Raw genomic sequence first — 72,089 nt, forward strand, 5'->3', positions numbered from 1 at the left:
GACACGGGTTCGAGCCCTGGTCTGGGAAGATCCCACATGCCGCGGAGCGGCTGGGCCCGTGAGCCACAAGTACTGAGCCTGCATGTCTGGAGCCTGTGCTCCGCAACAAGAGAGGCCGCGCTGGTGAGAGGCCCGCGCACCGCGATGAAGAGTGGCCCCTGCTCACCGCAACTAGAGAAAGCCCTTGCACAGAAACAAAGGCCCAACACAGCAAAAATAAATATATAAATTAATAAAACAAAGGACTAGTCTTTGCCAAAGAATGATTGAAGTTTAAAAAAAAAAAGTTACCTGCAATAATACTAGTTCCTAATAAGCATTCAATGAACAACAGCTGTTATTATGTTCTTACATTTTACATATTGGTTTGTCTTTACTAAAAGGACACCTCCTGTAGATGACAGGAGCAAATGAGAGCACTGTTTCTTTAGGGTTCTAAAACACACCATTCCTCCAAGCTGGTTCAGAGTACCTCTACATTCCAAGTCTATGAAACATGACTGATTTTGCTTGGCCTAGAACACCCTGGCTTTTCATTCCCTTGGGACGAGCATGGACCGAGATGACGGCCGGGACCAGCTGGGGGCTGATCCATCCAGTCATCTGAAAACACTCCCATGGTTTTTCAAGAGGACCAGCATTATTTCTCTTCTAATAGAAGATGTGATGCAATGACTAAACCTGTTTTAATGCCCCCTTGGGAATTTGATAAAAGTCATCGTCCTCTCCCTCTCAAAAAAATGCCAATGCACACAAAAGTTTACAGAGCCAGTTCTCGTTCCTTGTGGTGGTTATGTTCTATGAGTGCTAGGAATACTGAACCACTGCCCTAGGGAAGATACAGAGTTAGGGTCCTGCCAGCCTCTGGTCACAACATTTTCATCAACTGATCAATGCATAACTTTGTGTTATGTGTGGTTCTGTTTAAAGACACCTGATTTAATAGAAATTGATTCATTAACATTGAACTCACAGCCAGCACTCCAGCACTGTAACTCATGCCTGAATGAAGCTTCTCTAACACATATTTTCTCTGTAAGGAACATCACAGCCTTCTCGCACTTAGGAACACTAGGCAGCTCTTCAGCACTGTGCCTGGGGCCTTTTTAAACAGTGAAATCACTAACAAAAAGTACAAGAGGCACATAACATGGAATTAAATAGACTGCGAAAAGTCACATGTTTACAGTGTCAGGGCCAAAACAAGGAGACAATGTTGCCTTGTTCAACTTTAGCTCAATTGTGTGTATTGAGTGACTCAAAATGTTTGCTGCACTGCACCAGTGTGTGTCTGCAGATGACTACCAAAGCGCCAAGAGTATTGATCCTGGGATTACAAATGAATCTTAACAAGTAGATGAACTTGCAAATACAGAATCTGCAAATAATAAGGATTGACTTATGTCGTCTCCAGGCATTCAACCCGTGGAAGCCAATTCTGTGATAACTGGGGCAGGGTGAAGTGTTTTACCTTTCGCAACCTGTAGGAATGTGTCTAAGCCAGGAACAAGTAAAATGTCTTTCGGTATAGGTATGGGCATCCTTTACCAGACGTTTCCATTATTTTCTTCCTTGATATTTTATACCTCTGGACTATGTTCAAGGCCAGCAATGAAAAACCTAGACTTTTGGGGGGAAAATGAGCATATTATTATAGAAAGTAAAACTATTTGGTGCTTTCTTTTTTTGGGGGGGGCGTACACGGGCCTCTCACTGTTGTGGCCTCTCCCATTGCAGAGCACAGGCTCCGGACGCGCAGGCTCAGCGGCCATGGCTCACGGGCCCAGCCGCTCCGCGGCATGTGGGATCTTCCCGGACCGGGGCACGAACCCGTGTCCCCTGCATCGGCAGGCGGACTCTCAACCACTGCGCCACCAGGGAAGCCCTATTTGGTGCTTTCTTACGTTTATTATTATTGGCTTTAGCAGTGAAACGTTTATCTTTCTCAAAAATGTCTGATTATAACTATGTGAAAACATACGCATATGCAGAAAGATTGGGAGGAAACGAGAAAAATGAAAGCAGTTGTTAGGGTGGCAGAATATGAAAACATTTCTCCTTCAGAATGTGCTCTTCAGTGTTGATGTTATGTGATCTCAGACATAAACTGGAGAAAAAAACTTCAATTAAAACAATATGACCGGGAGTAGAAAAATGACCAATGAAAATATATTTAAACACAGGGGACTTAATAATCTTTCATCATTTGTCCTTTGGAAGTTAGCTCACATTGGCAAAAAAAGATTGTTCATTCCATGTTACCCACCATTTCTGTTCTGCAGCATTCTCTAAGGTCCGTGCTATTCCTCTGCAGGGTGGATTTTAATATTCTAAGCCCTTTGGATGCTTTCATTCCTGCAGACACATGACGTTAGACAGAAAGTAGAAGACCAGAAGTCAAGATGTAAATGGCGCAGGTAACCAGCACATTATCAGGTATCTCTGGGAAACAGGAAACTCAGCAACAAGTGATTTTGTGAGAACTACCAAGGAGAAAGTCCAGAGAGAAATTGCCGGCAGGCGGGCCAAGTGGCCTGTATAAGGCAGATTGGCCACAGGTGCGACCTACAGCCTTTGAGCACAGAATCTGATGCAGTTCATGGGAGCACATGCCTTAGTAAAATTCCCCCTGAAGGCCATAGCCATCAGCCAATCCAGGATTTACTGAGCACATTTAATATGGCAGGCTGGACAACATGTGGCGGGCACCAAGAAAAATCAGACCCAGTCCTTGGCCTCCAGTCACAATCTGCTTGCGAAGACAGGATTCGGTCACGGAAGGAGCCCTGGGCCCGATGAGTGCCCAGCGCTGAGCTCCCACTGGTGCCAGACCAGGTCTAGGCTTTTGGGACACACAGTGAATAAGAGAAAGTCCCTGCCTTCAGTTGCTCAGATTTTTGTGGGGGAGACAGACAATAAACATGAAAACAAATCAAGAGGACTGCTTCTGACAGAGATGAAGTGCTACGAAGAAAACCAATGGCAGTGTTATAAAAAGTGCTCGGCCTCTTTGGGGACATAGCACGTGAGCTCAGGTGATGGGAAGTCAGCCAGCTGCAGCAAGATCTAGGGGGGAGATTTCACTGGCAGAGGATCTACAGTATGTGTGGCACATCAGGAGACCAGTCCAGAGGGAGGAATGACGCCTGTAAGGAGGGAATCCTCCAGGGGGTAGAGGACATGAAGTAAGGTCGGACTCTATTCTGCAGGTCAGGGCTGCCTGCTACTCCCTGCCTTTGCTCTCGGAGCAGATATTGCTAATCTAACCCGGCACTCTCTCCCACCAGGCCCAGGGGCAACCTCTCAAGCAGACACTACTAATCAACTAGAACTGAGGTGTGAGTTAAAGACTATTTGTCACCAGCACTATAAACAGTGGGAAGCCTTTTAAAGGGTATGAGCAAGAGACTTTCAAAATAAAAGGAATGTTTTAAGAAAGATGAATCCAACCATGGTATGCAGGCTAACTTGGAGGGAACTGAAATGAGTGTTCAGTAAGGCCACTCAGAAGAGAATATTAATTGTGGACATTTATTAAGCACCTACTATGTCCTAGCACTTTACAACTTTATCCGTTTTTATCACCCTCAAAAGGCAGATATTATTGTTCCCTTTGAGCAGATAAAGAAACTGAAACTCAGAGAAGGAAAGTCAGTTGTTCAAGTGGAGAAATGGAGACTTAAGTCTTTCCGTTCCAAAGCCCTCTCTCATTTCCCTGTGGAACACTAATATTCTGAGCGCAGGTCAGTAGGAATTTGGATGGAAAGATGTGAGAAACATAAAGGAAAAACTAGGGGGAGTTGATGCAGGCAAGGGTAGGGTCAAAGATGGTGGCCACAGCAAAAGAAACTTGGTTTTGGTTGTGGAGAACAAAGTGTTCTTGGGTACTTGGGAGGAGCGGGATGGGGAGTTGGGGCTGCAGGGCGTATTTTTAGTTGTTTTATAAGCTTCTGCATTTTTTTGCAATAAGTGTATAATTTTATAATTTAAAAAGTTAGATTATTTAGAAATCTAAGTCTTTTTCTCCTGGGTAACTGAGAGATGCCACTGACAGAATTCAGGAGACGCCAAGTTTTGGCTTGGGGTTAAGATAATACATCCGATTTAGACCCATTGATTGAGGCACTGGTGGGACAGCCAGGTGACAACGGCCCATAGTGTTTTAGTTCCAATTCAGGATTCAGGGACATTTGTAGTTCCAAGCTCTGACTATTCATTTTGGAATGCGGCCAGCCTAGGCCATCCTGTCTGCCACTAGGCTAGCCACTCAAGTTAAAAGCTCAGGAGATCCATGGCAAACCTCCAGCACCAGCATGGCACCGGAGCTGGACCCAGAACGAGGAGAAGTGACACCGCTCTGGGCATATTCTTCATTTATTCACAGTTCCCAAGACTGCTCCTGGCAGGGCGGCTGGGGAGGGCAGGAGAGGGACCCCCTCTGGCATCCCTGGCCCCAGCGAAATGCTGGCCCTCTAGTCCAGGAGCGGGCCCTGGCCAGGAGACAACTTCCTGGGGTCCTTAACCTCTCTGTGCCCTGTTTACCTCAAAGCAATGGGGTTGTGAGCAATGGCTAATAAAAAGAGCCCTTTGACAACTAGCAGTTTCCATGATCGCAACCATAACAAGAGCAATCATAATAATGTCCAGGAAAAACAATGGTTCACTGAAAATTTGAGAGTAGCTTCCTGAGCTGGGAATCAGACGTCCCCATCATCGTCTCACTCAAGATGCTTTTTAATAGAAGGCAATAACCAGTGATGAAACCATCAACATGACATACGCCATGTCATAAAAAATAATTGTCGGGTCAGCCAGCCTCCCTGGAGCAAGACTTCCCCTGCCTTACTCCTTCGTTGCCAGCCTCGGACTTCACTCTTTACCGTCACTTAGCAGATACCTGTCCTCGGTGTCCGGGCTCTCAGAATCGGAGCAGAGAGAGCCCAGTAAGCCGATACACATCGTCCCAGCTTCCAAGCAGCCGGGAAGCTTTGAACTCTGGGAGTGGGCCATTTCCTCCGTGGGAGAGAAACGACTGGAGCCAACCCAGGATGAACATGTTTCCCTCCTGTTTGTTTGCCAGATGTGTGGCTTTCAAGCAAGCTGGCCTGGAATGGGTACATCGCTAACGTGGCTGGGGTGGGCCTCTGGGTGGCACTGCCCCACACCGCAAGACTGCGAAGTGTCCCTCGGGCTCTCAAGAAGTCAGTCAAATGGTCATTTTCCAACCCCCAAAGCCTAAATATGTATAATTTCTTTAGAAATTGGCCTGAAACCCAACAGCTGCCTAAACGTACCAGCTGTCTGAATGTGCTAATGGACCCCTGGCCCTGGAGGAACCCAGTGGGTTATGCCCTGCCAGGCCCACACCGTGTGCCATCTTCACAGCTTATAGGCTGACACTTGACCCAAAGTCTCTCTGTCACAGCGGTCAATGTCCTGTGACCCTGGAACTCTACGTTCATTTTAAAAGGCCTAATTCTAAAGCATCACTTCACACTGTGGCCTTTAACGGAAAATTCCTTCCAAGCAGCAGAGGGCAGATCTTGTAGTTTCAGGGCGTGAAGCAGCACTTTTACCTATGGCGAGATCCCCTGGCTGAACCTGTGAAATGTGGGAAAGATCCCAGTTCTCTTTAGGAAGCAGCAGCCCAAGTGGGATGGCCCTGCCCTGCCCTGCATTACTCAGTCTCAAGGTTGATTCATTTCAGTGATACAGACAGTGGGGGAGGCAGGCAGCCACTGCCCATTACCCACCTCTCTGTCGCTTCGAATTTAATCACTTAGAGTCATCTGACATAATTTGGATCGTTTTATAATGTGTTATTTCAAATTCTATTTACGTAAGCTGGAGGGGGGAGTGGACACCCCCAGCCCCCCAAGGCCTCGTGGCTAGAGACAGGGCACTGGCCATGTGGCCCAGCTGGGTCTTTGTGCCAAAGGAGGCCCACTAGTCTGCACTTCCCCTTGGGTTGTTGAGTGACATTACTTTCATCCCTAAGGATAAGTCTCTCTGGTGCAGTTGGTGGCTCCTTCCTTCCTTGGCAAGCTCTCCAGCCCAAGGTAGACAGGATCATCTCTAAGGAAGCCCCAAAGTCAGCAATCCCTCCCCGCTAACTCTGGTGTAGCAAATCCCTTCTCACTGGCCTCATTTCCTCTTCCTCTCTTGGTTCTGCCTGGGCCTGTCATTCTCTTCCCTGACCACCCAAACTCCTAACAACATGACTTAGATTTACAAAATCTCAGAATCTCTGAACCGATAGAGGCTTTCACCTCCCTCTGCCCCAACATTTCTTCTCAACCGGAAGAGCATTTATTCCGCTCAGCTGGCACCGGGAGGGGGGGCAAGCATTGGACATTGTTCCTTACTTTGGAGCCCAGTACTAAATTCCTGTGGTTAGTGCCCGAGAGGGGCCTCCTCATGTAGCTGCCCACAGTGTCCGCAGCCTGGTGACACCCCAGCATCTTCCCAGAGGGGCTCCATTTGTGATGTCTACTATGGCAGCCAATAGCTACCTTGGCAACGTGGCTCGTTCGCAGAAAAACATGCTGTAAGGGTAAAGCAGCAGACTTCTAAGACTTAGAGCAGCAACAGCAAAAAAACCCCTCAAATATCTCATTAATAATTTTTAGATTGATTATATGTTGAAATGATATTTTGGATACATTAGGTTAAAGAAAATACTAAAATTCTTTAGCCTGTTTCTTTTTACCTTTTTTAAAGTGGCTACTAGAAAATTTTAAATTATACCTGTGGCTCGCACTGCATTTCTATTGGGTAGCACTGGTCTGGGCTGGCTACCATATGCCATGATTCTATTTACGCTGATACTATTTGTTTATCAACTTTTCTGGTTATTTTTATATTTTCCTTATCCTTTCCATTTCCCCTTGCTCTTTGCCTTCCTATTTCAATCTCTTGTTCCTCCATTCACTCACTACCACATTCCCACACACATTTCCCCTTTTCTTTTGTCTTTTTCCAGCCTCCCCCAATGGCAGGATTGCCACGAATTATGGAGTAAGAAACAGCGACGGCAGCAACAAAGCAGTGTTTGGGTAGAATAGCCACCTCCACCCAAATCCTCTCGAAAAGAAACTATCTCAGGCACCAGCCATTACTTCACAGGGCTCCTGGGCCCCCAACGCCACCCCTTAGCCCTTTTGAAATAGCTCGGGAATGTGGCCTTAAGGCTGACCCCTCAAGGGGTGATTTCCACCCACACAGTGAAGATGGGATTAAGGGGGAAAGTTAAAAAAAAAAAAAATCCTCCCTAACTGCCTGATTAGCTTGTATTGTAGGTCCCTGGAGACCATGTTCTTTTAGGCTTTAATTGCTATCCATGCAGTGGCCCCCGAGAAGCATGTTTATTACTGTGACTAGTATTAGGCCCAATATTAATAATAGCCATAATAATCACCTGTTCAGCCGGGTGAGTAAAATATTCCACGAGAGTGAGATGTACACCCATTAACTCAGGGCACTGGAGTGTGTGTTTGGAAAATGAGCTCTTCTAGGAACTAAAGGATACTTGAAGTCCTGACAGAGTTCATGGCAAAGGCATGTACCGCCAAGCCATGCTTCCTTAACTCCAGGTGGACAGATACGGCTCTCAAAATCACCATAGATGCGTCCATGCAACCCCATTTCTTTGGTGTATTAAAAACAGCTCCAGGGCTTCCCTGGTGGCACAGTGGTTGAGAGTCCGCCTGCTGATGCAGGGGACATGGGTTCGTGCCCCGGTCCGGGAGGATCCCACATGCCGCGGAGCGGCTGGGCCCTTGAGCCATGGCCGCTGAGCCTGCGAGTCCGGAGCCTGCGCTCCGCAACGGGAGAGGCCACAACAGTGAGAGGCCCGCGTACCACAAAAACAAACAAAAAAACCAGCTCCAGTGGTGTTATCCCTTCTAATGCAGTAGTAGTTGAAAACCCACCTATGGGACTCCCGATTCTGTGACAGTTCCTGGGGAAGGGGAGACAGGAGGTCCAGGGCGATGCTTTCCTCCTGGGGTGGCCTCCTGCACACCCCCCCTTCTCCTGTCCATCAACCTCGCCCCATGTTCATCTTCCTGAAACATGGAAGGCTGCATGTGATCCTGTGCTCAGCAACTTTCCATGAGCCTCTGTTGTCTAAGTCCCCCACTCTGGTCTCTGGTTCCGCCTCTCACTTCCCTTCCCAGCACTCCGCAAACGGTTCAGCCAGCTGGTGGGTCATTTGTTCATTCCTCAGCCAGGGACTGAAGGCTGAGCATGTGCCTTGAGTTCTCCTAGGCTTTGAAGATGCAGACAGACTCCATTCCTACCCCCTGGAGTCTACTGTCTAGTGAGGAAATAATTACACAAATCATGGTTTTCCTGGAAACTATGAAGGTCAAGTACAGAGGCTGGAGAAGCCTATCTCAGCTCTCCTTAAGCCTTTGATCTCCACCTCCAGTGGAGGCTCCCGGAGGACAGTCATGTGGTTACCTCCCCAGGAAGTCCCCCCCCCCCCCCCCCGCCACGTGGCTGAGCAGGAGTCGGTGCTCAGGGAATTCCAGGCAGAGCTTATTGGTGACAAAATATCAGGGGCAGGCAGCCTCTTTCCAGCCGTGGACTCGGTGCTTTTCTGTGTCAGTGCTCAGTGGTTCAGGATTCAGAAATGCCTGGCAGAGCAGCAAGAGAGAGTCCAGGGACCCCTGCCAGGCTTTGTGCAAAGTGTCACCGGTAGGACACTTCCTGTGAATTCTTGTCAATACTGTAGATATGATTGTACTCAGTAGAGCACTTTGAGGAGCAACACACTAAAAAATATGTATAGGACTTCCCTGGTTGCGCAGTGGTTAAGATTCCGTCTGCCAATGCAGGGGACACGGGTTCGAGCCCTGATGTGGGAAGATCCCACATGCCACGGAGCAACTATGCCCGTGCATCACAACTACTGAGCCTGCGCTCTAGAGCCCGCGAGCCACAACTACTGAGCCCACATGCCACAACTACTGAAGCCCGAGCGCCTAGAGCCCGTGCTCCACAAGAGAAGCCGCAATGAGCAGCCCACGCACCACAACAAAGAGTAGCCCCCGCTCGCCACAACTAGAGAAAAGCCCACGCGCAGCGACGAAGACCCAACGCAGCCAAAAATAAATAAATTTATTAAAATAAATTTTAAAAACATATATATTTTTAGACCTTCTAGCAAGACCCTGCCCCCAAAAGGGAGGGTGACAATCACTGAAGGTGAAGTGATGGTTCCTCCCCTTTGCGTGGCTCAGACTCCACCCAGAAGGCATCAGGAAAGTGAGCATATCACCAGGGGAGTTTGGCAGATGATGCCCGTCAAAGTCACGGTGTCCTGCCCTCAGGTTGTCAGCCAGGAGCGTGTGGAGCAGGAACCAGCGTGACCCTGTCGTCATCACCCCATTACGTCATCCAAGTCCACGGGGAGTTTCTGTGGAACCAGAGCCAGTGAGTTTCTTGCTCGCTGCTGGGAGGCGGTTCCTGAGTTACAGTGAGCACCATCTTACGAAACCCCAGCTTGGTTTCCTCTTCAGGTGGACTTACCGGCCTTGCCGCAGATTTTATTTTGTATTTATTGATTTATTTATTTTTAACAACTTTATTGGAGTATAGTTGTTTTACAATGGTGTGTTCGTTTCTGCTTTACAACAAAGTGAATCAGCTATACGTACACATACATCCCCATATCTCCTCCCTCTCTTGCCGCAGATTTTAAAGAGAGTCCCTCAGGCTACTTGCAGGCCAGAATCACCTGGGGATTCCTGGGCCTCATCCCGAATCTTCCAAACCAGGTCTGGGGCTGGGGTGAGACCCAGAAATCTGCACTCTGTGTGAGTGCCCCCGGGGACATTTGCGAACCGCTGTGGAGAGTGACCGCCCTGACCCTTCCCTCAACCCCCATCTCTCGCTTCCCCCGGCTGTCAGTCCGCCCCCTCATCTTCCCGGAGATGGTGTTCTGCTATCCCTGTTCCTCAAAGCTTATTGTCTGCTAGCCAAACTGCCCATCCTGCTGTCCTCTGGAACTTTCTAGAGTTTGTTGGTAGTCAGTGCCCACCTCTAGGAGAGGCTCTCTTGTGTTCCAGAGGGAAGGAAAGCAGAGGGAAGGAGGAGGGGGAGACAGGTGACCCGGTGGGAGAGGCGGATTCCACCCTAGCAAGATAATTGGGTGAAGAAACGAAAACTCCTACTGTCCTTATATTTTCTAAATAGAAAACAATGCATTTTTATTGAGGAAAAGGTGGACTTCAAAAGAACCAAAAAAAGAATAAGAAAGAAAACAAAAATGTACTACAAACTCACACTATAGATAAAATAATTAACCCATGAATAACATTCCCTAGAATCTTTTTCCTAGAAACTTATGCTCTGCTTTACCAGTTTGAGCTACAAAATAATCACAGTTCTTTTAACATTAAAATTGATAAGATTTGAGCCCCCATCCTGCCTATGAGTCTGTCTTTCCTTCCTGCCTTATAAGTCTGTCTCTTCCTGTGATAATTTTAAGAACCAGGAGGCTTACTGGTCTTGCTGCTGGTTGCAGAGCTGTCAGGATGTATGGTTGCTCCCAGACCCACTTTCTCCTGAACAAGACAGACCCAAGCCTGGGTCACCAGTTCAAACTCTTCATCACACCCGCTGAGTTCGCAAGGCCAGGGGTAGGGCAGGCACAGGGTGGAATGCTAGGATCCTTTTTCACCAGCTGACCTCAATCCAGGCTACATCAATCCATCAGAAATGTTCTTATGATACTGAACCTCAAAGAACAACAACTAAGAACTCAGTCTCTTTCCTCTGGCAGTCCTGACAACGTGTCCACTCCCTGCTGCAGGGATGTCCTAAAACATATATAAAGAGGGACCACTTTATTTTTTCCTTTGGCCGCCCCGTGTGGCTTTCAGGATCTTAGTTCCCTAACCAGAGATTGAACCCGGGCCCTCAACACTGAAAGCGCTGAGTCCTAACCACTGGACCGTCAGGGAATTCCCAAAGGGGGACCACTTTTGTCAAGCCACACACACATACACACACACACACACACACACACACACACACACACACACAAAGTCCTACTAACCGTTTCTCACAGTACATAAGTGAAAAGGACCACCAAAATGATTCTTCCTAAGGTGACCAGCCAGTTATCACAGCTGCTCAAAATGGAGGTGGCTGGAAACTTTTGAATGTCATTTCACCTTAACTAAAAAGTATTTGTAAACGGTGTGGCTTTAAGCTATTTTTTTAAAGTGACAAAAGGACTATCCTTTTTACTACTCCCAAACCCTGATTATTGGTCATAAAAATGTTTCAATTATGAATTTTTTCCAAGGCATTCTCTTAAAGGAAATACTACCAGGGCTAATCCTGTGTGGCCCTGTGAATTTGTCTTTTTTACCTCACATTATTCTATTTTCTTTCACCATTTCAGGGGCCCTGTGTATCTCCAGACTACAGGGATGTTAGACTGTCTCTCCAAGTCTTCTCTTCTAGAAAAAAATCACTTGATAAAAACCAACTTACTTTGATAAAACCAATTATTAACAAGATTTTTAGGAATTTCCCAGCAGGAGGGCATTTTGAAACAGAACTTGAGAGAGAGAGAGAGAGAGAGAGAGAGAAGGCGCAATGGTTAGCACCAGGAATGTCAGCACCAATGATGGCAGTCATCATCTGGGGGGTAAAGAGCCTTTGACATGCTCCCAATCACCCTTGTAGTTGGATGCGTGGCTGCTCTGCCCTGCTGGAGGCCAACCCCAAATATTTCCAGCCTACTGGAAAATGAAAATAGAAGGAGTTTCACGTAGGTGAAACTAAGGTGTACTCTTTTTTTTTTCTTTAATTTATTTATTTTTATTTTTGGCCGGGTTGCGTCTTCGTTGCTGCTCGCGGGGTTTCTCTAGTTGCAGCTAGCAGGGACTACTCGTTGTTGCGGTGTGCGGGCTTCTTATTGTGGTGGCTTCTCCTATTGTGGACGGAGCACAGGCTCTAGGCGTGTGGGCTTCAGTAGTTGTGGCATGTGGGCTCAGTAGTTGTGGCTTGTGGGCTCTAGAGCACAGGCTCAGTAGTTGTGGCGCACGGGCTTAGTTGCTCCATGGCATGTGGGATCTTCCTGGACCAGGGCTTGAACCCGTGTCCCCTGCATTGGCAGGCGGATTCTTAACCACTGTGCCACCAGGGAAGTCCTAATGTGTACTCTTTAAGACTGACAAAAAACAGAAAAGTTGAAGCTGGATGATGGGTACATGGAAGTTCATTATACCATTGTCTCTACTTTTATAGATGCTTGGAAATTTCCATAATAGAAAGGCTTAGAATGCTCTTTAACCAGAGACTGGGGCGATGATGATGTTGGGCTTTTGACTCTATGTAGGTTGGAAGAGCAAATAAAAATACTCTGTTGATTTTGAAATATATTATTTCATTTAGTCAGCTCATAACCGACAGGTGCATTTTGAACACGGGAAATTAAGTTAAATTATTGTACAAAAGTATGCCACAAATCCAGTTCTTTTCTCTTTAGTAAAATAATATTTTTGTAATCCAGGAAGTAAAGCCCCATTATGCAAAAAGGAAGGGATCTTTGGACACAGTCCAGGCCCTTCAAAGAGATGACCAGACTTTTCATGTATGCAAAATAACCACAGTCCGGGCTGACTCCAGCTCTTTCTTGCCAGAATCATTCATGAAACCTGTACTAGCAGAAATGCAGAGTCTCTTGAAATAGTCAGACATGCTTTAGACACTCATGGCATTAAGGGTAATTATTGTTACATAATCTGAGGACTTGTCACTGGATGATATAAAAATATGGTCATCAGAAACTAGTTTAAAGAGTGACACTGTGGCTTATCTCTGGGATAACTTGCATGTAAACACACAAAGTAAAACTTGGCCAACCAGAAATCTTGGGGAGTGAGTCATTTTTGCTATCTTGGTGTTACTGATATCCTTCAGGCAGTAAAACTCTAACCATTATGTACAGGGATTCCTTGACAAAGTTGTGAACCTCTTCATCGTGTTATAATTGGTCGTGGTCAGTCCTTGTCTTGGTGACTTAGGGATGTGATGATGAACAGTTACTCTGTTTCTTGATGTCAGGGTAGCTGCGGGTGGAGCTCTCACCTCCTACACTAAATGGTCTACGTGTGCTCCTTTGTAAAGCACCTCTCCCTCCTACTCAGGTGTCTGCCACCTCTTCTACCCACTCTAGGAGGCAGGTTTCTCGCGTCTTTTCCTCTGGCTTTGCCTTTTGATTTAAGGTCTCTAGTCTTCTACTATGGACTGGTAAGAAGATCCCTGACCCCTTTAGGATTGTGTAGAAAGTAAGAGTGAGTAGAATGTAAATGACTCTAGATGAGGGGCTCAGCTAATAAGCCGAGGGCTGGATTTTAGCACTGAACTTTTATGAGACCCTTTCTGGTGGATCAGAGGCCAGTATTCTCAATGGATAAGGTCTTATCATCGAAATAACTTACATGGTGTTGGTAAATATAACATTTCTGTCTTATATTTTGAGCTTTATGTTGTTTCTTTCCCCCCCTTTATCAACATTTTAGTGTTTTCCACTCCAGACTTCACCACTGTAGACAATGCCTAGGCTCAAAGATGTCAGCTTATTGAAGGGAGTTAATATCCATGGATCCAAATTACATCAGAGGAATTATTTTTAAATTTAAGTGTGTGTGTGGGTGTGTTTTAATTGGCCAAGAGGTGACTGGGCAGCACATAGGTGGTGAGAGGCAGGGTGAGCACAGTATTAAGAGCCAGACCACCTCCATGGTAAAATGAGGGCAAACACACAGTTGTTGGGAGTTATATGAGTTGGTATTGGTAAAGCATTTGGTAAACTTGAACTTTTATTTATTATTTATTTTATTTTATTTTATTTTATTTGAACTTTTATTTTTAGTCAGGGAGAAAAATGAGCCAGGGCTGAAGACTGGTTCTAGGTTAGAACAAGAGTAAATTCCCTCTCCCCTACCTTCTTCCTGCTTCAGGCAAAGGAAAAAAAGAGAAAAAGGGATGGTAAAAATGGCGGTGAAGGAGCGAGGCCATGGAGGTACTTTGTGACTATTTGTGTCTATTCGTAAAATGACCATTAGCTAAAACAGAACTGTGTGTAAATAGTGATGGCAGCTTAACGATCCACCAGTATCTGGCAAATAAAAATTCAGAGAGGACAGAGGAAGAGAGCGAGAGTGGAAAAAGTCATGGGAACAGAGGCGACAAGGACAGTGCTCCGAAGGTGACTTCTGAAGTGGTAAGCACTCACTGCCCCTACTGGGAGACTTTCCTAGTTAGACGGGGGAGTGCCAGAGAGAACTCAGGAATGAAAGCAGCTGGGGTCAGGCAAGGGCCAAGGGCTGGTGAGCAATGAGTGTGGCAGACTTTTTCTTTAATTTTATGACCTCATGAAACACAAACTCAACTGCAAGGAAGTGCCGTCTTGAGTTGTTAATTAAACACCATTCAGTAAATGAATCAGGACAAAGCCTGAAGTTGCAGCATAATTAATTCAGTGGTGCAGTTCCCGCCCCCCCCCCCCCACCGCCTTTTGTTAGTTGAGTCATTTCCAAAGACAGACACCAAAACCCTTGAGCTGTGGCTGGAAACGAAGAATAAAGATTAACGTAGGTGCTGACACTTTTTTTATTCATCGAGACCTGAGACACTGGACATAGGGTAGAACTTTCGAACCTTTCAACGAAAGCCAAACAAGCCAAGAAATCAGAAGACCCCCATCTTCTAGGCAGGAATGGAGAGGCTCTCTCCCTGGAGCTCAGCTTCCGGGCTGTCCCAACACGGAAAAAAACAAGGTAGTTGGTGGTTTTCATTGTAAACATTCAGCTCCAAACAAATACCTTCATTCGTTAAGCAGTTGGATGATCCGTTATGACTCATGCTGCCGAGTTGGCGGAAGTCCCGCTGAGAAGAGCAGGAGGAATTAGATGAGACTAAATTAACTCAGGTGTCTGTGGAACTGGGTGGGAAGAGGCAGTGATTCATGGCCAGGACGGAGATAAGCTGGTTCTTGTCTTTATAAACTCCAAGTCCAGAGTCCATTTTCTGAAGTCATCATAAAGGAGGAAATTTATTTTAGTAAATAGAAAGTAAAAGCCGTCAGAGCTGCACATGTGAGACTCTCAGTAGGGTTAGAGGTCAGCGCCCAGGAGTGATGAGCCATTTGCCGACCCAACCCGCTGGACTCTGATGCCCAGAGACTTAGCTTGATCCCATAGACACAGGGGACTCGTACAAATAGCAGAAAGAGAAGTGGTATCAAATGGAGGAGTACATTTAGCCCTCATTATGTTTTTTAAAGTTAGTCCAAGGACTGAGGTTTTCTTTTTCCAACAGAAAAAAAAAAAGGACAAATTTGTCTATTTTCCTTACTGCTTTGCTCCTATAGTATGGTTTCCAGACCTGAGACTGTAAGAAGTTTTATATAACCCATCACTGATCAAAATTGGTACGTTACATCTTGGGGTGAAGATTTTTTCATGCTGAAGCTTCTAGGTTGGACTTGATCCATGGGGGGAGTGGTGGGTATATATCCTGAAGACTACCTGTCTGGCTGTTGGCTGGGAGTCTGTGTGATCACCCACCTTCTCTCCAGCAGGAAGAGGGAATCTCCTGGTCCCCTTATTCCCACCCTGAAACCTACCTGTCTCAGCAGCCTGGCCTTAGGGAAGCCCTGACTCTGACTTGTTGAGTTTGCCCTCACAGTGTTCAATCCATTTTGGAGGAACAGCTATCATGGCCTTAGAATCACCCCAACTGAAAATCCAAGGGGACTGTAGCTTTAGTAGTGTCATAAAAAGAGCACTGGACTCAGAATTAGAAGAGCAAGGGCACCATCCCAGCTCTGCGCCTGATGCCTGATGTGTCCATAGGCGGGTCAGTCTTCCCCAGGGCCTGACTGTAAGATGAGGGCACTGAGGAGAGTTTCCAGAGTCCTCCCTGCCTCTGAGATTCTACTGGTCTAGGAGATGTTACTACCAATGGTAACAAAGTTCTGATAAGCTGCCGTACCCTCTGGGAATGCGCCAGGAAGAACTTAGAACCAAGAAAACATGACCCTCCTTATGACGGGAGCCAGGGCTGTCAGTCCCCTTCTTGGCCACAGGTGTCCAGGTGACAAAGGACGCCCACAAGTGTGACAGAGTCAGAAGAGGTTCTCAGGGAAGAAAGAACCTTCTACTCAGGGCACATATGGCTGGCTCTCCTGTGTTCCCCGAATTCCTTCCCTCAACGATGTCCCACATCCTTTTGAATTATCATGTTGAATCAGTTCCCTAAAACTCCAAGTTTAATGGAATGTTAGGTTATAGAAACCCCTTCTGTCCTGCTCTGCATGTTAGAAGCATCAGATGGGAACTGACTTGAAGGCATCAGAGCAGTAGATCTTCCAGTTAGGGATTAGGGCACATCTTAAATATTATTATTTTTATTTTAAAATTTGATAATATATGTACCAGGTTGGAAAATTCACAAGTGACAAGAGGATGCTAAAGGTAAGGTGACTCTTCCTCCTTCCCCATTCCTTAGCCTCCCATCTCTTCCGAAGAGCCATTTGCTTTTCCCAGATTCCTGTATATCTGTTCAAAGATATCCAATGCATACATAAGACTTTGCATCTATGCCTATTTTTGTCTTTTTCACAAATGGTAGCATGGAACACACTATTACACACTTGCTCTTTTCTCTTAAGGCTGTATTTTGGAGTGCTTCCATTTTAGTGGATGGAGAGCCAGCCCATTCTCTTTTACTACCTGCATGGTATTCCACTGTATAGATGACCGTGTTTTGTTTAACCAGTCTTCTGTATTAATGGACATTTAGACGTTTCCCCAAATGTTGCTATAACAAACAATGCTGCAGTGAATGTCCTTGTACATACAACATTTGTCTTACTGGGCATAATCACATATGGCCTTGCTCTGTTGGTGTTATTTTTATGTGTAAACGTCCATCTTTCCAATTAGATTGTAAATTCTAGGGAACAGCAGCAGACACTGTTCTGTCCTGTGACTCCGAAAACACAAAATGCAGCACCGTGCACAAAAGTTTGGGTTTCATAAATATTGGATGAAAGCATTAAAGCTCCTCATTTGTACCAATGATACTTCAGAGATAAGTAAATGGTAAATCAAAGGTTCAATGACTTGCCTAAAATCACAGAGAACCAGTCAGACATAGGAAACACCAATAAATTAAAATAGATGCAAATAAAAGCAGATATTTAGAATATTCCAAAAGTAGGCTATTTTTCCAGATTTACATGCACACATGGAAGAGTTCACTCCATTGTCTAGCTCTTCAAGGTGAGTAAATAACTCCTCTGGACAAACTGGTCGTATTGGGAGGTGGGTAGATGTCTCCAGCTATTGGAATTTCACTCCATATATGTTGACTGCAGTTCACCCAACGTGACCTGGAAAAGTCAAGCATTGCCCAAAGTGCCTGACTGGTCAGAAGGGAGACATTTCCTCACATGAGGAACCCTAGTTCAACCCAGAGGAAGGTAAAAAAGGAGAAGCAAGGAAAGAGGAAATATCGGGAGGAGGAAAAAATGTTCTCTGACCATTTGACAGCTCTGAAAGAAATCAGGAAAAAAGGGAATGAGTAGATGACTTTAATTGTGTCACACCACCTGTCATCAGTGATACATAAAGAGAATGCTCCTTTGTTAGCAAAGAAGGAGGGTGTTGTTATCATGATGTTTAATGAACACTCATTATAACCTGGTAGCACGAAATGTGTGGTCTGATTGGTTGATCTCAAAACAATTATGTCAACATCTCATAGCTTAAAGATTATACAGCCTTGTAGTTTCACAACTTATTACCCACTTAAGAAATAGTTTTCCATACAAATAATTGTTGTATTAATCTTTACAAAATGTTTCCAGGATTTCCAAGACCCCTGTCTACCGAGGGTGACTCTAGTATTGACACCAATGTTTTTGAGGTGGTAAGTTTCCTTTGTCCTCAAATTGGGAAGAGTGTTAGATTGCTTTCTCTCTCTCTCTCTCTCTCTCTCTCTCTCTCTCTCTCTCTTTTTCTCTTTTCTCTTTAATGACCTGAAAGAGCAGATTCACTGGGTCTAATATCCCAATTCACCCTTATTCCCACCCCCAAGCAATAAAAGCCTTGTCATCAGGTTTATGGGTTAGATGACAACAAGCAAACTGCAGAACACCAGAGAAGAGTAAGTGTGGATATGCCACATGGCACTGAAATGCAAGACTAACATGAGAAGCATAATTATCCAAGGTGGTAGTTTGATGAAGGGATGGAGGTTGACACTCCTGAGCTTGAGTAAGGTATCCTGGAATCTAAGTGCTTATGAATGGTCTGCATTTCAAGTTCCTGCCTCACCCCAAAGTGCTGGCAGCTCCCTCCTAACAAGGCCCTCCTGGGCACCTGAAGCCCTGACCACGGGGCAGAGAGCCACGTGTTGAGTCATCAATACCTCCCAAAGCTCTGAGCCAAGAGCCGCAGGGCAACGCCAACCCTGTTTTCCTTTGCCACCCTGACCAAAACACCGTGTTTGGCTAAAACACAGAATGGCTAGAAGGGAGGCCACCAGCTGAGTGAGGTTTCCCTGAGATCTTTTCATGTTAATACAGCTTTAGTAAAATGAGCAACAAGCTTTTACATCCATTGATTTGTAGAAATGGACTTAGACGTTTAACTACTGCATTTTACAGATGTGGAAATAGACCTGGAGAAGCTACACCTCTTGCTGAAGTAGCCCAGCTGGCCGTACCAGGAATAAACCCAGGTGTCCTGATTACCTGTCCCCATACCCCACAACTCCCCCCAGTATAGCGCCCCTTCCATTTCAAGACCCCCCACCATTATTGCTATTTTTCTGGGAATACATCTTTTTGAAAGAAAAAAATGACCTGACATGATTTTATGAATGCTTATGAGATGCTTGGATAGTTAAAGTTAAACCTAGCACATCTCAGCATAGTGTGTTTCATACGATATTAAGAACAAACAACTTAGAGCTCTCTTTGTTTATGATCTCATCCAGAAACTCACATTTCTGAAGGCAGAAATGATACTGTAGTCCTATGACCACCAACTCCTAAATTATCACTGATTTATAACAAAATTCTTTTAATTAAAAAAAATTCCTTGCAGGCATAGCCAGATTTAACAATGTGTTTTGCTGATATTCAGTTCTAGCACTGCCCCATGGAGGCTAGTACAAATGTAGAAAGTGGACATGGAATTCTCTGTTAGACATCCAAACCCAAATATAGTCAGGATGTACACTGTTCTTACTTAAATTATCGTTTTTGAGCCAAAGGTGAGTTATATGCAGAAGATACCCAAAATACATATAAAACTAAATGCTTCAAATGAAAGCTAGGAATTTGTGTTTCTAATTCAATTTGATCCCTCTTAGCAGTTATTAATAGAACTAATTTATTTGAAAGAGGCCAATAACATCAATCAAATTGTACATAGCTCTCTCTCTCCAGAGGCAGGAAACTCTTTGACATCAAGGTCTTGGTCTTATTTGTACCTGCTCCTGGGTTTATTCCTGGTTTGGCCAGCTGGGATACTTTAGCCTGGACCAATATTTAAAGTATAATAGGCAGGCAATAAATATTGTTGAATGAACAAATGATTGAATGCATGAGTCAAAATGCTGGATTTACCTTTCATTATTAGGTTGAAAGCCTCACAATTTAAAACATGCCCCCTGCACCCCAAACTCAGTCATTCTGATAAAATGATTTAAAAATAAGAGGAGCAGTAGGGAGGATTTTCCCAGCGTTTCCCCCCCGCCTTGGGAGAAATGGGTTAAAAACCCACAAGGTTGTATGAATTACATTTAGTGACTCCTCAACAAACTAATTCTATAGCTAATACATAATAAAGTGGAGGTTCCAGAAGATGTTTAAAACTAAATCTCTTGTATTTCATGGACTAAGATTGCTATGCTGAAGTGGAGAGAGAAGTTAGTGGCCATGGTTTAGGGAGGTTACGGTCATAGTTACTAGTTGGGTGATATTAAGCAAGTTACTTAAGAACAGTTACTGTTTTGGAGTACTTTCGATGTGAACTGGGTTAAGGGTTTTTTTCCCTGCATCACCTAATTTATTTGATCTCTCTGGGCCTCTGTTTCCTTGAATGTATAATAGAACCCATCTCAAAGGGTATTCATGAGGTGGCTCCCCTGGTGGCGCAGTGGTTGAGAGTCCGCCTGCTGATGCAGGGGACGCGGGTTCGTGCCCCGGTCCGGGAGGATCCCACATGCCGCGGAGCGGCTGGGCCCGTGAGCCATGGCCGCTGAGCCTGCGCGTCCGGAGCCTGTGCTCCGCAACGGGAGAGGCCACAACAGTGAGAGGCCCGCGTACCGCAAAAAAAAAAAAAGGGTATTCATGAGGATAAAATGAGAAGATGGCAGTGGCAGACCCTAGTAACTTATACAGTATAAATCAAATGAGGCATTATCTTCATAATGATTATTGTACTACAGAAGCACCAAAATCAGTATTTAAGGTACATATTTTACTTTCTGTTTCTTCTACTGGAACAATGCCATCTAAAATGAATACAGTAGAGAAAAAAATAGGCATGACTCATAAATCCTATGTTCTTTGGAACCTTAATCTGTTGCTCTCTTCATTTATCTCATGAAGGAAATGAACCAAAGAAGGAAAAAGTCAAGGCAGGAGTGAGAGAAGATGAAAAGTTACTCTAAGAAGTGCCCAGCTAATTTCTAGAAAGCTTCTTATCTGCAAATAGTATGGTCACATTGTTCAGAGTGTTTTGAAAGCATCCGTAGGACTACTGGAGTGTGATTTGTAATCTATTCCCGTATTTTCTTTCCCCTGAATTTCCATTCTCAGGAGTCTCAGAGTAAGAAGTACATCGTAAAAGCCTGGAAGCTTTGTTCTGGGCGGGAGAAAATGGTCTACTGAAAAACAAGCCAACCTCATTCTGAGCCTTGAAGCTTGACCATGTCATTTATGGAGTGACCCAGTCACGCTGTAAACGACCAGAGACATTCCAGAGTTCATGACTGTTGTGTAACAGCAACACTTCAAGGGTGGCTACAGGCACGAGGCACAACACGCCTGTCCAGTGCGGTGAGTGGGAGGAACCCTCCCCCTGGAATGTGGCTTTGCTCCAAGGCGTGCCCTCCTCGCCATCCCTGCCACCAAGTGCTGGGGGTGGGAGACTGGACAGACTGGAGGGACGACTCTATTTTCAGGGAATGACAAACTGATCATGCTGATTGAGTGAGAGTACCTTACCTGCCTCCTGCTCTGGCTCCAAGGACAACCTACTGGGAGGATTTGTTTAGACGTAACTTGTATGAGGAAGTGGTGCAGAGCAACAAGAGCCCAAACAACCCGCCACCAGAGAGGACTGCAGCCCAGGCTCCATTAGAAAGTCGGAGCAAGGGTCCTTGTCCTCCGCAGGGTCCGGCAGCCACCAAGCCGCTGGAGAGGACATTCCATTCTACTGAGCGAGAGGAGACAAGATGGCAGCTTGAAATTACATGTGCAATAGCCCAGGAAGCTTGTAAACATTTAAGGAGTTGATCGTTATTTTCATTCCTGACCAGTTTGGTGGTGCCAATAACAAGTCCATAAACTGCTGAAGCCCAGCCGGGGTGATGAGGACAAGCATTTGGGAACGTGATCCCCAGTGAGTGATGAATATTCATGGCCGAGTGAATCTGAACTGCTCCCTAGACAGGGAGGCTGGTGCATGAACTTGCAACAGGTCTTGGCACGGAAATCAAGTTTATAGATTTAACTGAAAAAAGAGCACTCATGATCAAGACATGTCAGTGCACAGTGGCTCAGGGGGAGTCCAAAGGGGCGCTGTTGTTTCACGGGCTTAGAGTTTCAGCTTTGCAAGATGAAAACGTTCTAGAGATCTTTGCACAGCAATGTGATTAGAGTGAACACTACTGAACTGTACACTTAAAAACAGCGAAGGTGGTACATTTTGTGTGTACTATTTTTTACCATGATTTAAAAAAAGAGAGAGAAGAAATGTCACTACAGAGACTGCCCTAAAACAGCTCAAACCAAATATATAGCTGTGCCCCAGCCTCTCTCCCCTTGTCCTCCCAATATGTCACCTGTCCATCGGGACGGGTGCTAAGGAGTCAGGTATAAGCTATCCTCAGGCTACACAGAGGTCCCCGTGGCCACTCTTCTGGCTTCCCAGAACCACAGAGCTCTGGAAGTGGATGTTCTTTCCTTCGTTGAATGATCTCTTCCTCCATCACCCCAAGGTGATCAGGGGCATTAAAAGACATGCTTTGCGGCTCAGAGGATTGGAGAGACCGGCCGGGGTGGGTACAATGTAGAGGCCAGGAGGAAACCTTAGTGATCCCTCCTCTCCCCTCTCCCCTTTCCCCACCACCCCCCTGCCTGGCCCCCAACACCCTCTACCCCCATCGAAAGGGACTTTCCCTCTCTAACCACCAGGGTCTCCAGTGGTGAGCAGTGACGGTGACAAAAGACGTGATGTGGTTTCTGCTCAGTTAGAAGCACAGGAAAAACTTTCAAACACCCCTTAGAAGGGAGAAAAACCCAAATACGGAAGGAAGGAAGTCTGTGCACCTTCAGCACAGACTTTGCTCTGCCTTTTTCTGGTTTTTGTCTATAAGAAATATATGCTTCTGTTTTGAAGAAGGCCAGTGGCCCTCAGCAGAACTCATGGTGAGCTGGGGTTCAGCATCCCTGCCAGCCAATGCTCATCTCCACCTGATCACGTTCTAACTCATTCCTCTGATGTGAACAAGATTTGCACCTGAATTCAAGAGATGCTTCTCTCATGTCTAAGTTATATAGCTAGTCTTAAAAGATTCCTTTCTTCCTTCCTTTTCTTCCTTCCTTCCTTCCTTCCTTTCTTTCTTTCTTTTTCTTTCTTTCTTCCCTTCTTCCCTTCCTTCCTTCCTTCCTTTCTTTCTTTCTCTTTTTCTTTCTTTCTTTCTTTTCTTTCTTTCCTTCTTTCCTTCCTTCCTTCCTTGCTTTTTTCTTTCTTTTTCTCTTTCTTTCTTTCTTCCCTTCTTTCCTTCCTTTCTTTCCCCCCCTTCCTTCCTTCCTTCCTTCTCTTTCTTTCTTTCTTTCCTGCCAGTCCTCTTAAGAGCACCTAATTCTTCAGGCTGTAGATGAACCATAATATATGATGTTATTACACTAAAGTTGGAGGGATGATTGAAACAGCTGTAACCTATCTAAGATGGGCTGAATGGTTTGCTACAGATAAATGTAATTTTCAGTCTGGAATCCATGTGCAGGTCAAAGCTAGAGAAGACAAAAACTACCAATTTGAAGCAACATGACTATAAATCTACAGGGTTTCTGTTGGTTGCAAAAGCTGTATAACAGGTGGGTATATTGCAAGTCTTCAGATAATTCTTAGTGAAATCGTGCCTTTTGGGATTACACTGCCTGGGGACAAAAAGGTAGCACAGACTGCTCCTTCTCAGCTTCCATCTCTGTCTCCAGGTATGTTGGTTAACTATATATGGGCAATACTGAAAACAGAGAACATACCTCCTTAAACTCAGAAGCAACAAAAGAATTTTTATGTGTACTCGAAGCAGACAAGATGTCCATTTATGTGTTTCCTCTCCTTTGTAGAAAACACAGACCCTCCGTGCTTTTTAAGTGCAATGAGCTTATCCACTTTATCCGAAATAGCAGCTGAATTCTTGCAAGTGTGCAGTGCCTTCTGTCTGAGCATCACTGTGCCCCTCGGCTGTAGTTGTCAGGTCCCTGAGGCATGTCCTGACAGGGAATGAGGCGCTCTCTGCCTCAGTTTCCTCTTTGGAGCACTGCTGACCTGAGGCTGACCCGGAACCACTGAAGCCTGACACCCACCCTCTGTTAACGCACGTGGAACTGCCAACTCAATCTGGCTCTTTGAAGGGGAACTGGCTAACCCCAGAGTGATGAAAGCCTTTCAGAAAAGGGGCATCTGGAGGGAGCTTGGTTTCAGAGACGTTAATAATTGCGTTGAGCTGGGATGGATTCAGAATAACGTTGGGCCGTAGTAGCCACAGTTCCCCAAGGCTTGCTGTCTCCACCTTGCTTTCCTGAAATGTCTGCAGAACTCGTTAAGTCAAGCTCCAGACAAGGCAAAAGACAGTAACTTAATGCTGTAAAACCCTGCTGTTTTGGCAAGTCTGCCCTAAGTACAAACAACATCAGTGACTCCTGTGGCCCTGCCCCGCTAGGCAATAGCAGTGCTGTGTAACCTGCTAACTTGGGAAGCAGAATCAGGAAGCTGGGATTCGGTTTCCAGGTCCAGCAGAAACGTGTCAGGTGGCTTGGGCCTCTCTCCTGACCCTCAATGCTTTGACAGTCCCATTTCTAAGATGGAGATGCTCAAAGCCCATCCCTACCTTCCTCCTTCGTGAAAACATTCAAGGATGAAAGCCTTAAACCTTCCACCAGCACAAGGCCAGGTACTTCTTGTAGCAACAGCAAGAGCAGATACTAAGATCTGTGTGAGGCTCTGAGGGAAACCTCAGCCCCATTGGCCAGATGTACAGAACTACAGTCTTACCTTGGTTCTTAAAAATGAAACGGATTCATTAAAATTGGGCCTCATTCTTTGATTTTACAGCCAGCTGTGTGCATGGGCTCACTGCTCCATGGGTCACTTGAGTCAAATGTTCCCTGGGGCTGGCTTCTGCCAGCCCCTAGAACCCTGGCGGGCCACCCGCCTCCCTGGAGTCCACCGGAGACAACCAGTGAAGCCCTCGCAAGCAAATTATCTCGGGATTTGTGACCACCCATCTTCCACCTCCCTTCTGTTCAAACAGAACCAAAAGTTAGCTGCACGCAGGCAGCTCCGATAGAGAAGTATGTTCTACACTTGGAAGGAGCAGGGGGGCGACCCTGCAGCTTTGGAGATGGCTTGTACTATTTGCACCAGCCCTTCCTCGCGATGCTTGACCCGTCTTCCGGCGGGTGCGAACACTTCCGGTCCTCACGCTTCTGGGAGGCTCGGAGGGTGGGGTCAACTGGTGGAACCGGTTCACTTCCTAGGGCTCCCAATGCTTCCTCAAGTAGGCGGGGGCAGAGGCAGTTCTGCTATGATCGGCATTTTCTTTGCGGGCCCTGATGTGATCCGGAGAGGATGTTCTGTCAGCTCTTGGCACAGAAGACATTGTGGGACGGCCACTGTGTCCCTGCCCTGACACACCACCACCACCAGGAATGAAAAGGATCACTGAGTATGAACTCACAGCCTCATTTTCAGAAAAAGGCAGAGGCAGGCTGAGCGTTCGGGCCGCATCAACTTCTCTTAGAAGATCTGCTCACCCTCCCCGGCCCTCGGCCCTCGCTCCTTGCCTTGCCTGTGTCCTGTATGTACGGAGAAGCTATCGCCTGCCTTGTAGTGTCAGCAGGTTGGAGAGAGGATCAAGTCATGTCTTCTGTGTTCAAGGCGGTAAAATGGGCCACATGAGTCTGTGATGGCGAGTAATCACAATGAAACTCACACTCAAGTAGAAAACGGAGTCCGCCCACAGGAGCAGCCCTGCACCAACTGCTGCATATAGGTTAAGCCTGGAGTCGCAGCTCAGGTCAGCCTCCGGCTGCCACGAGCTGGTGATTCAGTAATAACTGGAAGCACGATTGCTTTTTCACTCACTATTTTTTAACGGTTTATTCATAAAGCAATTTTTCACTTTTCACTTATTTTCAGCCCCTTTCACATCTATCTACTCACAGTTTCTGTCTTGGCTTAACCTTTCCCTCTCCTCCTCCCTCTTGCTGCTTCATTTTTCTTTATTCCCCTTTTTAAACCTTGAACCGTTAGAGCAGTATCAAGGCCTCCATTGCTTTGCTAACCAGAATGTTTCTTTCAACGTCTTCTTGGGTTCTCTCGATTGGCCTCACCTTCTCTTCTTTAGTTCTCATATTTTTGACCCCCTTTCCTTTTTGTGGCAACAAAATTAAATCTTTCTTAGTCTTCATACAAGTAAGCCTTTGCATAAAAAGAAAGAAAGAAAGAAAAACGATGTATAAGAAAAAACAAAAAGCCGCTAAACTAAACAGCCTAGAATTCATGGTACTTGAGCAGAGGTTTGATTTACACACAACTCATTATTTCCATTAAAAGAATCTTGATTCCTTTCAGATGAGCATATTAATTCCTAGGGAAATTTCATGGTTCTCACAAATTAGCAGGACCTTTGCGAGCCCAATCTCTTGCCAAAAGAAGCCACAATAGTTTTTTCCATATAAGCCTGCCCCTCATTTCCATTTTCCTCTGACATCTGCTCTCTAAATTGCAAATATCTGCCTATAGCAACAATCAAACTTCCAAGGAAAACAAACCAAAAGGAAATAAGAGAAAACGATGGACTTTTAGCATATTAAGAGATGTAATACTTCCGAAAGAGGCAAAGAAAACCTAGGAATGACTCCTTCATTTTATGGATCAGGAAACTGAGGCCCAAGAAGTTCCAGGACTTTCTTGAGAGCACACAGGTAACTAGGCATTGAACCAGGACTAGAACTAAACCCCCAGTTCACTCTTTCCTGCAGAGTAGGAGCACATAATCTCAGTTCCCACCTTGGGCGTATATTTAGACTCTGGCCTGGGGAGCACAGAAGAAGGACTTAAGTCACCCCATTCATGATCTTTAGATGGTTAGTCTCACAGCAAATCACCCTCACGTTAACTGTTCTAAAACTGGGGAGGAAAGAAAGCGTCCCACAGAAAGGGATGAGGGTGCATCCCACTTCTTTGCCTGTGTGGATGGGAAATAGTACTCAAGGGCAGCCTTGCTGTGGAAGGAGGGAGGGTGGAGACGGTCCCTTCTCTTCCCAAGGCGTAACTCTACACGGACGGGCTGCTAGCCTGGACATTGCTCTGCAGAGTGCTGGGTGCCAGGTAAGAGTGGTACCATGTCTCATTTTCCACCCCCTTTCAGAATCCCTGGGAAGAACTCAAATGGGGAATACGTTTCCAAATATTTTAGAAAATATACAGCACCGTTCATTTCGCGGTGTCATGGACTCTTCCTCAGAATTAGACAAGCTCTTCAGATTTGTCTTCCATATAGATTTATATAAATAGTTTCCCAGGAGGCCTCAGGAACATTAAGGAAACTTAAGTTCTCTACCAGAGCCTTAGCTCTGTCTTGTCTCCAGGTGCACCATCATTTGTAAGGTTGAGAGAAACCTTTGAATTACAGACGTGGGAAGGACTTGCCGGGCATCTTGCTTATCCTGTGTTACAAACAAGCTGGCTCCTCTCTAAGCCCTCCCAGCAAGGAGACTACTTCCTCCCTCCCACGGAAAGGAACCCATTGTGTTCCCAACCCTACAGGTGGGTGTTATTTTTTGTCATTTAAACCAAAGTCCCTTCTGCTAATGATTTCACTTCATTTCTTTTGCTCTATTCCTCACCCTGGTTGCCATAGCCCAACAGATGAATTCTTCAGATACCTAAAGATGGGAAGTTGTACCACGATTCCATGAGAACAACCCCCTTTTGTTAACACACTGAAGAATTTCTTACCAAAACTACCCACTGGCGTTTCCTCTTACCTGTCACTTCCTCTTTCTTTCTTGATGGGAGTAGGAGAAAACTACAAGGTGACTGTGTTCACATTTATGCTAAATAAAAGCTTCTATCTTAAATTCAGAGAGAAGGAACGGGTACATGACCAGCTCTGGTTCGTTATTTATCAAACCTGGAAGGAAGAGCAAACCAGGAGAGGGTTTGTTAGTTTATAGTATTGTGTGAAACTGGGCATGGGGAGTATTTACATAAATCAGGTTAAAAATAACTTTTTGGAATCTTGCTCTGTTTTGGGCCTAAATTACACGATTAAAGCTATATTGAGATTAAATCACTTCTCACTTATTGAAGGAGCAGCTGTCAGTAGCACTTTGAGCAAATGGACTCGGGGGTCCTGAGGACTTGAAACTTAAAAAAGGATGTGATGGGAGGCTTATTCCTGGGTCCTGAAACATCTCTTGCAGCTGCTGTATGCCCAGAAGTGGACTCCAAAGAGGTAGCCAGTGCTCAGGATGATCCGATTTCTTCTGGCCAGCCACTGATAATGAAACAGACATGTTATGGAGAAAGAACTCTATGGTCTAATAAAGGAAATAGAAATGTCTTTTCGGTTGGTTCAGTGATCCCATTCTGTGTAACTTCGCTTCTATGCATTAATGTTTTTAGCTGCCAGCCTCGGTGGTGCAGCCTTCCTTTGTAGACCAGATTATCCCAGAGGCCTGGTTTTACATTAGAACTCCTCCACCATGTGCCTCTAATTACTTTCATTTCTCTGCTCTGGCCTTTCCCCATTATCTTCTTTTAAAGAAGGCTTCACACACACACACACACACACACACACACAGAAATAAGTTCACTTATACAAACTTATGGGTCCTAAATTGGTTTCCTGTCCCTCAAGAGAAAAAATTTGAGATGTGTGCCCATAAACTCCCGTGGAACTGTATATCCTATATGTTTTCTTCTGGTGAAGAATTGAATGCATCATTTCTGAACAGGGCTTTTAGTTTAAGGAAAGATTCAAAAAGGTGGCTTCTTCATTTTTGCCTTGCTCTACAAACAGCTGCCCAAAGTCTCAGTTCAACAGGGTGGATGTCGGCCGGGGAGACTTGAGCTCCTAGTGAATATTATGTCCTCATGTAATGTTTCGTTCAACAGCTAAGTCCACAAGTGTTCCCGAGATAGATAACTCTCAAGAAAAAAAAGGCATGCTTTGCCAAGTAAAGAACTATGATTTATGGTAGCAACTGTTACACTCTGACTCCTTTTGGGCTTTGTTTTGAAAAATTATTACCACAATGGTTCTGTAGAATTTAGTAGTGCAAGCAGCACCATTTGGCCCGTTTATGACGATAGGGTTCTGGTTTTCTTAACTCCACAGTTAAATGTTGGCAGCATTTCAAATTCTTGGCACAGATGTTTAAGTGAATATAAAGAAGAAGCATTAAAAAGAAAGTGGGCAGTTTTGAGTGTCTAAATGTAGGGAGCATTGTTTTCTTAACATGCAGTTAGCATGGGCATGGTACCATGAACTTGGTAATGGATGAAATGGCAAGCATGAAAACCATTTGCAAAGGGCTTTTAGATTTTTTTTTTTGGTTGTTTCATTGAGGGCAGTAGCACTTTTATACAGGCATCTCTCTTATTCACATCTACCAAGTGAGACTCAAAATAATTTGTGCCTTTTTGTGTGTGACTGGAGAAAGATTAGTTACTGGAGCATCAGTGGGTGAGCAAGTAGACTCACTCCCAACATATGACCCTTGGGACCACATGGCCATGCCACCGTGATCCCTGGGCTTCATACTAACAATGCCCGGAGGCCGGCCAAACAACAGCTTTCTTGAAATTTGCTTTAAACGCACAAGTGGCAAATCTACTTCCCGAGTTAAGATGTGAAGGAAAAAGATACGATGGGATGGAGGGCAGGAAGACTATGCAGAAACACAAAAGCCCTGATTCCCCGTGGGGGGCTCAACGCTGGCTACTGAAGCAAAAATGATACCACCAGTGGGCAAAATGCTCCTCAGGTTCCCAGGGCTCCCCAGAGCCCCTCACCCAGCAGTTGGCTGGGTCCACACACATACACGCTGGATCAAGGCTAGGACTGCATTTCTGGACTTGATCTCAATTCTTCCTCACCTTGCCACCACCCCACGTCCATCAACAAAGTAAAACAAACAAAAAAGTCCAACAAAAGCAAACAGATCTTCCCCTACTTACTGGCTAATGCTTGAAATGATTTCCTTAGAGGGCACTTTTATAGCTCATAATTAAAGAGAAAAATCTTTTGAGTTATGAGAGAGGCGAGAGACCAGCCCTGTTAGAGCAGTCGCCGATAGAGGAGGTGAAATTAGGGAATCATCTCTGGGGGGGATGAAGGGTCGGGGTGGGGATGTGGGCAGGATAGAGGCAAATTGTGTCATGTTCAGAATTTGTTTGGGGGACACCCTTGCCGTATGGTTAAGGTGTCGTTCACTCACCCTTCACTCAAGACACTAGACAAGCATTGGTAAAGCATGAACATTTATATTTAATTTACATTTTGACAATTTGCACATAAATAACAATGTAAACCAGTACGTAAACATAAGATAGTTTGTTGTTCTAGCAAAGTAAAAAGCCAATAACTTTGGTCGGTTTTAACTTTGAGTAGAAGGAAAAAAAAAAAAAACCACTGTTGATTGTGGGCTCAACATTCACATGTAAGAGACCTCAGGGAAAGTCAGAAGGTAAAGAGAATCAAGAAGTCTCAAGCCACTGTGCAGGTCTCAGGAAAAATTCCCATTAATGAGAAAGCATGAAAGGGGAGAAAGAGGACAAATGAGTAATTGGGAATAGAAAGTATTTGGTGTCAACGTCAGAATGTGATGCTTTGGTTTACCTACAATTAAGGACTGTGTTTGTCAGTGACTAAAAAATACCATAAAAAACTGTCCGTTTTGTTACTTAAAGGAACAGATCAGTAAGGCTCTTAGGTTTCTCTGCATTATCCTAAATCTGTTGTTCTCTTCTACAGGTTGACATTAGTTGCCATGGACCAAAATACTGAATATATAAACCAGATTGATGAGTGATACATCAGTAAACTAGGAAGGAGGGAGAGGAAGAGAGAGAAAAGTTGCAGTGGGCGATGGGATTTTTATTTCTGGGGCTTGGGTGTGACCACATCATCAGAAGGCGGCAAAACAAACAAACAAACAAAACCCATCTTAGATCGTCCTTAATAGTAAAAGGAAGTATGTCTCTTTCTCCCTGGTTGTTATGCAGTCCCCACCTTTGCACCGAGGTTTTAGGGTCACTTACAATAGCAAGGGGGTGCCCAAGCTCACCAATATGACTGTGAGGTCATCGAGTGCGAAGTCTCAGAAAGGGTTTTGTTTTTTTTTTTATGCCATTAGGAAAAGAAGGATATTTTACATGGTTTGGCTCACAATTTAAGTGGTTATAAATATATTATATATACACATGGTATAGTGGTATAAATAGATTTATAAATATACATCATTCTCCGCTACACCTCAAATGCCAACGTGTCATCTTTGGGTTTAGCAGAAGAGGAGACAGAATGCGACGCATTCCAGCTTTCTGGTGCACGCTGGCTCTCTCCTCTTGAGTAGCAAATCATCAGAGAAGCCATCACTTCCTGCACTGCTGGACACACTCAATGAGGTAATTGTTGAACAACTCTGCAATGCCCTTTCTTCTTCAATTAAATTAACCATAAAATGTAAAAACACAAATACTGAGGAAAGTCTGAGTTGTACAGAAAAAAAATACAATTGATGTGTTGGGGATAGGAATGTTCATGACCCGCTTTGACCCTAAGACAACGAGAATACCCGTTTTCCGGTTTTTGGTTTTTAAAGTGTGGCCTGAGCCTATCTAACTCAAATCCTTCCTGGTAGAGCACCACGTTTGTGCAATTTTGACATAACGACAAAAAAGACCAACAACAAAAACACCCAGACTCATGCTTCCTCACCTCACCCATACAAAACCTTTACCTGCGCTTTGGGAATGTTTTGCAGTGGTTTTAAACATGGCATTTTGTCTTCACATTTTCAGATAATACTTTGGGTTGCCAAAGTCTCGTGGCCACTCCGAATGGTCACATGACTTTGGGGGTGGGGCAACCCTGTTTTTTGGAGAGGGAGACAGATTAGCAAAGCCTTCTTGTAGCCTTTCTGGTAAATCTGTGATTAGGGGGGAAAATGCTGAACTATCTACAGAAACATACAAGAGTCTCTCTTTCTTATTTCTTCTACCAGAGTTATTACTGGGTAATTCTGCACACATACCCCCAAGTTATACAGTGCTGTTCAAATGATACAGTCCTATGAATGAACACATCAGTTGCCTAACTTTGGCCATACCAAAACCTCATTTTCAAACCCTTATTATAGAGGGAGGTCGGCTGATGTAATGTATTTGTTTACTAAATCTTAGGTACTTAAAACAGATGTGCAGAAATTATCTACAAAGAACAGCCACCAGACAAAGATATAACAACTCAAATTACAAGGAATTCTTCCAGTCATTGTAAACTTTTTTTAATTATTGCTTTTTGAGTGATAAATTGTATAATAAATTATGAAGGATTATCATTGAAAAAATAATTATGACTAGGCAATAGTCTTAGCAATGGGAGGGCTATGCAAACATATCCACACAAATATTCAAAATACACAGGTTCAAATATATAGATGGGGGTGTAAATAAGTATATATAATATGTATATATATTGTCTTTCCCTCATTTATGCCCTGAGATTTCAGTAACTTTGGGGATCCTTCTTTAATTCCAGAGAGGTGAGGGGAAACCATCTGCCGTCAGGAGAGCTTTGCAGAACTGGAATTATGTACAAGCATTTGCTACAGGCACCCTGACTCGCCAAGTCATAAGTTAAGAAAAAAGACAAAACACCTTTTGTTTTCTGCAAATCTTAAGGATCCATTGGTTCGACTGTTTCTTGTTTGACCTTTACAGGTCCCAGAGGTAGTGGGTTGCTGTGAGGCAACTTCAGGAGGGACGGGTCTGTTGACTCGTAGAGGCTACACCCCGAGAGCAGTCCATTCCCCATGTTTCTTTGCAAAGACACTTTCAGGCCAGTTTCTTCTTTCTCTTTTCTGACCACGGCCAGAATCTCCTTCTCCACCACAGAGGTCACGTCAACGTTGTCCTCCATGTCCTCCAGCCGGTCGGCATTGTCGCTGATGTCAAACTTCTCGATTTCTTCGTTGATTCTGGTCAGGTCCTCCAGAGGCAGCCCCGTGGCTGGGGCCACAGGACAATACCCCTTCAGGTGGACCTTGAGGCTGCAGAGATGGATGTAGCTCTTGTGGCAGTGGGCACACTTGTGGGGCCGCTCCCGGGTGTGTAGGCGCTTGTGGAGTTTCAGGTGCACAAACTGGGTGAACTTGGCAGGGCACACCTTGCACTGGTAAGGTTTCTCTCCGGAGTGGAGTCGCAGGTGGGTCTTGAGATTGCTGGTGCTGCTAAATCGCTTGTGGCAAACCTGCAGCGTGGGGAAGGGGGCAGGGGAGGGAGGTGGGAGAGCAGAAGGTTAAGAGCTGCCAAGCGGAGAGGCACGCTGCCCACCCACACCCAGCAACCTGGGAGGTGAAAAAACTCGCAGCAGCGTTAGGCAAATGGAGCGATGGGAACGCACTGCCCATGGGGTGTTGTTTCCCTTCCAGACCACTGTCCAACCACTGGAAGCTGGTGTGTCATCATCTCAGCGCATCAGCAGCCCAAAGAAGGCAGAATTCTTGTGCTGGTTTAAACTATGGGCTATGGGATGATGGGAGGGCGGCTCCTGAGACACTGTCGACAAAGGTCGAAAGTTCAACCCAGAAAACACTGCCCACCTGGCATTCATGTGGCTTCTCTCCCGTGTGTACCAGGTAGTGTTTCTGCAGGTGGGCGAGCTGAGTGAAGCCTTTGTTGCAAGTCTGGCATTTGAAAGGCCGTTCTCCGCTGTGCACTCTGAGGTGGACCTGGGAAGAAGCCACACACGTTAGGTTGGCTGTCACTTGGCTGCAAAAGCGAACATTCCCGTGCAAGGACTCGGGCATCTAGGATGCAAACCTCTTAAGAAAAGCATCAGGGTGAAGTCTTAGAACAAATCAAACCCAGATGTGATTTTCAGAACTCTGTTGTGTTGGAGCTAAAGGAACAAAAGTCATAGGCTAAGCAGGGACTCGAAACTGATGTTCTAGCGCAAATCCCACGTGTTTATCATTCAGAAGACACTCCGGAGAGGGGAAGCAACGCGTCCCAAGCGGCGCAGCCAGAGCAGCAAAGGCAAAGGCAAAAGCAAAGCCGCGTCGACCACGCCCAGCCCAGGTCTCACGCTGTGGAAATGGCAAGTTATAACCTGCGGGAGGTGAACTAAAGACCCACGCGCGTCGTGCACTCCCGGGGACTGACCCCGCGCCATCGGGCGGCCCACGCCAGGCCTACCTTCAGGTTTGAGAGTTGGCCAAAAGTCTTGGCGCAGACGTTGCACTCGTACTTGATCTTGCCGTTCTGCTTCTTCAGGGGGTAGGGGAGCGTCTTGTAGCCAGTCATGTTCCTTTTGTTCTTGATGAGATTCACGGCCTCGTCGCCGCCGCCGCCGGGGGCCGCCGCGGCCGCTGAGGTAGCTTTGGGCTGCACCACGTGCTCGGCCGTGGCGGCGGTGCCGGCCGTCGGGGACCCGCTGGTGGGGCTGCAGGCCTTGTCCTTCAGGCTGGCGGCCGCCCCGGGCAGGGAGAAGGCACTGTGCGGCGCGGGCACCAGCACCTCCCGGGGGTGCTCGGGCTGCAGCAAGCGGCGCGCCCCCTCCGAGGGCAGCGAGCTGGGAAGGGAGGAGGGCGCCAGCATCGGGGGAGGCAGGCCGCCCCCGCCCAGGAGGCCGCCGTACACGGGGTATAGCCTCGGGAAGAGGCCGAAGCTGCTGAGGCCGTTGATGTTGCCCACGGCGCCCAGGCCGTTGCAGTTCATGCCGTAGGGGGGCAGCAGGAACTTGGGGTAGTGCGCGTTGTAGGAAGGGATGAAGGCGGGCGGCAGGTGCGGGGGCGGCGCGTAGCCGGGGTAGGAGCCCAGCCCCTCAGCGGCGGCGGCGGCGTACGGAGCGTTCAAGTAGGCATAAGGGTCCCGGTGCTCCTGGGAGCCGGGGGCCCGCGGCGACACGGTGTTCCCGGGGCTGCTGTGCAGGCTCCGGTCTGGGCTGCTGCGCGCCGAGGGGCTGGGCGTCGTGGAGGACGGGATGGGGGAGTGCGCGATGTAGGGCGGCCGCTCCATCCCGTAGGCCAGGGAAGCTTTCAGAAAGTCTTCCGGTAGAGGGGCCCGGATCGGGTACACCACCCGCGGGTAGAAGGGCATTTCCGGGCTCCCATTTTTCCGAAAGTCATCCGCGTCCTTTTCCGAAGTGAGGGGTGAAATGTTGGAGCGGTATAAGTCCTTCCCTTTGGAGGGGTGGGAGTCCAATTTTAGTATTTCTTTCACGCTGTACTCTCTCTTCGGGACATTCTTTGGGCAAAGTTCATGTTTCTCAGTGCTCTGCTGCTTTGGATGGCTCTGGGTTTGCGCTGAAATAAAGAGAGGGTGATTACTCAGAGGGAGACAGAAAATCGGAGCGACGTTGCCCAAGTTGCGCTCTCCTTGAGCAAACCTGAGCCCCAGCTGCCCCAAGAGGGACACCTGGCATCTCAACGCCCACTCATTCTAGAAGGCTCTCACCACTCCAGTTCCTTCTCAGCAAAAACCAGGTCACTGGTGGCATCGATAAAACGAATAGCACCGTTTGTGTTATTTTGTTTCCAGTGGTAAAAACCTCATGATAGGACAGTCCTGTTCGACCAAGAGTAGGAGCGCCTCCACGCAAATGGCGTGGAAAAATAGCGGGACGGGGTGCCACAGGTTAATAAAAGTCATTCTCACGTTCACGGTTTACCTAAAGGAAATCAGCACACCCTGAGAACTAGATGTGCAAGATTAAGACTCATTTCAAGTAATAAGCAGTCATCAATTTTCGCCTCCATTCTTGTTTAATACGAATTTGATAAAACCCTGTTCAGACTGCCTCTTCCCAAACAGACAGATTAGCAATGTGGCGCCACCCCTTCCCCTCGATTTGCTGACAGCACCAGAATTTCACCGAGGCTCTGGCCTATAACCAGGCTCCCAGTAATGCTGTCCCCTGGAATCACAAGGCGTGACATAGGCATCTCTGCCAAACCACAACTGGCACTTCCTGAGCCAGTTCAATTACTTAGAGCACCAAAGAAAACAGGCAGCAAAGATGAAAGCATGTATTCCAAAAGACGGCATATTATTACTTGGTAAATAGACTGTTTAGGAACAGCAGCAATGAGAGGACAGGCTCTCCAGGCCATCGCCAGCACTGCCCCTCCAAACACACAGAACAAACGATGCCTTCGGGAAGACACCAGCCAGAGCAGGGAAAACCAAACACTCGCTGCTCAGCCTTCCCTGGAAACCAAAAGTAAAATACACGCTGCTTAGTCGGAGCTCTGGTTGTTGGAGGGCAACCCCTCCAGCCTGCACACCTGCCGTAGGCATAGGCATCAGCTGTCGGTGTGTGTAGATGCCAGGAGAGGCAGGGACCTCGTGGCCTTAGCCTCAGAAGAGGACAGGCTTGGGGGACTGGGCTGAAGCCTCTGTAAAAGTATCATTCACTGTCTTTAAAAAAGTCCCTGTTCGATTTAACGGAGGAGGAACTCCAGGCTTGATACCTGATAGGTCTAGAAATGAACTCTGTGGAACTCCAGAGTCTGAATTCTTCAAATCCATTCTCTAGACTGACAAGCTTGAGGGATTCGATTCCAGTTTGAGAGCCCCTCAGAGAATGTTATCTCTGCTGGCTGTTATCAGTTACTCCTGGGTGAGCCAGCAGCCCCAGAATAAACACAGCCCAGACACTATCAGGGAAGATGCTGATGGGGGAAGTGATGGAAAGCTTGTTGAGGGAGAGGGATTTCTGAAGCCACTAAACCAAAATAAATAGCCCCTTATCAGGCCAATATCAGTCTTTCAGTGAGGCTCAGCAGGCAGGAAGTTCAAATTGTCACTTTTGTTTTTTAAAGCTGAAATGGTAAAGGAAGGGAGACAAGTAAGTTGGAGAGCTGATAGGCAAGGCATCTCACACCCACAGGAGGGAATTTTGAGGTGAAAAAGAATGATTTGGAGGCATCCACAGAAAGATGTCACCCTAAAAATAATGAAAATACAGAAGCTTCACCATCATGACTTTCTGCCATTTTTATGTGGCAAGTTACATCTAAGTCTCCTAATTTTCTTCACTGGCTTCAACACTGTCTTGGTTCTAAAATTCAATAAATTAAAGCCATAAGCAAAAAGTTCACATCTGTCCGTAGCACTGTCCCTACTATTTATTTAGCCTGGCGTTCTTACTGAGCACCTCCATAATCCGATTGTTGAACTACCACAAAGCTAACGACTGGGGACTTGCCTGGTGGTCCAGCGGGAAAGACTCCGCCCTCCCAATGCAGAGGGCCCCGGTTCGATCCCTGGTCGGGGAACTAAGATCTCTCACGCACGCCGCAACTAAGAGTCCGCACGCTGCAACTAACACCCGGTGCAGCCAAAATAAAAATTAGTTTAAAATGAAACTTAAAAAAGAAGCTAACGATTGGGCCAACAAACCAGAAAGTCGGAATTTATCATTTTCTGTGCAAAATACTGAGCACAGTGTACCTAGCATCCAGTAAATCCATGATATATGCTCGATATCTCTTATGCCTTCATAAAAACACATGTATTTCTCATTACAAAACAATATCCGGAGGGCAACGTCAGCCCCCCTCAGGTGTTCTAAGGTGGCGATCATGGAGTCTATGTGAAAAGGTACATTTAAAAAAACCATCCTTCAGCAGCTGAGTAATCAGTGGAGCTGGTGTCATTTCTGACTCTCCCACTCAGCAGCAGCTTGAGTTAACATGAAAAAGAAAATCAAGATCTGTTTTTGTTCTTAAATCTTAAATGGCTGTAGGCGGACGGAGTCATTTCAAGAGTGAACTGCTTCTGAAGGCTCTGAATGGCTTAATTATGCCGACTCACATTTTCGATCTATAATAAGAAGCCCCAAGACTACAAGAAAGAACCTAGAAGTTCTGCAGTAGGCAAAACAAAGCCTGTTTTCAACTGAAACTGAGAACGCAGATTAACATTTAGAAGTCTATAATCTGGTCAACTGTTTTCTAGATGGGTTAGTTAGATAGATTGAAAAAAACTACCAAAAAAACTTGGGAGGGGTAAGAGTTAAACCTGATAGCTCCTACTCCTTTTCTTTGGTTTTTAAAAAAATGCCTATTTATGATTTCTGGCTACTTATTTTTCTTTACCTCAGTTTTCTTCAAATCTCTTCTCCTCAAAACTCTACCAGTTGAACTATCACTGCCATTTTAAAGCCCTCACGGAGATTCTGACACAAGCCTCTATCGTGCTTGAAGCACGGTACCCGACACAACTCATGTGAGGACGCAATCTACCTATTAGGCCTGATGAAACAGTGGAGATTTTCCTGATCAGCATCTCAGTCATCAGTTACCACACCTAAGACAACTGGTTTCACAAGGCAACTGGAGTCTTGGCTTATTGTCACTGTCTATCGTTAACTCTCATTCTTTACTACGAATACTGGACAATGAATGGGTACCTGAAAATGTTAAACCACCATTTAGAAAAAATTCTGCGTAAACAAAAAGGGATATTTGAGGGAACAAAGGTGTCATTTCATAGTATGCGTGACAGTTGCTTCTGAACACAAAGAATAAGCGTTTGAATAAATGCAAGGCCTTTTAAGACCTTTCTTTGACTGGCAGGAGGTAAGGGATGTATGTGAAAAAACTTCTTTGTGGTTGGAGCAAAGTCACCACGGCGGGTCATCTCAAATGGAGTTACTGTTCAAAAAAAAAAAAAAAATCAAAGTCTTTTTCTGAATCCGTGAATGATGAAGCTCAAGCAAGGAGTGGGAGGAGACCCTCAAGAGGAAGTGACCGGCTATGCTGAGAAAGTCAGGAGGAAGCAGCACATCTTCCTGGGAGATGTCCTGCCGGAATATAAGTTGCCTTTTACCACTGGGCCTGGCACCTACAGGTGGTAAAATAGCTGAAGGGCTCCTGGGATGCTTGGCACTAGTGACATGATGGAGACTCTTGGAAGCGCTAAAGAGAGATAAGGGAAAAGAACCACCACCATTGGCCAGGACCTGATTATACCCACCATACTCAAGCTGTAAGCCAATTTGTTCCAACTATTCTAAGACTTCTTCCTGAAGCTCAAGGTGCACTATATGTGTGTATGTAAGGACCACAAACACAAATTTAAAGATGATCTTATGGTGGAGGTCCTTAAGCTTTTATAGCCCCAGCTTTTCAGAAAACTGTAAATATAGTCTTGGGATCACAGGGAGAGCAAAAGTAAACTAGACAGTGTGGGATGAGCACCAAATAGCTATACAACTGGATTATACCTGACTAGGATAAATAATTGGTCCTAAAGTTTAAGTCAAATTCTAATTTATGTTAATATTAACATTCATCTCAAAGGACAAAGTGTGAACTAAAACAATTTAGCCTCCAGATAAAGCAAGTGGGACAGCATATGGACTACTGATGAATCTGGTTAAAGGGTCTCTGGGAATTCTTTGTACTGTTTTTGCAACTTCTCCTTAGGTTGGAAATGAGATCAAAACAAAAGGTCACAAAAATTTCAGCATTTAGAGGCCAAAACTTTTAAACCAGAAGGAGCCGATTTAAAAAACTGCTTTAAAATTTAGCAGTCTGAGAATATACAACCATAGTTACAACAGGTTGGAATTTTATGGTAAATCTTAAATCATTCATAGAGATCACTTGAGAATGACTAAAATGAAGTAGGGTTTTGCAGAGAGGTCATGATAGCCAACTTTAACCAAATAAAAAAGTAAAAGCTTGCAGACCTAAGGAACGGAGGATCTGTTAAGATAAAGTGATAGGTGGTTACTGTAATACTCATCAGGAGATCAGATAATTAGGTTTTTACCATTAGGGAGGAAGCTAAGATATAAAATCTTTAGGGTTATCCATATTCAAATAAGATTTGAAAAATTATAGCTCCGAGTTTTTCCAGAAACCTTTTACGTTTCACGTCAGACCATAACTTGATAACCAAATGTGCATCTCTACAATATTTCAATGTACATGTTAAGCACTGACAAATTACCACAAACAAGGAACTATATACCTTGCATCCTTGGCATGTCAGAACGAATCTCTATTATGTTATAATCCTACCTGCCCCCTTTTGGATAGATTAGCATTGAACATATATTTCTTCCTGTAACTTTCTGAACATTCAAAGTAGCTCTTAGTATTTTTTAAGTGATCAAGTTTCATTATAGGAAATAGAGACTAAAAAAAGCTGTTTTCCTGTTCCCAGTCCCTAGTTTAAGCCACCTACTTGGCCCATCAGATGAAGCCATGTAATTAAACAACATGTTATTAGTGCAAAGGGGCAGAACTGACGTTACTGGCCTTTCTAATTTTTTTGTTCTGTCATCCACTTACTGAGATTCATCATTGTCAGCTCTCCAGGATAAGGGTAGTGAAGCCTTTCCGCAAAGTCCCGGCAATACCACACAAGAAGCTCCTGGTTGGCGGGGATGGGCTTAATGGTGTAGAAGTAGATGTTCATGCCGTTCTGACAGGCGGCCAGGTTCTGCTCCCGGGCAGAATGTGCCGGGTTCACGTAGCGAAGCCAGTTGCTCTTCTCCTCATTGAAGCCATCGATGAAGTGGTGAAGCTCCCCTCGGGAATAGATCTGCCCAAAAGAGAAGACAGACATGGAAAAGAAAGCCCCAAAGCAACGAGAAGCTTCCCTGGCACCTCTGAGAATAAACCCAGCGAATACCGGGTTTGATTTCTGGTCCCTTATCGCCTGGTTAGAAAAGGAAATCAGTTTAGCCGGAGTTGTCTTGAATCAGCAGAAATAAGGGCAGAAACAGGGAAGGGACACTTTGTCAGTTACCTTTTCCATTTCAGTTTTAGTGTCTTTTCACTTTTGGGGAAAAGTAACAGAAGAGTGAAACACAAGACTTCATTTAAGGAGCTGCCTCAGAAGGACTAAGCAACCACCGAGTACTGTTTCTGCTACCACAGTGAATGGCGCACAGGCAATGCTACTCAACTTGAGTTCCGATCATGCAGACTTTTAATGCTTTGAGTCACTGGGTATTAGACCAGCCCGACTGAGTACGTCAAACCGAGTCTCTCAACTTTTTCTATGGCCTCTGTACTTGCCGTTTCCTACACCCCCGCCCAAGGCTTAAACTATGCAAACATCCTCCACCCCCAAGCCTCCAAGTCCAGCAGGAACACTTGTTCATATGAATACTTGGAAGCTTGCCTTTTTGGGGAAATGCTGGGTGAGGCCAAGGTGAACTTCACCTGCCATAACAAAGTGAACACTGGGACAGAAGCCAGCATCAGACAGTCTACTGAGAAGTCACTTTTCCTCTTGAAAAACATGTTCGGCCTTGCACTTTTCTTTCAAGGCGGAGGAGGGGAGAGGGAACCCTCTCATCCGTGAGGTGGTTGGGCTAAAACACCACTCACAGAGCCATAAGGTTCGTGTTTTTGGTAAAAGAACAGAAAGAAACCATGTTGTTCTTTAAAGGCAATGCAAAATGAAGAATTCAAAGTCTGCCCTAGAGTAATACTGCTTTTGGTTAACAGATACCCTCAGGCCACTCGGTAAAAAGGTAGAGGTAAGAATAGGAAAAATTAAAGTATACATTCTTACTGAAACTTCATAAACAACTTTATAAACAAACTCCTTGCCCTTCCACAGTAAGTTTCTCTCTTTCCCTCTTTTTAAGATGTACCCAACTCGTCTTCAGACTTAAGAGATCCTTAACACATATATAAGAAATACCTGGTTATCTGCAACTTAGAGGTTCCAAGTCATAGGGCCTGGTTCATGGCAGAAGTTTTGCTCTAACCGGACAGCAGGTTATTGCTTTCTTCTTAGTCACATGCTATGTTAGTCTCTAAAGTGTTTCTGTATTTCGCTCAAATGTTATCAGACAAAAAGGAACTCTGTCCCTTTAACACGGGCAGTAAACACCAGAATCACTTTCTTTTAAGAGTAACTTCCTGTAAATTGTGAAGGGGGAAATACATGTGGCTTCATCAAAGCAGCTTGTGAGAGCTTTTGCGGTGTGTTTTGTTAAGAGAAAATGGAACAAGGCCGGGTGAATTCTGCTATCAAGAGGGGTTTTCAAGTTTGTTTACTCTGATGTGCAAACTTCCAGGAACACGGGGTTCCATCGCTCTTGCACTCTTCGCTGGGCGGAAACTGCTTTCTAAAGCTACGGCTATGTTGATTCCAGTCAGCCTTCCACGGACTACAATTTACTGTATCCTCATTTAAAAACAGAAATGTCGATGCCATGAGGTCACACACACACACACAAGAAAATAAAATAATGATACGTCAGATGAACACCGCTCCCTATCACCCTCACTACGTTTCCATATATTATCAAGAAGATTAAAAACGTGCTGACTCATAGCACAGTTACAAGAAATGTCACTGGTTTCTCAACTTGAACATCCCTTCTCTTCTTTGACTGTGTAATTTGCATGAAACTTTTTCTTTCCTCACAACAGATGTTCATATTCCTGCCAGCAAAATCAGGATGCTTTTAACAACATGTGGGAAGTTATCTCCTACAATATCCTTTGCACGTGAAGGACCGATTTCAATAAATCCTCCCAAGGAAAGCATTTCAGCTACTTAGAGTGAATCTTCAATGAAGCAGGGAACTGGGACAGAGGTAGGAGGTTCTTAAATATTTCTTGTCATTTTTTTTCAAAAGGATCATGAATTAACAAGACTTATGCTGGATTTTCTTAATTCCGACCTTCAACTCCAAAAACTACACATGTCTATGGCTCATTTCTGAGAAGACTTTATTGGCAGTAAAGGGAAAAATGAACTCACTTACATTTTGCCCATTATTAGTCAGATATTAAATATATTTTAAGCATGACTAATTAATTAAATAAAAATTGTGAGCACACAACTCAAGAGTGAAAAATTCTCAGCGATCTCTTTTGTTTGGAAAATAGTAAAATACATTTCTTAAAACACAAAACTTCCCAGATTTAAAAAATCAAAACAAAACAAAAAAAAACTTGTTTCTTAGGAACAGCTTCTGAGTGATCCCCAAATAGAAGTCTTTTATAAATATACTTGTCCAGATGATATAAGCATTCTAGGTAAATCTGGCCAGAGTAAGTATAATACAATTTTTGTTGCTACCATGCAGCTGTTTCTTAAAAGAATTTTAGTAACAGTTTCCCAGTAATCATGTACATTTTATGCAAGTATGTATATTAAAAATTGCTTTTAAATTTAGTAAATGTAGCTTTATTTTCTAATTAAAGGAAACCAAATATCCCAGAGAGATCTATGGGAAAACAGAAAGCAGTCCAATTTTTTCTCTGTTCATCCTAATCCAGGGTCTTTTACTCAAAGATTCCATCTAATTAGTTCACCTGTGAGGTCCTTTTTTATTTTTTTAATTAATTCATTAATTAATTTTTAATTTTTGGCTGTGTTGGGTCTTCCTTGCTGTGTGCGCTTTCTCTAGTTGCAGCGAGTGGGGGCTACTCTTCGTTGCGTGTGCGGGATTCTCATTGCAGTGGCTTCTCTCTCTCCTTTTTTTTTTTTTTTTTTTTGTGATACGCGGGCCTCTCACTGTTGTGGCCTCTCCCGTTGTGGAGCACATGCTCGGGGCACGAACCCGGGTCCCCTGCAACGGCAGGAGGACTCTCAACCACTGCGCCACCAGGGAAGTCCTGTGAGATCCTTTCTAACTGTGATATTCCAAAGGAAATTGGATTGGCCAGACTCTTTGGATGTTAAAGGAAAGTTCATCATCCCGAATGATTATAAGCATTTCCCTTACGCTATGGGAGTAACTTATGTACTGTCAAACCCAAAAGTTTCATGGTACATGTGCGTTGAAACAGGACGAGTCTTGTGGTCCATCTCCATTCCCCTAGTACCATCTTCTACCCATCCTTCCTTAAAGGCATTTATTTATTTATTTATTTATTTACATTGATTGATTGATTGATTGATTGCGATACGCGGGCCTGTCACTGTTGTGGCCTCTCCCATTGCGGAGCACAGGCTCCAGACACGCGGGCTAAGCGGCCATGTCTCACGGGCCCAGCCACTCCGCGGCATGTGGGATCTTCCCGGACCGGGGCACGAACCTGTGTCCCCTGCATCGGCAGGCGGACTCTCAACCACTGCGCCACCAGGGAAGCCCAAAGGCATTTATTTTTGAGGCAATTCATTTATGATTACTTGTCCATTCAATTAAAGTTAAGTCAGCAAGAAATCAACAAGGGGTGAAATCTAAGGCTTGGTGACTCATTACTACTTCCTTGCACAGAAATGCAAATGAACTTACCCTTGAAGCAAGCAGCAAACTGTTTCCTTTTATCACAAAGCTCTAATGAATTGCAAAAATTAAGATTCACATATAGACCAACTCTCCATCCCTAACCACCTACAGGCTGTGTTTCCCAGGCCAAACATTTAACCAGGTTCATCACGATTGCTTAGAATTCCCTATGTCCGTGGGGACCCTGAATACTTGTGGGGAACCCCAGGACAGGTTGAAAATGGAAGTGACCCAGCAATTTTAGCTTCATTTTTTTCCCCTAATACTTAATGAGTCTGGAAAAATTTCCCTACTTACCCGCCAAAAATATTTCCTGTTGGCGTTCTTGGGAACTGTATCATTGGTGTAGATTTCACCTATTAGAGGTCCAAAACGTGTCCCCTTTGGTATGTATTCTTTACTCACCACTCCAATAACCTAAAGGGGGTAAAACATATGAAACAATGAGTTCAGCTGTAAAATATTAATCAATCTTTTCATTTCAATGAATTGAATTGTCAAATGGTAATATAACCAACAGTGATGAAACTGTACTATGGAGAGCAGACATTAATGGTGCCTACCTAATTAACAACGAGCTTGACTTTCGGGGAAGACCATCTTTTAAACTCGCAGATCATAAGCAAATACACAACCAAGTATAAAACAGTCTAATTCTCCGGTGACTGAGGGTCCTCTATTTTTTATTAATACTTTTTATGCGAGAACAGAGAGGGTAACCATTCCATATTAGAACAAGTTTCAGATACTGAAGAACTAGACAGTCAAGTTTAGCCCACTTCAGCCGGCTCCTAGTTTCCTATTTCTTCTTCTCCCTCAAGCCATAAACACAGTGTGCTTAAGGGGAATACAATAGTTTTAACCTCAGAAACCAAAATAATGTTCTTTGGTTGTTCCACAAAAGCCTAAGGAACCAGAAACAAAACGTATTATATATTTTTTCATTCCAGATGAGGGGTTTTTTTTTCTTCTTATAACTTGTAAGTTCTCTTTAATAGAAGGGAATTCTTTCAAGTAACTTTGTTCTTCTCTAGCATCTTCTGCTCAACAGTGGTCAAAAGTCTTCCTTTGAAGTGGAATTTATACCGAGGAGAGCTGTGGGTTCTAAGATCTGAGGAAATGACCTTCTCAGACTTGGATGTATCACACATTTTGACTTTGTAGGGCCTTGCTAAAAGAAGCATGTTAAATATACCAGTTCCTCCTGGGTCGTAAATTTCTCTGGGGGGGGGGGGGGTTGGAAAAAAAGTCACCAACCAGGAATCAGGAAGCAATTCATTACTATTCAAAAGAACTCCTTCTCCTCTGTAATAGTCCCTTATGGCATTTTGCAGTACATTTTGTAGTACATTTTGTTTTGGTTTTTATTCACTCACTCTCCTCTTTTCATTTTCTTTTTGCTCCAAACAGCCTACAAATCACTTACTGAATACCTTACTGATATGGACCAAGAAGGGAGGTAAAACATATTTATTTCCAGTTTTTATTATCCCTGGTGGCTCCTTTATAATTGTGTACCTGAAATGGTAGGCCCCAATACATGAAGCAATAAATGTCTGCAGTGGAATCTAAGGTTCTGGTTATGATATACACCGACACCTCACTAATTTCATCAATAATTTGTCTCTGTTTAAATGAATATGGAATAAGCATACCTACATGCTTGTGACAGACCAGGCTTTCTCATGTACGTGACTTAAAGAATTAATGTTTAAAAAAATTTAGTATTCAATATACAAGCCAATGGAGCATACCCAGACTGGAAAGACAGAAAAAAAAGAAAATTTCCTATATCTAACACAAGTTGAAACAAGGTTGGTGAGCTAGTGTTATTTTTGGCCCGTTATGAATTTCTGGCAAGAGCTGAAAAAAGCAGATGTTCATTTCATCCTCCTCTACCTCATTTACATCTATCTGCCCTTTCCATAACAGCTCATCATTATTGGTATATGTTGGCAGTATAACTCTGGGGGCCGGGAGTACTTCAGAACAGTCTTGAGATAAAAATACATCCTAAAGCTTAAGTAGACTTACTTATTCAGCGGCTCATTGTTTATGATATATTATTGAAAATAATGAATTTGAAAAACGCATGGAATTGGCTGCTATGACACAGATCATTTGGCATTCATATCTGAATGATTATTCCATAATATTAAAATGACAAACAGGAAAAACAAATAATGTCATTTGTTGGTGAGCCAATAATTAGCGGTTGATATTTTCAACATATCCACTTCAAAGCAGTAATTTTAAAAAAGGTACTCAACTGGTTTATCAACCTTGTTTTAAATTATAGTCTCTCGCAGACAGTGTCTGGGGGGTCAGAGCTTGATTACCAACAAGTAACATGACATTGAGGCCAGGGTTTTTCTTCTGAATTGCCATTCTTTTAACCAACGGGCTTTGTGGTATTCAGCTATCAATCTTACACTAAGAAACATACACCATTTTCTTATGGTCCAGAAGAAGTCAACTAGCATTTTGTTCCCACAAAGGACTCTGAAGTAGACATAAGCCACCTGACACCTTTGAGCACAGCTATAGGCAAGTCACTGGGGAAGCTGTGTGACAGCACTGGAAGTAGCTCTTGTCATCGATAACCTTACAAATGAAACTCAGCAGGCCAGACAGGAGAATAATCTGTTAGGAAAGGGAGGTCTGTGAAAATCCTCAAGTCCCCAACAAATAAAAAACAGCCTCAATATTAGATTATCTTTGCAAGTGAGACAGAACCCTAGTATTTTAAGCTGTATGATGCACAGAGCTTTGGGTACATATAAACTCACACATATGAATAAACAGAGACACAAAATCACAGAATTTCAAGGTTGGAAGGAACGGTGTAGCTTATATACCATCTCTATCCGTTCCCAGTCCAGCACCCTATCTCACAATCAGCACCTTCACCTCAAATCCATGTCTGAGACATTATTCAAAGAGCACATAAGAGCTGCAACTCTAAGATTCCAGTGCTCAGCCAGGTAACCGGAGTGGGGATCGGAACCAGGGTAGTTTTTCGTGGGAAGTGGGAGACCAAGTCATACTTCTCCCTCTGGCCCTGGAAAGATCCAGATGTGAATCTTAGCCAACAAAGTTCTATCCTTGGAGCTAGCCTATGATACAGGGGAGCCTGGTATGTGCCCTGAATTTCCCAGAGCTAAAAAGACTAAGAGTGTGGTCACCTAGTTCAGGAAGGAAACTTCACTGGAACTGACCAGGGTCCTAAAGCATCCCTGCTGGGCACGGATTGCTGCGTGCCTCCCATAAACCCACCAGCGAGAGGACACTGGCCTCAACACTTCCCCGCCTGCCCGCTCTTCCCCACTGTGTGCTATGTGTGGGGCTGACCCCTTCAGATCTGTCAGCGGCCTCTGTTACAGAACATACCCTGGAGTCCAAGGCTTGCAGACAAAAAACAGGGCTTGTTTTCCATTTTACAAAATGAAGATGTCACAACTTAGTATAGGTGGACTGGGGGTGCTGAATGAAAGTCTGATAGTAAGGAGAACAAATTTGCTTTTTTTTTTTTTTTGAAAGCAAATTCCCTCTTTAGAATATATGAATACACATGCATCGCAGTGAGTTTCAAGCAGAAACATCATTCAGGTCTAAATGTGGTATAAGCATCCTCACCCCAAATTATATTAAAATCATTTAAATTACTAGCTACCTCTTCCCCTCTCCCTCCATAAAAATGACTCATTCGATTAAAATTCTATTTTGAATACAAGGATAGTTGCATTGAGATGACTAGAGCTCATCTCAGTGGATGAGTGGGTATATACTCACTGGATCAAGACTTCAGCCTGTAGTTCACCCCATTTTTAAAAAAACGGGGTGGAGTGGATAACAATGTTTTTGGAAAGTTTCCTTCTTAATTATCTTCATATTAAAGGAAATGTGGCAATGCCTGGGTACATGGTCTCCACAATAAAAGGCAGTATGAAGAGGGAATTGCACTTATGGCAAGATGCTTTTTAGAGATGGCTTAATAATGGACTTCAATCAAAATGGCCACTGAGTCCCCATCTTCGGCCTGATGTTTCACTGCCACACAACCCTGGAGGTCAGGCTCGGAGCCACAGAGCCTCTGAATTCAACTCAAGCAACCTCAGTACAGGCTACTGCTTCCAGAACAGAAGTCTTTAAATCGATCTTTCTGTATTCAAGTATTCACAGAAGATTATTTCAGGAGGTCAAGGGGAAAATCCCCCTAAAAGAATAACCCAGCAGTTTAAAAAGTTTTACAAGTTTTTTGAATAGTATGTCTATATTTGGTTTGAGTTCTGGAAATAGGAAGTAAGAACAGCCTCATTAAAGGTGCAGAATGATTCTAAACCCAATCTAAAAATGAGGGTCAAGATCAGAAATATGGTTTGTATGTTTTGTTTTTAAACCAAAAAAAAAAAAAAAAAAAAAAGGTGCTGACACATAGCACAAATTCATAATGAAAAATGGTCTTGCTAAAAAAAAAATCCCCAGGATGTCAGAACATCAGTACATAATGTAACGTCTTCGCTACTTAAATGAAAACATTTAAAGAAGGGCAAGATAAAGCAGTCAGATGAAAACTACAGGTACAAAGGCTTTTTTCCTCTTTCCACGGCTTGTGGGACTGAAAGAACTAACTGAATAATGATAATGTAAACATTTCACCCATCCTGAAGAGAACTGGTGTGCAGCTCTCATACTCTCAATGGCTCAATTCTACGGTTCTCTTTCACCACCTGGAGGAAGCTCTCCTTCCCCAAAGTGCAAAAAGGAAGGAGGGAGAAACTGAATAACAGGTACACATTTCCAGAGAGAGCTTAAGACAGCATTACATTTAAGTTGGTCTCCTGGTCGCTTTTATGATGAGGGACTACAGATATACTGCTCTCTTCAAGCATTTCTAGGGGAAAATAGAATAAGAGAAACCTCATCTCTTTTTAGGTTCGTTTTGAAGGACCCTCCTTAGGAATACAGGCACTGTTTGCTTTCTGGGTGCTGAATTTATGAAATATGGAGTTACACATTCAGAGAAAAAAACACCAAACAAGCTTAATAAATGATCGTCCTGAAGTTATGTTAAGACGATAAATAAAACCACAGTGACACCAAGAGGGGCCAGTGTAGCACAATCAAGTAGCACTGGTTGGGGAAGTCTGAAGCACTTTGCTCCAAGTCCTGGCTCTGGCTCTAAGTATATACCTTAAGTAAGTGACTATCTTTCTGAACCTTGGACTAAGGGCATTATTCCATTTAGCTATGATTTTACATAGAATGATGAAAATTGAAAAACTTAAGCTAAGAGCTAAACTGAGGATAAGAACACTACAGAACTAAAGGGCAAGGAAGACCCACAGAATAGAGGTCTTGATTTCAATCCCAAGGGGCTGGATGGGGCAACACAGCACAATAGAAACCTGGGAACTGATCAATATTTGGTCAAATATGATATGGGAAAAAATGCTACACCTTATAAAGCCACAGCCAAACCTTAAATACCCAAACAAATCCTACACTGATTCCATGGGCCACATACTAAGAGACCTTCTATAGAAAAGGGTGTTACTTTCAGAAAGAGGTATAATTAAGGCCGATCTCTGGCGTGAAATTTTTGGTAATGTTCACATAAAAATACAATTTAAATTTTGCTTTCTACCAAATCAGCCTCCTCTCCCCCAGCAGGAATAAAGAAAAAAAAAAAAAAAAAGTTGAGCTTTAATGAAACCCAAAGCAGAGTTGTTCTATTTAATTTTAGACAGCTGTGTCACCCCCCTCACCAAAAACACTGAACTCAGGTACACAAACAGGAAAGAGACAAAGTATTTCCCAAACCGGCTCTCAACTCCTTCAAATGCTGTTCCTTAGGGAAGGAGGAAAGTGATTTGACATGGTTGTAATGAATAGTCCCAGTATAGAATTCTGGGCTCCTGCAGCAAATGACCCCCTTTTCACAACTTTCTGAAGGCAGTGATAGGACGGACAGTGACCTATGGGAATGGCTGTGATGGCAGGGCTGTGGACGGGTGGATTCCTCCAGCTCAGCCCGGCAGGCAGTAGACCAATGAAAGCAGCTGCAGTAGCTGAATTCTCAAAACAAGAGGTGGTTCTGCAAGTTATTTCACAGCCAAACATCACGCCTAGATACAAGCATTATAGAAAAGGGTAAACACAAATCCTTTGCTCATTCCAAGTTTGGGTTTTCAGCCCCTTTGAAACAACAAAGGGTGTACCCACTTCAGAGGCCAAGAAGAAATTGGCCTGCCAGCCCGGTCAGAGCAAAGGAGCTGCCGCAGATACACAGGGGTTAGCTCTGAAGTCACCCGGACAGAGGGCACTTTTACATGAAACTCTTCTCCGTTTATACCATCACTTCAGTTCATAAACACGTCAAGGTTTTGAGAATAATTTTAGAAACCCAGCTAATAAAACTGGCTCGTTGAAAAAGTAAATAAATAAAGCCATCTCATGACCAAAAAGAGACAAAAGAAACATGTCAAACATTTTTTCTAAGAAAAAGTTTCTCTCCCTCAAAAGCTAGTATACTGGGGGACGAGTTCTCAAAGCTGCTGATGATTTCACCCACCCCATGCTGCAAGTCGGCTTTTCCAAGACATGTCAACTTGCCAAAAGATTTCACTGTTTACTAATTCTTATGGAACGGTGGAGAGCTGGAGGAATAAGAAGGGATGGACTTAGGGCAAGAGAAAACAATGAAAGAAGTGAATTAAGTGATCAGTTATTTACTGATACTTACAGATTCTCACAGACATAGGAGGCCTCAAGGGCAAGTAGGGAGATTTGGCGTCAGGTGCCAATCTTCTTCAGCAAGAAACCAGAGGCTTACCTCTTTGCTGTTTGTGGCATATTTGAAAAGCAGATTCCTCGGTAAGGATGCCTCTGCCTGAACCGAAGTGCCTCCTTCCGTGCCAGAATCCCAGGGGTGGTCGTTCACAATGTATGTACACTTCTCCTCAAACTCAGCCTCTGTCCACAGAGTCATGTCCGCGTCCTCCATGTCCATTTTCATGGTCCCCTCAGTCCCCTCTGCCAACCCTGGAACCTTCACAGCACTGGAGTTACACTTTGGGGCAGCCTGGAAGAGAAAGGAAAGGCCTTTAATCCCCATTGTCCTGTGGCTCCTCCGAGAGAGGCTATGACTAATACAGTCGTCTGAAGACTTTAAAAGCAGATGCAGAGTGCTTGGTACAGTTGAGTAAGAGCCAGAAAGCCGTATAAAGATTGCCTTGGAGAAGCAAGGTTTTAAAATGTTATCCTCAGTGAAAAATAAAAATAAAAAAGTGTGGCAACCACATTGGGGGACAAAGTGAAAAAAAGAAAAAAGGAAAAGAAACACCTCCAATCCCTGGCTTTACCTCTCACGGCAGAAAAACGTTGAGGCGCCTAGTCCTCTGTCCCAGGACGCCTGGGGTCATGGCCGCCAGACCCTCAGCGCTGTGGAAAAGCTGCCTCAGAAAAGTGTCACAAACAAGGAGAGGAAGAGGAAGGAGCTCTGTCTGCCTCTGAATGAAGCTAAAAATGGAAAGCGCGTGTGGTGCAGGAGCGGAACCCAGCCTGCCTTTTCCAAATGGGGAAGACTGAACTTTCCCACCAGCTCCCAACTCAAAACAACTTTCAAAACAACTCGCTCCCCCCCCTCTGCAGCGCGATCTCTTTCATCCTCTCACAGGGAAGGCCGAAAAGGGCTGCATCCTGCCAGCATCACTGAGCTGCAGCTTTTCCGAGATCGTTTGGACCATAGGAAAAGAGAAGGAAAGATGGGGGCGGAAGGGGGGGCAACTCCCCGCAGTTTCTTTTGACTGTGGGCATCTCACGCCAAATTGAAAAAGTAAAAACAAAACATAAAACTGTTCAATAGAACTCCCTGGAGATAATTCCTTTAGGAGCCCTCTGCTACAAATAGCACTTTCCATTTAAATCTGAAAGTGTACGAATTCCCAGAAGTCACTGATGGGCTACAGTTACTGTAACTAAAGTTATAACAAATATAGAAGACTCAGAAGACAAGCTCTGCTTCCACTTACAAACTGATAAGGGTATTCCCGCAAATCCCCCCTCACACGCAGGAAAAGTGCTTTCCAAAGAGAGAGAGAGAAAAAAAAGGTAAACAACGTCTGCAGTGTTTTCGCATACAGACGGGTTGGGGAAGTAGGAACGTGGGTATCATTTCCATGTAAGAACATGTCCTTGTTAGAATGTAAACATAACACTGTACAAGTCCTTCAGGGTGGCTTTTCCATTCTTTTATTTCTTCCCTAAATATGATGCTCTTTACAAAAAAAAAAAAAAGTCGGATGCGAAGTTGTCTTTCCCTCAGCCACGATTTAAACAAACGTGCTTATTTCTACGTAGTTGCAACATGTACAGTCACGATGCCAAATAAGTGTTAAAATAAAACCAAAATTTAAACTTAAGCCAACGCGGAATAGTTACTTTGTTGGACGGGTGTGGGCGGGAGCCACTACCGAAATTTCAATGAACTGACAATTATGCCTAGAACTGAAAGGGTTAATGATTCATAAGGAAAAAGTCTTATAAATGTTTGACAGTTCTAAGCGCCCTAAAGCAGAAGCCCTTCTGGTTTCTACTACGACTACGTTAGCCAAGAGAGAAAAAAAAAAAAAAGTTTTCAGATCAATTTCAGAATGAAAAACAAGATCAAGTTCCTTACCAAGGTCGTACCCACACGTTTTTCCAAGCAAATATCCAACATCTGAGATAAATGTCGCTCATGCCTACACAGTCCGCATGTGCTCCGCGTCCCCTCCCGGCCGAGGGCTGGCGCGCACCGACCGCGGCGGTGCCCCTCTCCTCCGGCGGCTGGCGCCCGTGTCCCGAATCCCGGCGCGGACAGGTGCCTCGCTGACCGCTGCCCTGCCTCTCCGCAACACTGGAGGGCCGAGTGTCACGGCAGCACGCTCAGTCTGTGTTAACCCGGCCGGCGGCTCGGCCCTTTCCCCCTCCCTGCCGCAGATTTCCCATTCGTGATTCACTCCTACCAGCCGCCTGAAGTGGGGGCGTGGCCACACCTGGCCGAGCCGTGCAGAGCTCACCCCAGGGCTTTCCTCCAGCCCGCGAGCGCCCAGAGCTTCCTCCCTCCGTATCTGAATTTCAACATTTACTCGGAATCTTCTGACTTCCCTTTGAGGGCACTTAACCTCAGCGTTTACTCGGGCTGTATTGTATTCTAAAGACTCCAGACCGCCCTCCTTCCTGCTGCGGCTTTATAAGGGGGTGCACATTCCTTAAATTCAGGGAAACCTAAAAATGACCTAAAATCGTTTGAGTTCCTCGGCTCAGATCCAGTTACAGAACATACAAAACTTACTTGAAAAGATCACGTGAAAAGAGCAATTATTTTTGCATGGAATGGAATAAGATGTAGCTGTCTAGTCCTCAAGCTACTGCCTGTGAAATACACGTTTTGTCCCCGCAAACTTGAAAGCTTCCATTTCTCCTGCTAACTAAAGGGAACTCATCTTTGGTAGAACTGACTTCCCTCTTTCAATTATTTAGTAAATAGGGAAATAGGAAAAAGGTATAATCCTACAGATTAAATTTTCTTTGCCTTTTCAATCTCCTCCCCAAAGCCCACAGGCAGACTTCCGAGGAGTGTGTTTGCAAAGTGTAGAGCATTAATCGTTTCCTAGTTAAAGGGAATGTGGAACTGATCGCTGCAAGTGGAAGGCAGACGAAGGCAGTAATTAGTGGCGCTCTACGCTGGGAGCCCTGCCCGGCTTTTCCTCCAGCCCCAGTCAGCCCTCTGTTGAAGGAAGGACATCCTGTGATGATGGCATACAATGTCCTGTTTGTTTATTATTAAGAGCGTGGACCTTGCATTCCTGCTTCTCATTACAAAACAAACCAGATGCTTTACTTCCTTCAATGGTCTTGTGCCTTCAGCAAGGAATCGTCTAATTCAGAGAAACAATGATGCAAAGGGTCCATTTAGAGCAGACACCCCATTACAAGGACTGTTTAGGTCACTGTAACACAAGTCTCCCACTATTCCTGCTTGCCTTCTATACATGGTGGTTTTTAAAATCATCTCTCTCCTTCAACCTTAGGCTGCAATGTTTTCTCTAACATTTTAAATACACGTGTGCCTACACACTCACATCCCGACAGACGTGCACACCCCGACGTACACACACCCAGTCCCCACCTAATGATACCAACTTAGTCATACAGTGAAGTGGACATGTGAGTATTTGTTTATAGGAAGAAACAAAACAAAGCAAAAAAAAAGCCCAACTCGATCATAAAAATATGTCTGTTTATCTTTAAAATTTCTTTTCTCTCTTTTAGGAAACTTTTCTACAATTTTTTTTTTGGGGGGGTAGGTGGGAAGTAAAAGATTACTTGCCAGGAAATGGTATTTATGTCTAAAGTCCTTCCTCAATCTCTGTAGTACAGAACAATTAAATTCCCACTAGGGGACATAAGTAACACACTCCCCGCTCACTGCCTGGTGACCTGTGGTTACATGTTATGCCAGAGGGGACGCTAGCACCTAGAGGAAACAGGACTTTGAGTTGGTAGATGTGCTAGGGGTATAAAACTGAATGAACAATTCCTTAAAGTGTTCTCAGAAAGCTCCAAGATGATAATTAAACAAGAGAAATCCAGGCTTCTGGAGAGGACTTATTAACCGATGCTGAGTCAGCACCACAATGGACAAAAAAACAATGTAGTCATACTGAAGGCTGGCCTGCTGTTCAAACAGTCTCGCCTGCAGATGTTAAAGAGTATTTCACTTCCCTTTTAGAATCAAACGCTGTTCTTAGGCCACATACACCCTGCAAGCGCTGGTGACTCAACCGCGGTGGAGTAAGGGAAGGGGCCAAAAGTTGGAGAGTGAGGTGGGAAGAGGCTATTTTAAACCAAATATTTATTTTAATGACTGGAAGATGCCAGTGAATCAGCTCTCTGTTAATTGATATCAGCCTGCACTCACCTTCAGCGGTGGTGAAATGGGCTTGAGTCTAAGGAGGATGCAAACTTCAAATACCAGTGTGGGACTTAGCCAGGCAACCCTAAAATTAGTTCCAGGTGCTCCAGCTGAGCTGGAGAAGGCCAGGAGTGGAGCTTTAAGGAAAAAAGACACCCAGAGAACTGGACTAGGAGATCCTTCCGATAATACCAAAAGCACCAAACCCAGCCATTTTTATTGCAATCATAGCAGTCAAGGGTAGGCCGTAATATAATTTAACGTGAAAGCTGCAAAAAAAGAAGAAGGAATAAAGGAAGCAGGCCCCATCGTAAGGAAAAGCATGTTCATACAGTCATATCTAGGTGTGTCCAGCACAAAAGTGTTAAGGGGGAAGAAGAAGGGGTCTTCCAAACTTCACTCCCCGCTTCTAGACGGCCAGAGCTTGGCATTTAGAATGCTGACAAGCAGGCAGATGTCAGTACTGGTACAGCTGTGCAGAGAGAACTAGCTGAGGCTGCCACTGTCTGGAATCTTAAGTCTCAAAATGCTTGTTTCTAAGTAGTACCTTGGTGCCTTTTTAGTCACTGTATTATTTCCTTCCCTGTTAGAACACACACACACACACACACAAAAAGCCAACCTCAGTTACCTTTTTTTTTTTTTTTTTTCAGCACACGGGCCTCTCACTGCTGTAGCCTCTGCTGTCGCGGAGCACAGGCTCCGGACGCGTAGGCTCAGCGGCCATGGCTCACGGGCCCAGCCGCTCCGCAGCATGTGGGATCTTCCCGGACCGGGGCACGAACCCGTGTCCCCTACATCGGCAGGCGGACTCTCAACCACTGCACCACCAGGGGAGCCCATCAGTTACCTTTTTAAATCAGCACTTCTCAGGCAGAGTTCTCTCCTTAGAAGTGTTCACAATGGCAGCAAATCATGAATGATCCCAACAGCTCAGCTCTCAGAAACTCCCATCTATTATTCCCTTTTATGGTGTCGTCACAACGGCTCGACAGGCCTATAATACTCAGTCTCAGCTACCGGGCCGGCCCAGTCCTCGGTGGCCCGGGAGTTGCAATGTAGGTGGTCAGATAAGTGTGGGCAAAGACTACTGCAGAACGAAGGGAAATTGAGTACAAAATCTGGAGACCTAACTCAGGAAAAAAAAGAAAAATTTTTTTCCTGAGGAAAGTAAAAAATGGGATGAAATGTGCCTAGGATGAAACGTGTTTTCATTTTCTAATTCAACTCCAGACAAGGTCAATGACGGACTAACCACATCAAGAGAACACCCCACCCTCCTCTCCCCACTCCCCACCCTCACCCCAACACCCACTTCCCACTTCCTGTAAGTCAGGCATCTTCATGCTGGTAAACATTTGGGGACCAACTGCAAGCCTGAGCTCTAAAAGAGGGGCACTGCGGCTTTGAAGCCCTCCCACATGTCTCAAAGCCATGCTGAGCACTAGAGGGGCACTTGGTTTTTACACTTTAACAGCCTTTTCAACTCAAATCACTCGGTGTGCTGGCTGCCTTCCTTTTTTAAAGCCGGACAAGAAGGGCAGGGATGTGTGTGAGTGAGAGAGAATGTATGTATGACACATGCCATGTTACAATGCCGCGTGTGTGTCACTGGTATGATATGTGCATGATATGTTTCAATGATGGGTTACATCAGTTTAAAAATAGCACAAGGCTTCCTTCCCGTGACACAGCTCACCGCTCCAACACTTTGGACAGACGTATTCAGGGCCTAAACCTCGGGTCAGTGATCCTAGGGCGCTGTGGGTGTTTTGAAATGAGGTTAGTATTTTGAATTCTTAAATAAGGGAAACAAAAATTAAGTAAATTGAAGAACCAAAGCTGAGCTCCCTCCCTTTCCTAGGAATAAAGCACTGGTAAGCACCATCCAAAGGACTTTATAAAACCCACACAATGTCCGAGGTCTCAGTATTTACAGAACCACCTGTGTCTCATCATACTTAAGTGTCGTCAGCCTTCCCTTCAGACAGACACTTGTGTTCTTATTGAATTATTTACGTATTTTAAATTTATTCATTGAGTTTGACATCCACCCACTTAAACAACAGCAGCAACTATAATCATTTCTACGTGATTTGTGGGGAAACCAAGGTGGGTTTCCAATGTCGGTGTTTCTTCCTAATCATGTATCTATTTTATCCAACAGTCAAACAAGAGAGGGATTTAAATGTCTGAAAAGGCTATGGGGAAGGACACGGGAAGGAATATCATTTCTGAATCCAGAAAACATTTCCTAGTCTTGCATTTGGTGGGACAAAGGAATAAAACAAACTAACAGGAGACAAAATATGGGCTGTAAATAAGGGAGAAAGAGAGCCACGGGAAAGGTGTCCATCCTGAAACTCGGCTTCCTCTTACCTCTTCTCTTCCTTTACGGAAGAGGAAAAGCAGCTGCCACATAGGAGAAGGAACACCTCACAGCAGAAGTTTGCTTCTCGCACCTTCCAGTGGGAGGAAGAAACCACACCGAAGGGAGGGGGGGGAGTAGGGATCCAAGGTGGAAATACAAAGGATGGTTGTAGAGAGGATGTTTTAGCAGAGTGAGATGAAAGAGGGACGAGTGGTCTTAACACAAAGGTGAGCCCTGAGAAACAGCAGCAGCCGGAAGGGCAGCCGTGAGGCCAGGAGAGGCCGCACAGGCAGGGGCCGTCCCCACGGAACAGGAAAAATGCCCCACGGCTGGGCCTGCCACACTCTGCTTCCCTGAAACCCCGGAGTGTTTAACAAAGGATTAGGGAAGAATGGTTTCTTATTAAAAATGGGACTGACAGGGTTTCCCTGGTGGCGCAGTGGTTGAGAGTCCGCCTGCCGATGTAGGGGACACGGGTTCATGCCGCGGAGCGGCTGGGCCCGTGAGCCATGGCCGCTGAGCCTGCGCGTCTGGAGCCTGTGCTCCACAACGGGAGAGGCCACAACAGTGAGAGGCCCGCGTACTGCAAAAAAAAAAAAAAAAAAAAAAATGGGACTGACGGTTTCTTCCCATCCTTTCTAAGCAAAGATTCGAGGTTGCGGAGGCTTGATTTTTATGTGCCAGAGTGAGTTTGGAGAGAAGAGACAGAAATAATAGTGAAATCCTTTGAACTCCCCGCCAAACGGGGCGGGGGGGGGGAGTAGGACCTTTGTAATTTGTTTAAAGACAGAAAGATGTCCCCCACCCCCCAGTTCTGCTCCAAAGGGGATTTCATATGCCAACAGCGGTGAGGACCATAGACCCAGCCCAACATCTTATTTTCCTGCTGAGGAAGCTGAGGGCCAGAGGTCAGGAAGCAGAAAGCTCATCCCTGCCAGCCCTCCTTCCATACTTGGATCTTACAGACAGCTGGGAACCTGGCAGATAGATGCCAGCCCCCAGGCAGGCCTCAGCTCCCACAGAGAGCAAAACCAGAACCTGGCTCTGTTGAGTGTCGTATCCTCATCCTCCTGGATGCTTTAGCACCTGTGAGGCCTAAAGTACAGGTGGGCTAGGAAAGGGGGAGGGAGGAGACTCACCTATTGTAGAATCTTTTAAATGCTAAACTGGTGGTGACAGGAATAAAATTAAACCTGCCTAATTCGGTGCCTGGGTTTGGAGACTGGTGAGTGGTCCTTTAAATGCTTTCTTCTCCACCTGAGTTGAGAGGTGATGGAGGAAAGGGAAGGCAATACAATGACAAACCTAATTTAATAGACATCTTATCTTTTGAAAAACTCTCCGATGTTGACAGAAGAATACTAAGAATACACCAGGAAACCTTTCAACAAGAAGATAGTGTGGAGATTGTGAAGCCGGCAGCCCTGGCTTATCTGATCTCCATCTACAGCCCATTGTTTCCTGCAAATACACAGGGGAAGCTGGGGCTGAGGGGTTAATGTTCAATAGGCATCTTCCCCCTTAAGGTGTGCCCCTGGGGACAGAAGGGCAACCCAGCATTACCCTAGAATGGGACCAATCACAGGGAAAGCCAGGGCTTCGTGTTTTTCAGGCTGGCTTCCCAACAGCTCCTTTTAAAAGAACAGGCACCGTCTTTAGGAGAGATAATCCCACAATGGAGGTCCATTAAAAGTATTAGGATGTAGACCGCCACCATGATCCTCGGGAGGAGAGCTCTGTCCTGACAATAGACAATTAAAGCTGATAAATCCAAGCTACTTGTTGCTGTTCTAATGCCTCCTAATTGTATGCACTTGTCCCTGGTTCCAGCATTCAGGGATGAAGCACGCCACTCTAATCTCCAAAGTACCTGACCTACTTCCTACAGGATCTTTTCAGCATTCTTGTCTTCCCATCTGGACCCCTTTTTCTCTTCTACTTTTCTCCTCTTCCTCATAGCTTGAGGAGAGGAGAAGGAAGGGTGTTGGTGGGGAGGGGGTGTCGGAACAGAAGGCTGCCTCCAAATCAGTACCCCTGGGGCCTCAGACAGTTCACTAATCGGTAACAGCTAATCACGCTCACGGACACACCAGTGACTAGACTGCATTTCGCATTAGACTCAACGAGTGGCACGGGGCACACAGAGGATCCAACTGTTAGATCACTGCTGGCTGCCAAATCTGCAAGTGCTCATGTGTGCTGAGCATATGCCTCGGTGATTCTATTTGTAGCTGACATCTCACTAATTATGCTGCCACCACCAGCTACTCAGAGCAAAGCATTCATTTCTCACCCAGCACTCCAAAGCATATAACTCTATCTCAGCAACAGAGCTTCAAATGCCAGTTTGGTGCCTGCCTGCATGTGTGTGCTCTCCTTCCAGAAACTTAGGAAAGGAGCAAAACTATCTTTGCAATACAATTTTGGCCCTTAGGGGTTTTTTTTTTTGCGTTATGCGGGCCTCTCACTGTTGTGGCCTCTCCCGCTGCGGAGCACGGGCTCCGGACGCGCAGGCTCAGCGGCCGTGGCTCACGGGCCCAGCCGCTCCGCGGCACGTGGGATCTTCCCGGACCGGGACACGAACCCGTGTCCCCTGCATCGGCAGGCGGACTCTCAACCACTGCTCCACCAGGGAAGCCCTAGGGTTTATTTTTTATGTTGAAAAATCTTTATTAGAGTCATCTATTCCTTCCCCAGTCAGTATCTTTAAAGAGTACGTTGTGATCAGTCCTTAAAAAATACAATAATTTTTTGGTTGTTTTTAAAAGAAATCCTTGTATTTCAGATATACATACTGAAATACTTATGGGTGAAATCATGCTTTCTGAGATTTGCTTCAAAACTCCTCAGGTTGGGGTACAGATGAAATAATCCAGGTCTTGAGTTGATAATTGTTGAACTGGGTCATAGGGTGCATTATATCATGTTCTTCAGTATTGTAAACAAAATTTTATATTAAAAAGGTGAAAAAAATAAAACTTTAAAGTTCTGCCTGACTGACCCATGCTGTTGAACTCAAGTTTATCACCTTTTGTTAGTGGGAATGCACGTTGAGAAGCATTGATACAAAATGAAGGAGGCACCTGCTTGCTCTCCTGCCCCTGTGAAAAGAAGCAGTCTCTGGGATTGCAGTCATTTTGGGGGACAAGTTTTTTTAGTGTTTGGCAAATGTAAGGCATCTTTAGTGCCCTTCAGCATGAGAGGTATAACAGTCACCAAATATGTTTAATTTCGCCCTTCTGATAAAATTGAAAATTGTGCCTCACTGAATGCTGTTTTACAGTGACCCCACTAGGAAATGATGAAGAGCCCGTCTTGGGCTGAAAACAGGAGGGTAAAACAGGAGGTAAAACAACTCATAGTCATCAGAATCGGTCCCTGAGTCATGCACCCTCCTCCGGATAGAGGGACCAGGAATAAAATATGGCAGATAACTCACTTTTTCTCCGCAGTATTCTGAGCCAGCAGCTGGCAGCACCCAGCAGGGGCTCAACTGATAAACTGTGTCAAAGTCAAATCATTTGTTAGCTCCAAAGGGAGGAGAACAAGCTGAAAGATGGACTCAGGAAGTAGATTTATCTGGTGCAACACATTAACTAGTATAAATACCAGTGGAAAAAGTAAACACATTTACCCAGCAAGAAAGGACTAATCACAAGTACCTCACTGCTTAACTCAATGTTCTCCCGAAGCTTTTCACTCATCAGACAAGTGACACCAATTCGTCTTGATGTTCTACTCAGAATATATTTAAACAAATCAAAGGTTTATCTCCTTATTGACCTCTATTTCATTAACATCTAGTTTACACTAATATAAAAAGGTTCTGCCAGACTAAAGTTTTCTCCAGTGATAATGTCCCTCTGTTCCTTAGGAGAGAACTTTTTCCAAAATACCGTTAGAAATAAAAACACAGTGTTTTTCTATTCTTCAAATTGTGATGCATATTAAACATACACATCCATTCATATAATTTTAGACATTCTTTGAAACATTTTTCATTTCGGAAGCCACAACCAGCAAAGACCAGCACGACAGTCAATACACGATATTGGGTTATTGAAGTACACGCTTTGCTAAAGAGCTGCTGGAAGATGGTAACCGTGCCAGGCATGCATGGCCAGGACACCTGGCTTCCAGGCCGGGCTGTGCCTCCAGGCTCCATTTCCTCGTGTGTACCACTTTTTTGCTCATACTCTACCAATGAATCCATGCACTGAGTGAGGACCTGTCTCTGCAGTCTGCTACCTACTGGCCCGCGAGCAATCCCAGGCATCTTTGAGCACCCAACACGCAGCACAGTGCCTGGCGTGTGTTGGATGGTTGACTAATGTGCGCTGCATGAACGGTTAAAAAATGGCTCTCGGGTCCCACCTGTGAATGAAGCATTGCCATAGGCTCTGGAGATACTTTCTCTTTTTCTAGAGAAGGTATATACTGCTGCTCAGCCCTTGTTCATGGAACTTTAAAAAATGTTTCTGGATAGAAGCCACAGGCATAGAAATGTGCATATTTATGAGAGAAGGGAGGAACCTACCTCTGACAACAGAGCTTGAAAATAACTTCACCAGCTAAAAACAAATGTAACCGTTTCCCAGGCCTAAGCGATTTACCTAGTCCTTGTGGGGTCTGCTTTTGTGCGCTCACACAGCACTGGGCCTCTCCCTAAAATCTTCCCCTGCCAGTCTTCAGGCCTTCCTCCCCTTCACAGCCATTCCACCCCATGGTAATTAGGTTTAACAAGAGCAATTAACAAAACAAACTCCTTGCTGCCTAGTGGGCTGATAACTCTGATGGCAAAATTGTTTTAGGATGTGCAAGCCGTTTAAAACAAAGATAAATAAGTTAGACAGCCATTTTGCATATAATCAATTGTGTGTAGGAAACACACTTCCATGTCTGAAACATGCAGTCTAAAATTACCATTACATTTCAACTATAGTTTACTAAGCATTATGCCTTCTTCGAATAATATTAATTCAGACCTAAAGAATCTAATTAGGATTATTTTTTTCCAGTGCTACAGAGTTTTAAATGCTTCTGACACAAAGGCCTCATTTTTTCCTATTAATAAGTAAATAGCCCTTCTCTGTGTGTGGTTTTTTTTAAATTAATTAATTTATTTGTGGCTGTGTTGGGTCTTTACTGTGCGTGGACTTAAGCTGCAGCGAGCAGGCACTACTCTTCATTGAGGTGCGCGGGCTTCTCATTGCTGTGGCTTCTCCTGTTGCGGAGCACGGGCTCTAGGCGCGCAGGCTTCAGTAGTTATGGCTCGCAGGCTCAGTAGTTGTGGCTTCCGGGCTCTAGAGTGCAGGCTCAGTAGCTGTGGCGCACGGGCTTAGTTGCTCCGCGGCATGTGGGATCTTCCCGGACCAGGGCTCGAACCCGTGTCCCCTGCACTGGCAGGCGGATTCTTAACCACTGCACCACCAGGGAAGTCCCATCTTATGTGTTTTTTAAAAAGAAGATTGATGTAAACAAAATCAACACCATCCAATTTCCTGAATGCTTCTACACAAAATACTTGTGTGCCATCTTAATTTGAAAGGGATCGGCGAGGGGTAGACTATTTCAAGTTATGGTTATGATTTTGCCTTCGACCTAGTCACCCAAGCTAGGTCCACTAAACAACACTACCACCTAGAACCTTTCATTCCTTTACCACTCAACCTCACCAGGTCCTGTCAATATTACTTCCAAATTACACAAAATACTATGATTTCTAATTTTTTTCTGTCACTATCGTTGTAAAATCTTTTCTCTGTACACCAAAAATGTGGCAAAATTCCAATGTTTTGCATATTATTCAATACTAGTGTCACATAAGATTTCAAGCATACATTTGGAGTTCCATATACTTTTTTTTTTTTTTTTTTTGCGGTACACGGGCCTCTCACTGTTGTGGCCTCTCCCATTGCAGAGCACAGGCTCCAGACGCACAGGCTCCGCGGCATGTGGGATCCTCCTGGACCGCGGCACGAGCCCGTGTCCCCTGCATCGGCAGGCGGACTCTCAACCACTGCGCCACCAGGGAAGCCTGGGAGTTCTATATACTTTAATTTGATTTTACCCGTAGTGATTTTTATCATAGTCTTACACCAACTCCCTTGACTTTTGGAATAGGAGCATGGCGATGAAGGAAAAAGAAGCTTTCTGCAACTACACCTGCAAAGGGAAAGCCTACATTTGATTAAAAGTATAGTCTTATTTCCACTAGAAGTCTGCATGAGCATCTGACAGTAATAGAATTCTCAGTGTGTTAAAACGGGGATAATCCTACAGGAAAACAAACACAATAGCCTCTGAGGGCCAAGGAAGAGACATCAGAACCAGGGACATTTAATAGTTAATATAAGGCTTTGTAAAGCTTTTTTTGTCTCTTGGATTTCCCAAGAAGTCATTGTTGCTAAGTATTATGTCTTTATTCTGAAAGAAACAGATCACTGGAAATAAAAATCCAATTGTCTCAAAATATATAGAAGTGGCGAAGAGCTAGAGCTAAAAGAATGGCTAGAATATTACTTTAGTTTCTAAAAATCTAATTTAGTGTAGGAAGTGAAGAGTTTTTGAAAATTAGTTTGCTTGAGAAAGGAAGCCACTGAAGGATTCCTCTAAATAGTAAATTGTTCTTGCTTTTAAAATGTGGCTCAATTTATAAAAATTTTGTTTTGTACAAATTTTGCAAATGAGATCTGTTGATATAGTAAGAGATACTGATAATTCAAACCAAGTTCTATTACGATGGTCAAAATTACTTTTTTTTCCAATTTAGTTGCTAGTCAATACAGCTGATGTTTCTTACTCAGTGCAACTAAGATCAGATTTTTTTCTATCAATTTTGTAAAATTGAGGTATGGTTGATTTACAATATTATGTAAGTTTTAGGTGTGCAACAGAGTGATTCATAATTTTTAAGATTATAATCCATTTATAGTTATTATAAAATATTGGTTATATTCCCTGTGCTGCACAATGTATCCTTACAGCCTATTTTATACATGGTAGTTTGTTCCCCTTAACCTCCTACCTCTATCTTGCGCCTCCCCAACTTTTAAAAATTATATAAAGAGTTAAACCAGAGACTCACAAAAAACAATAAATACTAACCTTAAGCATTGTATTTGATAATATATCAATGAATGTCAATTTTACTGTCTTTGATGCAGGGCCAAGGCCTCTGTCTGAGAATGAACCTCTTCCTTCTGAAGTCCCCAGTGTCTTTCCTGCATAAACCCTCTCATACTTCAATGCCTTTCAGTCCAAGAAACCTGAGGGCAAAGATCCTCCTAGATTTATCCCCCCCTCCCCAATATTTTATAATTGTTTCATCCACATCTATTTCAATTATAGGAATTTTTTCAACTAGTATTTATCAAGTCTTTCCAAAGATTTCTACTTGGTTTTAATGGAACCAAGTCTTAATACTTATATTTCGTTGGTTTATATAATATTTAATTAAATTACATAATTACAACTAGCATCATCAAGTTTGGGAACACATACAAGCATCTCTTGGTAAGCATACAAATCAGCAAATACACAGCAGAGGACTTCCCTGGTGGCGCAGTGGTTAAGAATCCGCCTGCCAATGCAGGGGACATGGGTTCAAGCCCTGGTCCGGGAAGATCCCACATGCCGCGGAGCAACTAAGCCCGTGTGCCACACTACTGAGCCTGTGCTCTAGAGCCCACAAGCCACAACTACTGAGCCCGTGAGCCACAACTACTGAGCCCACGTGCCAAAACTACTGAAGCCTGCGTGCCTAGAGCCCATGCTCCGCAACAAGAGAAGCCACAGCAATGAGAAGCCTGCGCACTGCAACAAAGAGTAGCCCCCGCTCGCTGCAACTAGAGAAAGCCTGCATGCATCATCGAAGACCCAACCAGCCAAAAATAAATAAATAAATAAATATTAAAAAAAAAAATACAGAGCAGAAATGCTCAAGGAATGTTAGAGAGGGGTTGATGAGAGAAGCATGAGAGTAAAAAGTCAGTGTGTTTACAGAGGGCACAGAGAATATAAAAACACCCAGCAAGTTATTTAGTGAGATAAGTTAATAGCATTTCTAGGTGATCAGCCAATAACTGAACTCTTCTAAATCACCACACTTGGGATAATAAATTGTTTTGAAGCAGCTGATACTGTAAAGTATAACCAAGAAGATGCTGCGATTTAAAAACATTATTCATTTTTTTCTTATTGTCCACATTTCTGAACTATGAAAAATAATTTTTAATAATTAGTAAACTGAAAATATTGACTCCATAAAATAAGCATTCTGATCTAAAAGGTAAAAGGATATTTATTATATAATACAAAACTATAAAACCTATGCTTAGTTAAGAGAGCATCATATAAAAATATGTCCTTTTTTTCATAGGTAGAGGTAGAGTTATGAGATGCCTTCATTGAATTTAACAACAAATCGTTACTAACAGAACTCAAAGCAGGAGCAAGATATTTCTTAAGGTTCTATTTGAGAACTGAATCAACAGTGATACTGATAAAGGAAGTATTCAGAAATTTTTAAAAACTTACACTTCAAAATAAATTACCCATTTATTTTAATACACAAGGAATCAGTACTCATGGTTAAATTAAAAAAAGAAATGAATATTTTATACAATATCACAGCAGCTTTATTGGATTTGCTTTTGATAGATGGCCATGAGATTATCTGCTGTGCCCCGTTCATAAATCTTCAACAAAAGGCTTTATACCTGAGATAGTTTAAGTGGGTTTATTATTCCTTGCTACCAGGTGAACCCTAACAAAACAATTATTGTTAACCATTATGGTGTAGATTATTGAGTTTATCCAAGTATCATTTTTAAAATAACATCCTATTGTAAATAGTCTTATAACCCACTTTTTTTTCACCTATTACTGAAAACATCTGCCCATGTCTGCATCATTTTAAATTGCTATAAAGTATTCCAAAGTGCATATATCATACCATGCTTTATTAATCATCAAACTTACATCATTAATGTATTTTTAAACTATTATACAGAATGCTGTGGGCAATTAGTAATTTGAGTCTGAAGTTTAGGAGCATTCGGTCCACGAAAAGTTACAATCCCTAGAGATCTTATCTAACTTTTTAATTTCAGAGGGGAAAAAAGCTGACACAGACAGAGAGGGTAATTTTCTTTTGGTCTAGTTACTGGTATAAGGCCTATAGTATCTTATCTGACACCTCACTGGGTGGATATGCATCAATATTACCACCCTAAATTCTCAGAAGTTCCAAAGTCTAAGTCACACCTGGCCCTGAGGGATGCAGACAAAGGAGTAGGACTTGCATCAATTCAAGGGCCAGGTCACGTTTCTCAATTGGTCACTGGGGCTGCGACTCCGTATACAATGACTGATGGTGGCCCAACAAAGATACTGGTTGAGGGACTTCCCTGGTGGCACAATGATTAAAAATCCTCCCGCTAATGCAGGGGACACGGGTTTGATCCCTGATCCGGGAAGATCCCACATGCCGCGGAGCAACCAAGTCCGTGCGCCACAACTACTGAGCCTGCGCTCTAGGACACGAGCCACAACTACTGAGTCAGCGCACCTAGAGCCCATGCTCTACAACAAGAGGAGCCACCGCAATGAGAAGCCCGCGCACCACAACGAGGAGCAGCCCCTGCTCGCCGCAACTAGAGAAAGCCCGCGGGCAGCAGCAAGACCCAACGCAGCCCCCCCCAAAAAAGTTAAAAATTAAAAAAAAACAAAGATACTGGCTGAAACGAGTTACAAAGTTTTAATCTCTTCTCTTCTTATACAAACTTAAAAGTCACAAGTAATTTTTAAACAATAGTAAGATACGTAGCCACACGTTATCTAGGGCAGAACAATAAATGAAAATAGTAGCTCCTTAATACTGTTCAGCTGATTTGAAGACAGGGACAATAAAATGGCCTCGTCAATGTTTTAGACTGAAGAAGATCATACGCTAGGCTATAATATTGCCCTTGATGTACGCAATCCAAAGGACACTGGGAGATACGGTGGGTTCAGAATGATACACATGCACACAGATGCACCAATTCACTGACCACTGGGATCCTGCATGCCTGCTCCTGGTTGCCTCATGGTGAAGAGAACAGCCAGCAGCCAGTTCTCCTCCCTTCCTCTACACCCTTGTGCCAGCCCTGCTTCCCCTTCCCCGGCCCACCGGAGTCAGATCTGCACACAACACAAGCCCAGTCTTCCAGGGAAGCTCAAAGGCCTGCTGGCATAAGGTTCCCTTCAAAGCATACCCTGGAAGTCTGTCTGGGATGAGAGTATTGAAACCATCCCCTTTCCAGGGAAGAGCTAAATCTGCCCCACCATGTTTCTGCTCTCATTCCCTCAGGGCTCATGACGTAAATGGTTAGAAGGTTGTCCCAAAGCTCCCCGGCGCAGACGGCACTGCAGACGGCACTGCAGACGGCAGGAGAAGCTGCACACACATCTGGGCAGAGGCTTCCAAATAGGACACACTGAGATCTGGTTATCCGGTCTTGAGTCTCATTAGAACTGAGTTACAGAGGAAAGACTCACTGTGGGACCAACTGTGGGAAAGAAGAGGGAATTGTTCCATCTCTCTGCTTCCCCCCTGCTCTTCCCCTTGGCATTGGACCAATACTCAAACTCTACAACAGAGAAGCAGAGAGCTGGGCGTGGAGAATATGAAATACCTTAGTGGCAGACAAGGCACACCCAATTGTGTGCTATACTTTAGTGTAGAGAGAGCAGAGAAGGTCACGATTCCCAGAACCGCCTCCTTTATAACCTGCATTTCTGCTTGAGACTCATATATTACTCCCCAAAATATGCCTGCATTATTCTGCTGCCTTTTAGACTATGAATTTACTCCTCACTTTTCTCCCCTTTTCCTGCCCCCAAAGAAATAACTAAGAAGAATGAAGGCGAGCTTTTCATCACGGTAGGGAAAGAAGATAGATGTCTATGACTTGGTGCGGACATAAATGCAAAAGCCCAGGCAGAGGCATCAGTGAATGGAACACACTGACAGCAGGTCATTATAATATGCCCCACAAAAGCCTTCCCTCAGTGGTCCTCAAACTTTTCTGAATATTAGAATGGCCTGGGGAACAATAAAAAATTCTGATGGCCAGGTCGCACCTCACACCAGTTAAATCAGAATACTGGCATGGGAGCCAGCGAGCTAGGTTTTAAAGATCTTGTGCTACCAAGTTTGGGAAGCAAATGATTTACTTAATTAGATGCCCACCTTTTAGATTAAATCTGCACTTGACATACTGTCTTACCCCATCGTCCGCTGGCTAAGGAAATGTACCATGGCTGTGGAACATTCACAGGAATGGCATCTGAATATATGGCTTGGGTTGATCACCAGGTAATAGGCAATCTGCCTCTGAGATTAGCAAAGAACTGGGGCAGCAAGGCCAAGGACCACAGGGGTCCCTTAGGCTGGCTTGGGTCTGTGGCCGTAGGTTGTGTCCCTAATTCCAGTTATGGAGGAATACTGTGCCTGGAAAAGGGAACCACCACCAAGAGTGTGGATGAGTAAATGCCAATGCAATACCCAGTACCAGAAAATCAACTCAGAATTCTACATTCTACTGAAAATGGGTCAGTAGTGTCATCTTTGTGTATCAATTATTTGTTGGCCTTTATGTTATTGCTCTTACCAGACTGGATTCTGATCATAGTCTGAATTAAAAGATGAATGGATGGTGATGGCAAGATGCATTCTTTTTTTTTTTTTGCGGTATGCGGGCCTCTCACTGTTGTGGCCTCTCCCGTTGTGGAGCACAGGCTCCGGACGCTCAGGCTCAGCGGCCATGGCTCACGGGCCCAGCCGCTCCGCGGCATGTGGGATCTTCCCGGACCGGGGCACGAACCCGTGTCCCCTGCATCGGCAGGCGGATTCTCAACCACGGCGCCACCAGGGAAGCCCCAAGATGCATTCTTAATGTAGATGGTTTGAACCTATTGATATAAGTCATGATTGTTCAAAGAAACAGCCTGGAAGATTGTTTTAAGAATAAATATTTGGGACTTCCCTGGTGGCACAGTGGATAAGAATCTGCCTGCCAATGCAGGGGACGTGGGTTCGATCCCTGGTCTGGGAAGATCCCACATGCCACGGACAACTAAGCCTGTTGTTAGTTGAGCCACAACTACTGAGCCTGTGCTCCAGAGCCTGCAAGCCACAACTACTGAGGCCGCGTGCCACAACTACTGAAGCCCATGCACTTAAAGCCCGTACTCTGCCACAAGAGAAGCCACGGCAATGAGAAGCCTATATAGTGCAATGAAGAGTAGCCCCTGCTACTTCTTCACAACTGGAGAAAGCCTGCATGCAGCAACAAAGAAAACTATTAGAGGAAAACATAGGTAGAACACTCTATGACATAAATCGTAGAAAGATCCTTTTTGACCCACCTCCTAGAGAAATGGAAATAAAACCAAAAATAAACAAATGGGACCTAATGAAACTTCAAAGCTTTTGCACAGCAAAGGAAACCATAAACAGGATGAAAAGACAACCCTCAGAAAGGGAGAAAATATTTGCAAACGAAGCAACGGACAAAGGATTAATCTCCAAAATATACAAGCAGCTCATGCAGCTCAATATCAAAAAAACAAATAACACTATCCAAAAATGGATTGTGGATGGATAGACATCCATTCCTAAATGGATGTCTATTTAGGAAGATCTAAATAGACATTTCTCCAAAGAAGATATACAGACTGCCAACAAACACATCAAAGGATGCTCAACATCACTAATCATTAGAGAAATGCAAATCAAACTCACAGTGAGGTATCACCTCATACCAGGCAGAATGGCCATAATCAAAAAAATCTACAAACAATAAATGCTAGAGAGGGTATGGAGAAAAGGGAACCCTCTTGCACTGTTGGAGGGAATGTAAATTGATACAGCCACTATGGAGAACAGTATGGTTCCTTAAAAAACTAAAAGTAGAACTACCATACGACCCAGCAATCCCACTACTGGGCATATACCCTGAGAAAACCATAATTCAAAAAGAGTCCTGTACCACAATGTTCATTGCAGCACTATTTACAATAGCCAGGACATGGAAGCAACCTAAGTGCCCATCGACAGATGAATGGATAAAGAAGATGTGGCACATGTATACAATGGAATATTATTCAGTCATAAGAAGAAACGAAATTGAGTTATTTGTAGTGACCTAGAGTCTGCCATACAGAGTGAAGTAAGTCAGAAAGAGAAAAACAAACACCGTATGCTAACACATATACATGGAAGCTAAAAAAAAGATTCTGATGAACCCAGGGCCAGGACAGGAATAAAAACGCAGACGTAGAGAATGGACTTGAGGACATGGGGAGGGGGAAGGGTGAGCTGGGGTGAAGTGAGAGAGTGGCATGGACATATATACACTACCCAATGTAAAATAGCTAGTGGGAAGCAGCTGCATAGCACAGGGAGATCAGCTCGGTGCTTTGTGACCACCTAGAGGGGTGGGATAGGGAGGGTGAGAGGGAGATGCAAGAGGGAAGAGATATGGAGATATATGTATATGTATAGCTGATTCACTTTATTATACAGCAAAAACTAACACAACATTGTAAAGCAATTATACCCCAACAAAGATTTTTTAAAAATTTTTAAAAGAAAAAAGAAGAAATATTTGAGGGACTTCCCTGGTGGTCCAGTGGGTAAGACTCCATGCTCCCAATGCAGGGGTCCCGGGGTCGATCCCTGGTTGGGGAATGAGATACCTTGTGCGTGCCGCAACTAAGAGTTCGCAGGCTGCAACTAAGAAGTCCGCATGCTGTGACTAAATATCCCAGGTGCCGCAACTAAGATCCAGTACAGCCAAAATAAATAAATATTTTTTTTTAAGAAAGAAGAAATATTTGAAAGTAGCCAAAGCTACTCCTTGGGGTATGGCATGGTGCCTAGAACACATAGCTCAATATGTTTGTCAAATGAACAAATGATAGAAGTGCTACGCCATAGAACAATTTTTCAAATATTACTAAAGCCACCAATATTTACATAGAGAAAAATATAAAAACATGGAGATTCTTGACATTTTAAGTTTAAATCTAAATGTCCAGATATTTGCGAACTATACTTTGATAGTATAACTTTTCCGGAAAGAGATTCAGCAGTATAGACCAAGAGCTTTAAAGATTCATAACCTTTGGTCAAATGATTATACTGATGGAGATATACCGACAAGAAAATAATTTGAGGAGTCAGATTTATATCAACATATTAGTTGCAATGTTGTTTAGAATAACGACAAAATGGAAACAGCCTGAATATTCATATTTATAGAAATCGCCAGATAGGTTATGATACAGCCTCGTGATGTGGCCATTAAAGAAAAGGTTTTAAATAAATGTAACATGAGAGAATGCTCATGATATACCACTGGATGAAAAAAGGAGGATACAAAACTGTACTATGATATGATTCCATTCGTATTCCTTTTTACAGCTACTAAAAATGTCCTATCTTTTATGTAAAATAAAAACATCTAAAACAATTAGAAGGGTATATATGAAAGTTGATTCCCAATTCTACTCCTCTAATTAGTCTTAATGAAGTCAGCAGTGTTGTCATAAATTACAATTAACTATAATCCCCATCTGACACGCACCCACTGGTCCATATGTTGGGCCTCTTAGTAGACCGAGCGTAAGAGCCTTTGAAAATTTATGTAGCTAAAAAACATGCAACAGACACAAAATGACAGCCACCTAGGAAAC

The 72,089-nt window shown here is 44.3% G+C and overlaps 1 protein-coding gene across 2 annotated transcripts; it reads right to left on the reverse strand.

Moving 5' to 3' along the window:
• Positions 1–30,037: 30,037 nt before the first annotated feature.
• PRDM1 (PR/SET domain 1) lies at positions 30,038–52,735 on the reverse strand. Of its 2 annotated transcripts, XM_065888988.1 has the most exons (7): positions 52,694–52,735; positions 50,849–51,097; positions 44,311–44,430; positions 40,100–40,352; positions 33,990–35,098; positions 33,395–33,523; positions 30,038–33,042 (listed from the first exon to the last, which is right to left on the reverse strand). In XM_065888988.1, exons 1-7 carry the CDS (start codon positions 52,733–52,735, stop codon positions 32,470–32,472), a joined length of 2,475 nt encoding a protein of 824 aa, XP_065745060.1. In that variant the 3' UTR covers positions 30,038–32,469. The 2 variants fall into 2 exon arrangements, with proteins under 2 accessions (XP_065745060.1, XP_065745061.1); XM_065888989.1 differs by lacking the exons at positions 44,311–44,430; positions 50,849–51,097; positions 52,694–52,735 and adding an exon at positions 40,560–40,568 and having other exon boundaries at positions 32,470–33,042.
• Between the last annotated feature and the right edge of the window lie 19,354 nt (positions 52,736–72,089).

The sequence above is a fragment of the Phocoena phocoena genome, chromosome 12, assembly GCF_963924675.1.
Source record: "Phocoena phocoena chromosome 12, mPhoPho1.1, whole genome shotgun sequence".
NCBI lineage: Eukaryota > Metazoa > Chordata > Mammalia > Artiodactyla > Phocoenidae > Phocoena > Phocoena phocoena.

Bases quoted from the DNA above. Each gene is read 5' to 3' on its own strand.
- PRDM1 (XM_065888988.1), bottom strand. From the start codon at position 52,735: ATGTTGGATATTTGCTTGGAAAAACGTGTGGGTACGACCTTG. The intron at 35,099-40,099 runs GTAAGTGGATGA...TCTTTATTTCAG, and splicing joins GCTGACAATGATGAATCTCA to CGCAAACCCAGAGCCATCCA. The intron at 33,524-33,989 runs GTAGGCCTGGCG...GCTTCTTCCCAG, and splicing joins GCCAACTCTCAAACCTGAAG to GTCCACCTCAGAGTGCACAG.